The sequence below is a fragment of the Prionailurus bengalensis genome, chromosome A1, assembly GCF_016509475.1.
Source record: "Prionailurus bengalensis isolate Pbe53 chromosome A1, Fcat_Pben_1.1_paternal_pri, whole genome shotgun sequence".
NCBI classification, from domain to species: Eukaryota; Metazoa; Chordata; class Mammalia; order Carnivora; family Felidae; genus Prionailurus; species Prionailurus bengalensis.
In genome coordinates this window covers 166801162-166873250 of record NC_057343.1, presented here as the reverse complement: position 1 = coordinate 166873250, position 72089 = coordinate 166801162, and positions in this window count along the sequence as shown.

Here is a 72089-nt window from a genome sequence, read left to right as displayed (position 1 = left end):
GTAGTAATCTCTCCCCTTTTATTCGTGATTTTATTTATTTGGGTCTTTTCCTTGTTCTTTTTGATCAATCTGGCTAGGGGCTTATCAATTTTCTTAATTCTTTCAAAGAATCAGCTCCTGGTTTCATTGATCTGTTCTACTGTTTTTATTTCGATACCATTGATTTCTGCTCTAATCTTTATTATTTCCCTTATTCTGCTGGTTTGGGGCTTTATTTGCTGTTCTTTTTCCAGCTCTTTTAGGTATTAGGTTAGGTTGCATATTTGAGAACTTCCTTCCCTTTTTAGGAATGCCTAGATTGCTATATACTTTCCTTTTATAACCGCCTTTGCTGCATCCCAGAGGTTTGGGTCTGTTGTGTTTTCATTTTAATTGGCTCCCATGTGTTTTTTAATTTCCTCTTTAATTTCTTGGTTAACCCATTCTCTAGTAGGATGTTCTTAAATCTCAAAGTATTCATGGTTTTTCCAAATGGCTACTTCAGCTTTCTTTTGCCAACCATTAGCATGGTAGATGGTCCTCCACCCCCTTACTTTCAGTGTGCAGATGTCTTTAAGTCTAAAATGGGTCTCTTGTAAGCAGCATATAGATGGCTCTTGTTATGCATTCTGATACCCTATGTCTTTTGACTGGAGCATTCAGTTCATTGACCTTTAGAGTGAGTACTGAAAGTTATGAATTTGGTGCCATTGTGTTGCCTGTAGAGTGGTGTTTCTGGTTATATTCTCTGGTCATTTCTAGTCTGTTGCTTTTGGTCTTTTTTGTTTTGTTTCATCTTTTCTCCACTCAGAGGGTTCCCCCTTAAAATTTCTTGCAGCAGTGGTTTAGTGGTCATGAACATCTTTAGTTTTTATTTGTATGGGAAACTATCTCTACTTATATTTTGAATGACAGCCTTACTGGATAAAGAATTCTTGTCTGCATATTTTTCCAATTCAGCACATTGAATATATCCTGCCTCTCCTTTCTTGCCTGCCAACTTTCTATAAATAAGACTGCTGTGAACCTGATCTGTCTTCCCTTATAGGTTAAGGACATCCCCCGCCCCTTGCTAATTTCATAATTCTTTCCTTCTGTGTATATTTTGTGAATTTGATTATGATATGCCTTGTTGATGGTTGGTTTTTGTTGAAACTAATGGGAGTTCTCTGTGCTTCTTGGATTTTGATGTCTGTATCCTTTCCCAGACTAGGAACGTTTTCCAGTATAATTTGCATATAGAAAACTTCTGCCCCTTTTTCTCTCTCTTCATCTTCTGTGACTCCTGTGATTCAGATATTCCTTTTTAATAGGTGACTGAGTTCTCTAAGTCTTATATCATGCACTTTTGCTTTTATTTGCCTCTTTTTATTTCCTGCTGATTATTCTGCATAATTTTGTCTTCTATATCACTGATTTGCTGCTCTGCTTGGCCATCCTTGCCATCGTGGCATCCATTTGAGATTGCATCTCCATATAGCATTTTATATTTTGTCCTGACTATATTTTATTTCTTTTATCTCTGCTGAAAGGACTTCTATGCTTTTTTCAACCCCAACTAATATTTTTATTATCGTGGTTCTAAATTCTAGTTCAAACATCTTGCTTATATCTCACTGATTATTGATTAATTCCCTGGCTGCCATTTCTTCCTGTTACTTCTTTTGGGGTGAATTCTTTCATTTTGTCATTTTGGAGAAAGAAAAAAATTAATAAAATTAAAAATTAAAATTAAATAATTAAAAACAAAACAAAAAATGTGTGTTTTGTCTGCTTCTTGAAAGAAGCTTGATAGAACAGAGAAAAAAGGGAAAGAAAAGAAAGACAAGGAAAAAAGGTAAGAAAAAAATTAAAAATTAAAAAATCTATTGAATAAAATAAAATAAAGAAAATGAAATGGAATAAATGATTTTGAAAATAAAAAATAAAGTAAAAAATAATTTAAAAATTTTAAAAATTAAAAAAATAAGTGAAAATGTATTTTTCTCTTTCTGTATTCTTTAAAAAGAATCAAAAGGAAATAAAAAGCAACAAAAACAATTGAAAAAAAAAACAGAAGCACAACAACAGCAACAACAACAACAACAAACTAATAAATGCACCAGCATACAGAATGAAACCCAAATGAAGTTACATCCAGTTTCCCCTAGAACTCAAACTATGAATTCCTCTATAATCCATACACTAAGCAGGTGGAGTGACTTGTGTTGGTCTTCTAGGGGATGTGTTTGGAGGGTGCAATTGGGCATGGCTTGGTGTACTGGCTCCATTTTCCATTGGGTGGAGGTGATTAACTCACTGGGTGGATCAGTGTGTGCATATGCTTGTGCAAGAGAGGTGGAAATGGCTTTCACCCACCTCCCTAGTCCCTGGCATAGGAAATTTGTATTCTCACTGACCTGCGATCAAGCACCTCTCCTTTATCTCAGGCTTCCATCCATTCCCCACCTCCATCCTGTCCATGTCTAAGTTGTTCACCTGCCAGTTGGCACCTCCCTTCAGGGTTTTATCTTAGATGGGGTTATGTTTCAAAACTCCACACTTTAGAGACCACTGTGGTTTAGACCCGCACCAACTCTCTGGGGGAGGGTCTGGTTGAGAAATGGCTGGTGCCAGCTTGCCCCAGAAAATGTTCACATGATTGTGCAGTGGCAGAGGTTCAGATTATGCAAAACCATAACACACATCCAGCACCAGGTTTCCCTGCACTCTTGTGTCTTTGTCCCAATACCAGCAAATGTGGCTGCTCTTTAGAGTTTGCTGGGACCCTTGCCTGTTGGGAGGTCATATGGCTTCTACCAAATGCTCTCCAAGCAGGGGAACTGCTGGAAGAGAGAGAATGTAAAACAGCCTCCACGCCCTGTGTGGAGCCAATGCACGGCTCATCTCATGACTGTGAGGTCATGACCTGAGCTGATATCAAGAGTCCTCTGCTTAACCCCTTAACTAATTGGGTCACCCAGGCACCCTAAAAGTGAGTATTTTTAGAGTATAAACAAATGAATAGAGAAACTTAGTCTGGAATAGTGGAGCTTAATAGAACTAATTTAACTGCCTCAGAGTCTAACCATTTGCTCTGGCATTATTAGCTCAAGGCTCCGAATATACTAATCCATATAACTAATAATTCTGTGAAAAGTTTATTTTGAATTTTGGCACACAATGAGAGTACAAACATGTCCTTGCTGAATCCAGCCAAACTGATAATCTGCTGGTACACACAAGTAGTCATTCTGGTGGTTGAGTTGTTTATAGTTAGCATCATTTCAGATTGGTGGGTTCCTATGCCATAGTGATTGTAGATCCACTATTCACGCAGTCTAGCATTCTGATTAAAAAGTTTTTCCCTGGGTGCCTTGGTGACTCAGTCAGTTAAGCAGATGACTCGATTTCAGCTTAGGTCTGGATCTCAGGGTCATGAGTTCAAGCTCTGCATTGGGCTCCACACTGAGTGTGAAGCCTACTTGAAAAAAGGACAGAGAGAAAGAGAGAGAGAGAAAGAAAAAAGTTTCTTCCAAAATAGTATTTCAATTGACATGTTTTTCAAGGTTGTTACTCCTGGGTTTTGTGCTATCTTGAAGAATATGGTGCATACTATACAATGTTTGAGTGTTTGATTCATTTTTGTATTCGTTGATTTACCACACTTTTAGTGAGAAGCTATTACACTGGACACTAGACACTTAAAGACTAGTGGAAGAGCGAGGCATGAGTGAATTTGTTAAATGCAAATATATGTGATAATAAGATATACACAGTGTTCTTTTAGCATATTATGGGGTTGTGGGGTTTTTTTGTACTAATGTAACTACAAACTTTGAGTGAACTATTGCATCTTCAAGGTTACATAATTCCTTTGCAGTTAAAGATTTCCATAAGTTTGCTGCCTATTTCGTGTAGTATCTCTTCCTTTTATTTGTATTATATTTATTATTCATTTTTTTAAATTTTTTTAATGTTTATTTCTGAGACAGAGAAGGACAGAGCATGAGTGGGGGAGGGGCAGAGAGAGAGGGGGACAAAGATTCCGAAGCAGGCCGCAGGCTCCGAGCCGTCAGCACAGAGCCCGACGCGGGGCTCGAACTCACAGACTGTGAGATCATGACCTTAGCCGAAGCCGGATGCTCAACCGACTGAGCCACCCAGGCGCCCCTATGATTCATTATTTTAAACAGGTTCACACACAGTTCAACATTTAAATAAATTATTTATCTATTCAATAATTCTTTTCTAGGTATAATGACAATAACAGTCTAGTTTATATCAATGCATTATTGTTAACTGCTAGTTTTGAAGTTGATTTGCTTCATTCCCTTATATTTATGGATTATCTCAAGATCTTTTTATAGTTTATTATTATTCATCTGGTAGTTCACTGACCCCAAAACCTGAGGATCATCAGCAACTTAAAAATATCATCTCTGCAGTTCTTTTTCAGTGTCATGAGTATAGAGTTTTGTGTGTGAATGTGCATGTTTGTATTCAATTGTATAATCTTCCCTGGAGGGGTGGGAAACATCAATTTATGTTGAGGTAGTTTCTTTTGTTTCTTAAGTAAAAGAAGATCCTTTGCTTTATGATTATTATTATTATTACTATTATTATTATTCTCTAGCCTGTCTTCTGTTAATAATAATCCCCTCTCCATTCCCTACTTCACCCACCTCAACCTGGTGATTTGTTACTAAACTAGTTAACCTTGCTGTAGAAGACTTTTCCATTTATCTAGCCCTCTTGAGTCTAGTAGATTAGTTATTCAGTCCTATTTCCCTTTCCAGAAGCTAAGTTTCCTTTCACAGATGTGCAGATCAGTACAGTACTGCAACATATAGGTGGCTTGTATAAAACAATCTCTTTACATCATTTAATATACACAAATTCAGTGGACAGCTAACACACAAAGGGCTAATATGTATAAGAAGTTATGGAGACTGCTGCTGAATCACAAAAAGGGGCACCAACAAATTGTTAGTGCATTTTGGAAGATTAAAAAGTCATAATTTATCCTACTGGGAACATATTAAAAAAATTAAACTAGAAAGCACTATTAATGATGGATTTTGAAGGTTGACTATTTGGATGCAGAGTGCCTCAAATACCAGATAAAAGAGAATACCACAAACAAAGACTGAAGCAGACATGCAGAGTAGGGCTCTCAGGTATGAGGAAAGTTTGTTTTGGTTGTAATGTAGAGTAGAACTGAATTTTCCATTGAAAACCAGCTAGAAGGTTAGTTTGGGGCATATTGTAGAAAACCTTTTATGCAAGGCTGGCAATATTTTAATTTTTATCTGGTCAATTGGAAGCCAATTCAAATTTTGAATCACATTAATAAAACATTGTACAATGATATGTATTTTTGTAAGTTTATATTAAAACATGATTTCATGAAATTAGATAAAATATCAAGTATTTAATACATAATTACATGTATGAAGTCAAATCTAAATAAACATGAAGCAGTATTCTAAGAGAAAACAAATATCAGAGACAATGGGTATGTATGTGCATGGCCAGGAATTAATAGTAAAAGAAAAAAAATGTATTGTCATAAAATATTATTAAAAAAACAGGAAACCAGCAACTGTTTGACCATTTTAAACATTGTGGTGAGGAACCACAGAGCACAGGGGAGAAATAGACAATTCTAAATATGTAAGAGATAAAAAGATAGAAAGATAGATGTCGGAGATTTCATGAAATGGATTTTGAAGTGTTAAACAATAGTGACTGTAGTTAGGTTTTTGAAGGTATAACAGGAGACTGAATTTCATTTCTTATTTTGACTTGCTCATTGGGTGAATTCAACTAGTTCTGACTTAGAATGAAGACTGCAAGTTGAAAAAGCTTCCAAGCTGTGTGTGGCTTCCTGGCTCTGGATTCACTTGGAAATAATGTGTACTATTTCATTGTGAGAGAAAATGAAAGGAGATAGAAAGATGGTACCAAGATAATAAGAGCTTCTTCATTATTCACTGAAGTTTGTAGTAATTATGCTTGAAGAGAGTTGCTTTTATACTACGAACTCACCTTTCTTGGCAAAGCCTTGTTCTTTTCTTGTATCTAAGGCACTTGAGGCTAACAGAGATGAATGTGTTCCCATTTTGAAACTTCACTGATGTGCATTCTGCTTAGAAATTTTATAGTCTGACAAATCTCACTTCTTACAATCTGATTTACTTTACCATATATCATTTTATTTTATCTCCATTCGACAGAAATTTTTTTTTACGTATTCATTCTTTAATTGGCATATGGCCCAAATAAGTTTTATGAAAAAATAATAGACAGGATCTTCAGAGTTTTTAATTAGGTCAAGTCAATTTTCTCTTCTTCTTAAGCCAAGGGCGTCATTATTAGAAAGTGCCTAATGTGATACAGGATTTCAAAAGCAGCACAATCGATGGCTTTTCCATTGTCAGGGAATAATAGGGCTGAAGCTTAATTACATTTCAAAAATGAACAGCAAAAAAAAGTCTCAAGGTACAGTAGCCTTTTATCTCAGGTTTTCTGAGGTCAAAATTTATAAAAGTAGAGATAAAAATCAGTTGATTTTCTCTGAATGTTTAGTGCATACTGTAGACTCATCAGTCCTTTGCAGTGAAGGGCTATCATGTTGTGATAGCTCAATGCTGGGAAGTCATTATGACTTCAAATAGGTAGATGTTATTTGATTTTAAATAACATTTTTTGTCCCTTTATACTCGTAGAAAGCTTAATTCACCTAAAATGCTTTTGCCATAGTCATTTCAGCATTGCACTTTGTTACATTTCTTTTACTGAAGAAAATTTGAAACAATGTACTATAAAATCTCCTATGTACACTAAACTGGATTCAACCACCATTTAAAAAAAAAGTTACACTTGGCCAAAATTCAGTCCATTTAAGATAGTTTCCTAAATTAATGTAATTGAAAGCTATAGTGATAAGCTGCTATCTTTTAATATTTGTAGTATTCTATTAGTAAAATCCTATATAGAAGTCCTCTAATTACTTAAATGTACTTTCACCAAAATACCTCATGTGCTGTATTAGAGATTTTAAAGGCAATGTAGTTACTCCTACTATATAGATAAGGAAATTGAGGCTAACAATGTTAAATTCCTTGCCCAAGTTAATACAACAGGATTAGTAAACCTGTACCTGTGTGTGTGTGTGTGTGTGTGTGTGTGTAATAGACATGAGAGAAAGTCTGCCTTAAGACTTGGACTCCGTCCTGTGATATTTGCCTGTGAACATTGTAATCCAAATAGAAATCAATAGCACTTTGGGGGAAATGAGAAAACAAATCGAGAATCTGTCTCTGATATGAAGGGAGAGTCCTGGTTAGAATTTTCCATGAAGAACAAAGACAAGCCTATCTCCTAAGTAGCACTGGAGCTGGAGCTGATTCTTCCAAACAATGGTAGCGTTTTTCAAAGGATACAGATAAACCAGAGGTTTTAATTTCTGCTTTATTGCAAAGATTTAATTTTAACTCCTTTATAAAAACAAAACAAAACAAAACGGCACTTGAATAAGCATCAAACTTGCCTCACTTTGCCACCCCAACCTACTTCTTCTCCCATTGCTTCCTTCTGACCCTTGTCAATTTCTCTAGCTTCTCTAGATACGCGGGGAGCAGGCAGCCTCCTCATTGCTAGAATCAACAGTACCATCTCAAAGGTGGATTATACTTTGCCAAAGGAAAGCTGTTACAATTAAAATAGTTTTCCTGCGGCACTTGGGTGGCTAGGTGATTAAGCCTCAGAGTCTTGATTTTGGCTCAAGTGATAATCTCAGGATTCATGAGATCAAGCCCCCTGTTGATATCTGTACTGGTGGTTCAGAGCCTACTTGGAATTCTGTCTCTCCCTCACTCCTCTCTCTCTGCACCTCCCCCCATTCACGTGCACTCTCCCTATCAAAAAAATTTAAAAGGTTTTTTTCTAAAGATTTAGATAAAATACATGAAATAAAACATAAATGTTCATAATATTGGTAAATGTTAATGATTCAAGTTCAGAAAAATAGGTATATATACACATTAGGCATACATATACAAGAATCCAAAATAAAATTAAATATTTAAAATTGATTATTTATTTTTTTATTTTTAAATTTTTTTTAAGTTTATTTATTTATTTTGAGAAAGAGAGAGAGAGAGAGAGCACAAGCAGGGGAGGGGCTGAGGCAGGGAAAGAGAGAATCCAAAGCAGGCTCTGCACTGTCAACACAGAGCCCAATGTGGGGCTTGAACTCATGGACCATGAGATCATGACCTGAGCTGAAACCAAGGGTTGGATGCTTAACTGACTAAGCCACCTGGGTGCCCCTATTTTTTTAAACATGTCTTTAAAAAATTGTCCTACATGTATAATTATTTGAAAATCGGGTACAAAAAATTCAGAGAAATAAACAAAAATATCTCCATAAAAATTGTCATCCTTATCATATGTTTATGAAAAAGACTTGTTGAATGAACCAAGAATCGTAAGATGCAACAGTTGAAAATTGGAGTCTCATGTGACCCTTTAAAATGTTAAATTCTCAGGGTTTCCTTCATCTTAAATGATAACATGCGTGAGCCTCTTGATTGTTTTGCTCACTCTATCTAAGATAACATAAATTTCTAAGGTCACTTTAAGAGGTAAAATTGTCCCAATTCAAGAAAAATGCCTGGCATCATGTAATAATCAAAATTTGAAACTAATTCCATGTTAAATTATCTTGTTTTTCCCTGATGAGGCTAAATATTTGCTAAAATCTCGCTGGCAGAATCTTCTTGATCAGAATCACTTTGCTTTTAAATCACTTTGCAGGCCAAAAGTCCTTCTATGATTTCAATGTCTTGTCCCACAAGTCATACAGTCTTGTCACATTAGCATTGAGGTATGCAGCCATCTTCTAAATGAACCTCTCTTTTTATGCTGCCCTGATGTTTTTAGCCAGTGTATTCTGTCTTAGTTTCCTTAAATGTGTTCACACGTCAGAATACTGTGTCCACTAACTGCAGCAGACATATAGAAGTTTCCATAAAACCCCAGTAAGATAACTTCCTTCTACCCTCCAGAAAAATTCACAAGACTTTCCAAGCAATTTTTCCTCAAAACCCAAAAGCTTTCCAGTCTCTCAAAAATCCTATCCTTATATTCTCTCCCTGTTAATGAGTTCTTCAGTAGGCTTATGACCACTTTGCATGACGTCTGTCATTGTGGACTATGTTGCTACCCACTTTGTAATGTAGTAGCATGTATTGTCCCCATGACTCAACTGAAATTGGGGTGGAAGAATTCCAAGTTCAGTTGTTGTGTTTATGTATACAGCTAGAATTATAGGAAAACTTTATTTTAAATAGAGTGCAGCATCTATTGACATTTAAATAAAACATATTAAAGTGCCTCATTTAAATGTTGAAAAGGAAAGGAAATCTTATAGATTGACTTTGTATATTTCCTTTATTTTCAAGAAATGCTTTATTTTAATTCTTATTTTTGTGGAATTTCTTCAAATTTCACTTTTTTTTACCTTATGAAAGCATGCTTTATTGTTTTTTCAACTTTGTTTTTTTAACTTTTAAATTTTCCAAACATAGAAAATCTAACTGTATGCCTTTGCATGCATGTGTGCATCCTCTAGAGTCAGTTATTAGTATTGTTTTGTTTTATCTGTAATTGTTTATTCTCTTTATCTGTCTTTTTTTTCTGAACCATTTAAAAGTATGTTGCAGGTCTGTACCAGACCCAGGTTTTGGAACATTCCAGAACTTCTTATCCCATCTTCTTAGGCGATGGCTCTTGCTATGTTTCCTGAACAAAACAACCTTGGCAAAGGCTCATGCCATTCCCACAGTTGTAAAGTTGTGGACACTGATTCTACCATAGACCTAAGAGCCCCATGCCTCAGTGCCTGAGATCACAGCCTGTTCCCTGGCTAGACTGGCCACAAAGATTCTGGCCTAACCATATCCTGCCTGGTAGTCAGGTGGTACAACCTGAAAATGATTCAGAGTTAAGATTCATGTAATTTATTTTGATAATGAGACACAGGAACAAGGAGGAAGAAGCAACCAATAAATGTATTTTCTTTTCCCTCTTCTCCACTCACAGATTACTTCAAGATGCAGGAGATTTGTACAGTCTCTCCAGAGGTGGCCTATAGAGCCAAACAACCAAGTTGTGAAACTGGCCAGTTCAAGTATACAGCCCCTTGTCATCGCTGTCCCTCTTTCCTTGCCTCACTTCCCCATTGTTCTCATGCTTGTTTCTCTGAAATCACACCTCCCCATTGATTGTTAGCACACACACATTTTTTTCAGGCTCTGTTTTCTAGGGAGTTGGTATAATTGGTGACAGGAATGGCACTAGTAACTGGAACTTTGGGGCTAGGTTTTGGTGTTGGGTTGTTTGCCATTCTGAAAGTAATAGAAACCATATTGCTGTCGGTAAAGGGATGATAACAATCCCTGATATTCGGTGACATCATGATGGCATAGGTGTCAAAAACACGTAATGGGAGGTCAGTGGCTGCTACGAGTGACTGACCAGTTTGATGCAATATTAGTGGAATTTGTGTCTGATAGCAGTGAAAGTCTGGAAAAGACTGACAGGTGAATGACAACAGATTGTCAACTTAAAGGCAGATAGTGAAAGCCAGAGGGCTTTTATGACAGCATTAAAGGAGACTCTCATCTTCCTGTAGTCTTAGACTATACACTTGGTGCACTGCTAGACCCTAACAGAGACTAAGCAACTGAACGTGAGGCACCAAGTGGCTTTGGGCAAGAGAACCCACAGATGATCTGATTGATATCAAATCAAGTGAGTCACATGTTTTGCAGTAGTAGAAGAAGAAAACTCTGTTGAAAAATAAAAATGGTAAATGAGGAGTCAGGTTCAAGTCTTTCTAGATGGCATAAAAAAATGAGATGTGTCAGTGTTATGGATTCCCCTGTCCCCTACCTCTCTTGCTCCCTGAACACACAATGACCCCTAGGACATTCTTAATGCTCAGCCTCAGGGGAGGAAAGGGATTAGGGCTGGTTTACAAATGAATAGAAGTGATAATATCAGTATTAGTCAGAGAGACTGTGGCTACATCACAGCTCCACTCATGGATTGCTGTGAAGGGCAACATTGAGAGAAAATTGTTCAGGGTGCAGAGCTGTGAGTGGTACACTTGATTGGCCATTTATGAAAGAAAGATAGGTGGTCCAAGGTAGAAATAAGGACTGACTCCTCAGCTGTGATAAATGATTGGGAAACTGGTGAAGAGACTGGGAAAACAACCCCATAAAGTCAGAAAATGCCCTCTGGTATATATATGTATTTGGACAGACTTGTAATAGGAAATACGTATATAGATATTTTTGTCTAACTTCAATGACCACCAGAGAACATTTACTTGAGGAGGACTTTACAACTAGATGGACAGGATGGCCTGTCCTATGGATGTTAAGCATCCTTCCCCACTCAAAGAAAAGAGCATGCACTGACACCAATATAGGCCTCTCTTACCAAGCTGGAGATATTGCTTCCACTGCTAAATATCTAAATTTCTAGCATCAGGAGCTGATTTTATGTACTTGATGTTTTCTCAACAAAGCCAGCTAATCCTCTTGGGGCAGGACAGTTACTTTGGACCCCTTCCACTCTCAAGGGAGCAGCAATGCATCCTTATTGAAGTCAGTATTATACTCCAAATTTGGCCTTTCCTTCTCTGACTTTGAAACCTTGAGCATAACCACTGTTCAAGGACTTATGGAATGACAGACATATCCATGTTTTATCGCTTCAGATCAAAGGACTTGTTCATGGCAAAAGAGAGATAACAATTGACTTATGATGTTGGAATTTGTTGATTTTACCATATTATTCCCAAACCCATAAACTGCTTGTCTGAAAAAGTGGTGAAAAGCCTGTTGGTGGTAAAGCTAAGGTATCAATCTCTGGCAATACCTTTTGCATTTGGGGGTATAGTCTTACAAGCTATGATATATGATCTTGATCAATAAAAATGCAAAATGATGGATCCTTAAGAGCAAGAGTACACTAGTTTAAGAATCAAGAAGTAAAAGTAGGAATGTTCCTTTTTTTTAATCACTCCCTTCATTTGATGCTTCTGCTCCTTGAAAAGTAGGCTCTGCTGGGTTAGAAGATGTGGTTCACAGGTGAGGAAGTGTGCTTCTTCCAAGAGACACAGTAAGAATTGCACTATTTGGAAACTTTCACCACTAACTAACCACTTATGAATTTTTCATCCTATTGAATTATCACACAATGACAAGAGTACAAATACTGCCTAGGAAAATCAACCTTGAGGGATTTCTGGGTGGCTTCAGTGGGTTAAGCATCCAACTCTTTATCTTGGCTCAGGTGATGGTCTCATGGTTTGTGAGTTCGAGCCCCTCCTTAGGCTCTGCACTGGCAGTACAGAGCCTGCTTGGGGTTCTCTCTCTCCCTCTGTCTGCCCTTCCCCCCCTTCTCTTTCTCTCTCCCTGTCCTTCTCTCTCTCACAATAAATAAATACATTTAAAAGAAAAGGACAATCAAACTTGATTAGCTTAAAAACCTGGTTGTCACTGAAAAAGCCATCAGTAAGGAGCAAAGACCCAATGGATTCACTTGGAAATATGGTCAATGATAGATGTAAATGGGGTATCACAAAATCTGAGGATGAACCAAGATGAAGAAATTAAAGGTTTAGAATATTTGAGGGAGAAATTCTGGAACATTTTACAGGTAAACAATCCAGAATATCTAAATTTCTGATCAAGTATGATGAAAACCTAGAATGGGAGATGGAGATGGAAAATAAAAAAACAACAATTTCCCGAACCATCTGAAACATTAGAACAATAACTTGGTTTGCTAACATTCCTATCCAATCTAATTTTCAGAGATTGCAACAATTCCTCACTTTGAAAGTATGGGGATGTGTCTCGATTCTCAGAAGTGAGAAGGTTTTGATCTCATATGAGATATGGATGTGGTAAAATGATGTAAGAGGCCAGTGAACCATACAATGCCCAAATTTTGTAGCATTCCCGATCTCCCTGGGTTCTCCCACTACCCCCACCTCCAACCTGACTGCCTGCCTTGCTTCCTGGCCAGAGTAGAGCTTACACGTTTCAGAACTAGTTAAATGTTATTAAAGTACTGGTCTATATTGCTGACATTACTTCTATCACAGACTAAAAAATCACATGTCTGTAACCTACTGACTGGAGAAACCCATGACCAGGCCCTGGTTGGACTGTACCTACAGAGAATGTTGCTTTATCAGAGGCTCTCTGGTGGAGCCAAGAGACATGACCTGAAAGATCAAGACAGTCAACTTTCCATTGGGTGGATGTTGACCACTAAACCATAAGAGATGGGAAGAACTAATGGATTAGTAGCTTGCCATCTCAGGCCTACAGGTAGTGTAGCTTCATACAGTCTTTCTAAGAGATGCCCTATAAGACAAATCAACCAGCTTTAGTTTTCTGCAAAGCTATGTCTCAAATATTTAATACATTCCCTTGAATTTGATTGTCCTCCTGAGTCACTCATTTCCTCTCATGCTTCCTATCCTGCCCTCAATAAAACGTTACCCCATCTACCTTTGTCTCAGCCCCTAAGGAGCTGTTTCCTAGGGAACATGAGCTAAAATAAGACATCATGATTCCTTAGCAGGCACCTCTAAGAAATAAAGATATTCTGTATACCCACAATACCATTATCACAGCAAAGGAAATTAATACGTCTTTAAGTGCATATCTCCTAGAATATCTTTCCTAGCTATGCATTTTTAATATCTGTGTACAACTAATATTCACACACTAAATTTATTTATTATGCCTATTTTAGTTCCTCTTAATCTAAAATGCCCCTTCCCTTTTTATGGCATTTATTTTTGAAGTATTCCAGCTAGTATTTTTGAATGCTTCTTCATGGTGACATTTCTTTTGTGCCTCTCTTCTTGTGAATAAGGCAAGCTGAGTATACAATGGGCTTCAAAAATACCAAAATATGCAGGCCTTCATTCTGCAATAACACCACCCACACTATCTTAGGTCATTTTCCACAAACCATTCAGTAAATTTGTTTAGAGAGGAACTCTTTCATTTTTGCTTCTTGTTATTAGGGTCACTTTTAGATATTTGACAGTTCTTTATCAGGTCATTATTTCTCCGATATCCTGTCACATTTGTCACTCCTGCCTTGTTTAAAGATCTTCAAATTTGGAGAATTTCCTAGCCTTTGGGAAAAATTTACTGTCTTTTTCACAGTACTAAATACAGGCTATGTTCTAGAGAGTAGCTTTTTAAATTGTGCTCTATTTATTGGTTAACATACTTTTTTCCTGTTTTTCATATTGCAAAATTTAACTGAAAACTTTTTTGTGTTGATGGAGAAATTTCTATTTTTTCTATTGTTGTGGGTTAATACTTTAGTTGTAATTAATTTACCGCCGTCTAATGAGCTTTCAAAAAGGAAAGGTTAAAAATATCATTTATAAAAATGTGACCTGAATGTTGTACTTATCACATCTGCTTGCATCATTCGGCACAAACTTAATCAATGGCCTTACATAGCTACAATGGAGCCTGAGAAGGGCATTCTCCAGCTGGATAACACTGTGCAAGAAAAGCCAGATTGTTCTATTGTAAGAAGGAAAAATGAATCATGGAATGATTAGCACTTTTAGTAACACAGTTTCTCCTACATTTCTGGAACTTTAGAGCATGTTTAAGGATCTGAAAGGGGGTTACATTTGTTTACCATCTTGGTTTGTGCATTCCAATTTGCCCTCTTTATTATATTCTTTCTAATTATCTAAATCATGCCATCTTTTGTTCCTGACTTCACATTGAATATTTTGAAGTTTTCTTTAATGTCAGTGCTATAAACAGAATGTGTGTGTTCCTCAAAAATTCATACACTAAATCCTAATGTCCAGTGTGATAATATTAGGATGCGGGGCCTTTGCGATGTGATTAGATCATGAAGGTGCAACCCTCATGAATGGAATTAGTGGTCTTATAAAACAGACTCCAGTGAGCTCTCTTGTCCCTTCCACCATGTAAGGACATGGTGGGAAGATGTTTGTCTATGAACCAGATACTCTTATCAGACACCATTTGGCTGCCATGTTGATATTAGGCTTCCAGCTTCCAGAGCTGTGACAAATAAGTTTCTGTTGTATACAAGACACCCAGTAGTTGTTATTCTGTTATAGAAGCCCTACTGGACTAAGACTGTCAGTAACTAGATTTTCAGAAATAGAAACTCTGTAATTTGGTTTAATATATTTCTTAATCCTCTAATTTGTTCCTCTGGGATTTTATTATTTTTTTCTTAATCCAACCTCATCCTTTTATCTCATTTTTTTAAAATTTTATCATCTTACTTTGACTTTTGGCTTTAGTGAACTTATTTCTTATTGTTTCTCTTCAGTGTTTCATCTGTGGAAATTTACTTTTTTCTTTTTTTTTCCTCCATCATTGCATACAGTAAAACCTTGGTTTGAGAGCATAATTCATTCGGGAAACATGATTGTAATCCAAAGCACTTGCATATCAAAGCGAATTTCCCCATAAGTAATAATGGAAACTCAGATTCACAGCCTAAATATTTCCACAACCTGAAAATTCCACAACCTAAAAATATTCATATAAAAAAGTTATAATACTATAACACAAAATAATAAAGAAAATACAAAATATAAAGAAAAGTAAACAAATTAACCTGCACTTACCTTTGAAATCCTTCGTGGCTAGTATGAGGGAGACAAGAGAGAGGAAGGTTATTGTGTAGGATTACTTTCACTATCACTAACAGAATCACTGCTATCTATTTGCTCAATGGAATCTTCTGCCTTGGGGGCCATTGTATATGTTTGCATGGATGTTGACTACAGTACAGTATTAATAAACTCTTGTCATATACTGTATTTAATATACTGGCGATAAAGTAGTAGAGGGAAGGATCTCTACCTGCAGGCAGCCTGACCTAGAATGAAGCAAAGCATTCCTAAGCTTACTTTTATATGGAAAAGCAAAGGACTGTCTGTAGGTGCTTTGAAGTATACTAGTGCCAGTGGTGGACACCTTCCAGCATTCTTAAAAATCACTGATTTCTGCCAAACACCACGGCCTGATACCAAGCATCTGAGAATGGGAGATAATCACACACAAGCCCACAGTGAGAGAGAGGGAGAGAGAGAGAGAACCCTTGGCTCAGTTGTGATCATATGATGTTTGGCATCACATACTACCTGTATTGCAAGATATTGCTCATTTATCAAGTTAAAATTTATTAGAAATGTTTGCTTGTCTTGCAGAACACTTGCAGGACAAGTTACTCCCAATCCAAGGCTTTACCGTATTTTCTTTTGCACTTGGTCTGTCTTCTAATTTTTAAAACAGAAATTACTTAATTTTAAAATTTTATTTTCCCTTTAAAAATATTAACTCTCATATTTCCATTATGCTACATATTTTCTTTTTAATATTTTCAAAATTAATATGGTAAGCTTTGTTCAGATATTCAAATTAGTCTGATGTAATATGTATAAATCCCATGTGATACACTTCCCAGTATAATTGACAACTCCTTACTCTCTGAATAACAGTTTAGGTACTGGGTGCTGTGTTATGTATATTCTTCCACTGTGAAGAAGCAAGACTAAAAAGAGGGAAAAAGATTGGCAGGTGTTGTGTGCAGCTCTTTCTTGCAGAACTGAATAATGCTGTAGTGGGCTGAATTATTCCCTTTCAAAACGTTCGTGTTGAAGTCTGAACCCCGTTGCTCAGAATGAGCAAGATGTGGAGGTAGGGTCTTTAAAGAGGGAATTAGGTAAAAATGAAGTCACGGGGGTGTGTGCCTTAACCCAAAATGACTGTTGTCCTTATAAGAAGAGAAGATTATGACACAGGCACGCAGAGAGGAAAGACTATGTGAAGACAGGAAAGAAGGCCATCTACAAGCCAAGGAGTGAGGTCTTGGAAGAAACCAACCCTGAGACACCTGGATTTCAGACTTCTAGCCTACAGAACCGTAAGGAAATTTTCCATTGTTGAAGCCACCAGTCTGCGGCACTTTGTTTTGCCAGCCTCAGCAAACAAATACAAATGGTTTCTGCATTCTCCTCTGAGGTTGTATATGTGAAATATCCTGTGCATTGTTCAGTCAGCCACACTGGGTATATTATCTTCCTGTAAATGTGTATATTCTTGTGCTTTAGAAATCGATTCGATTCACTATGGACAAATTAAAAAGTGATTTTTTTCTTGCCTCTGATAAAAGGCTCATATCTTGTCATAGGAACATCTGATACAAACAATTTTTTGAATCTTTCTTGGCCTGCCAACTCTTCCATTCTGCATGCTTATCATTAAATTCCACAGTATGTGTTTTAATTTTCAGAATTTTGTGAATTACATTCTGTCTGATGTAGCTCTTTCCAGAATTAAATGTATAGCCAAGCTGGAATTCTCTATTCTCTCTCACATACATATTCTCTCTCTCTTTTCCTTCTTAAATTTCAAATTTAAACCACATTTCATTATTCATTGATTTCTGCCTTTAAATCTCTCTTCAAGTTGCTATAACAAAATACTATACACTAGATAGCTCATAAACAACAAAAGTTTATTTCTCACAGCCTGGAGGCTGGGAAGTCTAAAATTGAGGAGCCAACGCGGTCATGTTTTAGTGAGCATTCTCTTCCTTGTTCATAGCTGGCACCTTCTTGCTTTTGTACTCACATGGAGGAAGGGTCTAAGAAGCTCTGTGGAACTTCATTTTTTTTTTTAATTTCTATTTTTTAGAGAGAGAGAGAGGGAGCAAGCACATGAATGGGGCAGGGGTGGAAGGAGAGGGAGAGGGAGGGAGCAAGAGAGAAAATATCTCTTTTGTTAATTTCATATTTTATGTTTTTAAATTTACATCCAAATTAGCATATAGAGAAACAATGATTTCAGGAGTAGATTCCTTAATCCCCCTTACCCATTTAGCCCATCCCCTTTCCCACCCCTCCAGCAACCCTGTTTGTTCTCCATATTTATGAGTCTCTTCTGTTTTGTCCCCCTCCCTGTTTTTATATTATTTTTGTTTCCCTTCCCTTATGTTCATCTGTTTTGTCTCTTAAAGTCCTCATATGAGTGAATTCATATGATTTTTGTCTTTCTCTGACTGAATAATTTCACTTAGTGTAATACCCTCCAGTTCCACTCATGTAGTTGCAAATGGCAAGATTTAATTCTTTTTGATTGCTGAGTAATACTCCATTGTATATATACACCACTTCTTCTTTATCGATTCATCCATCGATGGACATTTGGGCTTTTTCCATACTTTGGCTATTGTTGATAGTACTGCTATAAACATGAGGATTCATGTGTCCCTTCGAAACAGCACACCTGTATCACATGGATAAATGCCTAGTAGTGCAATTGCTGGGTCATAGGGTAGTTCTATTTTTAGTTTTTTTGAGGAACCTCCATACTGTTTTCCAGGGTGGCTGCACCAGCTTGCATTCCCACCAACAATGCAAAAGAGATCCTCTTTCTCCACATCCTCGCCAACATCTGTTGTTGCCTACATTGTTAATGTTAGCCATTCTGACAGGTGTAAGGTGGTATGTCATTGTGGTTTTGATTTGTATTCCCTGACGATGAGTGATATTGAGCATTTTTTCATGTATCGATTGGCCATCTGGATGTCTTCCTTGGAGAAGTGTCTATTCATGTGTTTTTCCATTTCTTCACTGGATTATTTGTTTTTTGGGTATTGAGTTTGATAAGTTCTTTATAGATTTTGGATACTAACCCTTTATCTGATATGTCATTTGCAAATATCTTCTCCCATTCTGTCAGTTGCGTTTTAGTTTTGCTGATTGATTCCTTCGCTGTGCAGAAGCTTTTTATTTTGATGAGGTCCCAGTAGTTCATTTTTGCTTTTGTTTCCCTTGCTTCTGGAGATGTGTTGAGTAAGAAGTTGCTGCAGGCAAGATCAAAGAGGTTTTTGCCTGCTTTCTCCTTGAGGATTTTGATAGCTTTCTGTCTTACATTGTGGTTGTTCATCCATTTTGAGTTTATTTCTGTGTATGGTGTAAGAAAGTGGTCCAGGTTCATTCTTCTGCATGTCGCTGTCCACTTTTCCCAGCACCACTTGCTGAAGAGACTTCTTTATTCTATTGGATATTCTTTCCTGCTTTGTCAAAGATTAGTTGGCCATACATTTGTGGGTCAATTTCTGGGTTCTCTATTCTGTTCCACTGATCTGAGTGTCTGTTCTTGTGCCAGACCCATACTGTCTTGATGATTATAGCTTTGTAGTATAGCTTGAAGTCTGGGATTGTGATGCCTCCTGCTTTGGTTTTCTTTTTCAAGATTGCTTTTTCTATTCAGGATATTATCTGTTTCCATACAAATTTTAGGATTGTTTGTTCTAGCTCTGTGAAGAATTCTGATGTTGTTTTGATAGGTATTGAATTGAATATGTAGATTACTTTGGGTAGTATTGATATTTTAACATTATTTGTTCTTTCTATCCAGGAGCATGGAATCTTTTTCCTTTTTTTGTGTCTTCTTCAATTTCTTTCACAAGCTTTCTATAGTTTTCAGTGTATAGATTTTTCAACTCTTTGGTTATGTTTATTCCTAGGTATTTTATAGTTTTGGTGCAATTGGAAATGGGATCGATTCCTTGATTTCTTTTTCTGCTGCTTCATTCTTGGTGTATAGAAATGCATCCAATTTCTGTGCATTGATTTTATATTCTGCAATTTGCTGAATTCATGGATCAGTTCTTGTAGTTTTTTGGTGGAATCTTTTGGGTTTTCCTTATAGAGTATCATGTCATCAGCAAACAGTAAAATTTGACCTCCTCCTGGCCAAAACGGATGCCTTTTATTTCTTTGTGTTGTCTGATATTGGAGGCTAAGATTTCCATTACTATGTTGAATAACATTGGCAGTGTGGACCTGCCTGTCTTGTTCCTGACCTTAGGGAGAAATTTCTCAGTCTTTCCCCATTGACAAGGATATTAGCAGTGTATCTTTCATATATGGCTTTTATGATCTCAAGGTATGATCCTTCTATCCCTACTTTTTTGAGGGTTCTTATCAAGAAAGGATGCTGTATTTTGTCAAATGCTTTCTCTGCATCTGTTGTGAGGATCATGTGGTTCTTGTCCTTTCTTTTATTGATGTGATGAAACACATTGATTATTTTGCAGTTATTGAACCGACCCTTAAGCCCAGTATAAATCCCACTTGGTCGTGGTGAATAATGTTTTTAATGTATTGTTGGAGCCAGTTGGCTAATACCTTGCTGAGGATTTTTGCATTCATGTTCATCAGGGTAATTGGTCTATAGTTCTCCTTTTTAGTGGGGTATAACTGAGCTGCAATCATGGATGGATGCAGTGGCGGCAAGGATGGATGAAGCAGAACAGACAATCAGGGATATAGAAGACAAATTAATAGAGAATAATGAAGCAGAAAAAAAAGAGGGAGATTAAGGTAAAAGAGCATGATGTAAGAATTAGAGAAATCAATAACTCATTAAAAAGGAAGAACATCAGAATCCAAGGGGTCCCAGAAGAGGAAAAGAGTGAAATAGGGGTAGAAAGGTTATGTGAGTAAATCATAGCAGGAAACTTTCCTAACCCGGGGACAGACATAGACATCAAATCCAGGAAGCACAGAGACCTCCCATTAGATTCAACAAAAACTGACCAACAAGGCATATCCTAGTCAAATTCACAAAATACTCAGGCAAGGAGAGAATCATGAAAGCAGCAATGAAAAAAAAGTCTCTAATCTACCAGGGAAGACAGATCAGGTTTGCAGCAGACCTATCCACAGAAACTTGGCAGGCCAGAAAGGAGTGGCCGGATATATTATATGTGCTGAATCAGAAAAATATGCAGCCAAGAATTCTTTATCCAGCAAGGCTGTCATTCAAAATAGAAGGAGAGATAAAAAGTTTTCCAGACAAACAAAACATAAAGGAGTTTCTGACCACTAAACCATCCCTGCAAGAAATTTTAAGGGGGACTCTCTGAGGAGAGAAAAGATGCAAATATACATACATACATACATACATACATACCAGAAACAAAAAAGACCAGAAAGGACCAGAGGACACCACCAGAAATTCCAACTCTACAAGCATCATAATGGCAATGAATTCATATCTTTTAGTACTCAATATAAACGTCAATGGACTCAATGCTCCAATCAAAAGACATAGAGTAACAGAATGGATAAGAAAACAAGATCCATCTATATGCTGTTTACAAGAGACCCACTTTAGACCTAAAAACACCTTCAGAATGAAAATAAATGGATGGGGAACCATCTATCATGCTAATGGTCAACAAAAGAAAGCCATAGTAGCCATACTTATGTCAGACAATCTAGAATTTAAAATAAAGACTGTATCAAGAGATGCAGAGGGGCATTATATCATAATCAAGGGGTCTGTCCACCAAGAAGGCCTAACAATTGTAAACATTTATGTGCCAAATGTGGGAAAACCCAAATATATAAATCAATTAATCACAAAGAAACTTATCGATAGTAATACCACAATAGTAGGAGACTTCAACACCCTACTCAGAGCAATGGACAATCATCTAATCAAAAACTCAACAAGGAAGCAATGACTTTGAATGACACACTGGACCAGATGGACTTAACAGATACATTCAGAACATTTCATCCTAAAGCAGCAGAATATACATTCTTCTCCAGTGCACATGGAACATTCTCCAGAATAGACCATATACTGGGACACGAATCAGCTCTAGGTACAAAAAGATCGAGATGACACCATGCATATTTTCAGACCACAACTCTATGAAACTTAAAATCAACCACAAGGAAAAATTTGGAAGTAACAAATATTTGGAGACTGAAGAACATCCTACTAAAGAATGAATGGGCTGACCAAGCAGTTAAAGAGGAAATTAAAAAGTATATGGAAATCAATGAAAATGATAACACCACAACCCAAAACCTCTGGGATGCAGCAAAGGTGGTCCTAAGAGGAAACTATATAGCAATCCAGGCCTTTCTAAAGAGGGAAGAAAGACCTCAGATACACAACCCAACCTTACGCCTTAAGGAGCTGGAAAAAGAACAGCAAATAAAACCCCAAACCAGCAGAAGACAGGAAATAGTAAAGATTAGAAAAGAAATTAATGCTATCAAAACCAAAAAAAAAAAAAAAAAACCAGTAGAATAGATCAATGAAACCAGAAGCTGGTTCTTTGAAAGAATTAACAAAATTGATAAACCACTAGCCAGTTTGATCAAGAAGAAAAAGGAAAGGACCTAAAAAGAGAGAGAATATCTTAAGCAGGCTGCATGCTCAATGTGGAGTTGGATGTGGGGCTCAATCCCATGACCCTGGGATCATGACCTGAGCCAAAATCAAGAGTCAAGCACTCAACCTACTGAGTTACCCACATGCCCCTGGAACTTCTTTTATGGGGACTAAAACCAACCCATGAGGTCTCCACCCTAATGGCCTAAGGTTTACCAAAAGCTCCACCTCCTGATATCATCATTAGGGATTATTAGGATTTCAACACATGAATTTGGAGTGGGGGGGGGGACACAGACATTCAGACCACAGTAGTTATTATGCTTGTATTTCAGATGGTAGAAGCAAGGATCATATTGTGGAATTCAACCAGAAATAAGTTATACATCACATTTAAAATATAACTTTATTGCATCAAAATATTTACATAAAATTATTAGTTACATTTGTTGCAGTTAATATGAAGTATTAGTTGACTTTAATCTTGCCCTCCCAGAAATTTGATATGAATGGGATATGATGGAGTAGCTACTGTCTCTTGAGTGAACTGATACTTCTTTTTTTCTTTCTTTCCAGAAAATAGACTGGTTCAAATTCATTTAGTAACTTTAGAATTACAATTAAACTAGTGGATTTAATAAATATTTTTCTATTGTCACTACTGATGGCAGTGTTTCTCCCTGGTGGAAGTCATTTTTTACAGTAAGGGCTGACCCAGTATCCTTTTTTCTTTATCACTTTCCACCTCCATAGCTTATTCAAAGTTACAGGCACTACTTCTTAGTTTCAGGCCAAAGCAGCTCCATCAAAATAGAGTATAGCCTGTTAAATTACTCTTTCTCAGTCATTGCTTCTGCAGGCTTCCTGCTCTCCAAGTGTTTGCAATTTCACTGAAATGACTAGAAAACCCAGCCATGTGATCAGCATGGAATCTTTATAAAAGGAGCTTCAAACACCTCTCACATGGTCATCTTAACCATTAACAGGCAATATCCTCACTACATATCTTGCCACAGGTGGTACTCAGAAGTTGATAAAACATCATCTGAAAGAGAGTTCTGGAGTTGTGATGAAAGCAGGAAGTTTTGACCCTGTTTGTGTGACCAGGTAATTTTCTTTTTATTATTACTTAGAGGTAGAGTATTTGGAAGTATTTCAGTCAATAGAGCAAGTCTAGAATACTTGGGAGAAATTGTTCACACTTTTCCACAGATTATGTGGGAAATAAATGCATGCACTCATACTTTACTCAGTTCACATGATTTTATACTGGTACTCAAAGTGTAGAAACAGCTGTCATCAAAATTAATGACTACATTTTGTTGGTAACTTTGAACGTTGCAAAATTTGAAATGGGAATATTGGTAGAAACAATGATCATGATTCTTGGCAGTAATTCTAATTGCTGAAATTTAAAATGGACAAGTATCTGAACAGTGAGAGATCTTCATTGTAAAATTTATAATAAAATTTTTCCTTCTTCATTGTAAAATTTGTGATAAAAATTTTCCTTATTAATACAGTAATAGTAATATGAAAAGAAAAATGGAAAAAGGGAAATGTTTTTACTATGTTGTTTACTATAGACACTATGTTTATAAGTGTCTATAAATTAAAAAAATAACTGAATTGACAAAATGGTTTGTAAATAAACTAGAAATTCTGGTTAAAATACTTTTACCATTAATGGGAAGCAAAATGGCCATAAAGTCAAACTGGAAAGATCAAAATATCCACTGCATTGAAGTAAAATATAAAAGTATCTTCTATCTTCAGCTTTGTATGTGTAAGTACAATTAGAAGCTAGAGAATAATTATCTGAATGAGGGTCCATGTGAATTGGCTTTTTTTTGGTCAAAGAGAAACTGAAACTCCTGGTTCTTCTACCTGATTTGCTTTTAATTAATTAGTTGTGTAGTTTGTGGCAAATCGCATTACTATCTTGGTCACAGGTTACTAATCTTTAAAATGAAATTTTTTACCGTCTTTCAGTAAGCTTTATTTCAATTCTGTCATGAATTTCATTTACTGTTCTCTTTGGTTTACTTGTCCCCTGTCTTTAGCTGCATCATTCATGTATTCTGTACAATTAAATGAACTTAGATAATACCTTTCCATGAGGAAGGATACTGCCTCGGGTAATGTAAAGAACCGGAGGATTTAAATCTCAGAGATGGACGGGGGGAAGAAAGTAGAAATAAATGAGCTTTAGGGATGCTGTTAGGACGTAAGTGCCTTTTAGTAGGGGCCATCCTAGGTAAAATTTTTATTCTATTGTAAAATAAAAAGCCTTTAAATTTTAGTTCCTTTTATTTATTTATTTTTGAGAGAGGGAGAGAGAGACAGAGTGTTAGTGGGGGAGGAGCAGAGAGGGGGAGACACAGAATCTGAGGCAAGCTCCAGGCTCTGAGCTGACTCAAACCCATGAACTGCGAGATCATGACCTGAGTGGAAGTTGGATGCTTAACTAACTGAGCTACACAGGCACCCCAATAAAAAGCCTTTTAAAATACCATCTTTGTGTTCCTGGTGAAAAACTAATACCTATTCATTATAAGTCATTAAGTGAGGAAAAACTGAATACATATACTTTTATGTCTACTGAAAAAATAAGGCAGTTACCATTTTTAGTCCTTTCTATGTGCCAAGAAATATATTGAATGTTTTCATATAAATAATAAAATTAAGGAAAGAACATTTTCCTTCTTTTGGCCATTTTTTTTTCAAATTGATGACTTAGAAAATATTCAAAGAAAATTTTAAAATTGTAATTGTTGTAAAATACACCATAACATAAAATTTACCATCTTAATTATGTTAAGTCTACAGTTCAGCAGTGCAAAGTATATTCACATTGTTGTGCAACCAATCTCCAGAACTCTTTTCATCTTGTAAAATTAAAGCTTTATACCCATTAAACAACACTCTTCCCATTTCCCCCTAGCTACTGGAAATCAAAATTCATCTTTCTGTGTCTATACATTTGACTGCTCTAGGTAGCTACATCTAGGTATCAAGGATATCTAGACTGAGATATCAAGGGGAATCATACAGTATTTTTTTGTGGGGCAATGGACTTATTTTCATTTAGCATAATGTCTTCAGGGTTCATCCCTGTTGTAACATGTGTCAGAAAACCTATGGAAAATTTGTTTTCTTTTCGAATCTGATTAACATTCAATTGTATGTATTTACCACATTTTGTTTATCCGTTAATTCATAAATGGATACTTCAGTAGCTTCCACATTTTGGTGATTGTAAATAATACTGCTATGAGTATGGGTGCACAAATACCTCTTCAAGACCTGCTTTCAATTCTTGTGGGTGTCTGTCCAGAAATGGAATTCCGGGACCATATGGTAATTCTCTTTTAAGTTTTGGAGGGAAGCACCATACTGTTTTCCATAATAGCTGCACCATTTTTACATTCCCACCAACAGTGCATGGAGTTCTAATTTTCCCACATCCTTATCAACCCTTGTGATTTTCTGGGTTTTGTTGTTTGTTTCTGATGTTTAGCATAGTAACTATCTTAATGGGATAAGGTAGCATCTCATTGTGGTTTTGATTTGCATTTTCCTAACGATTTCAGCATTTCCTAATGATGCTGAACAGCTTTTTGTGTGCTTGTTAGCCATTTTTATCTTCTTTGCAGAAAGGTCTATTCAGGTCTTTTACCCATGTTCAGTCAGGTTTTTTTGCTTTGTTCTTGAATTGTAGGGGTTCTTTATATATTCTTTATAGTAACCTTATCTGATTTTTGATTTGCAAATATTTTCTCCCATTCCATAGATAGCTTTTTCACTCTGTTGACTGTGTCCTTTGATGGAGAGAAATTTTCAGTTTTAATATAGCTTAATTTTATCTATTTTTACTAAGCTAAGTCACTTAGTTTGTTACTTATTTGAGTTGTGCTAGGAGCACTAGACTTAGTGTGTAGGATGCTTGGTAGCACTTTAAGAGCAAAGACTGATTCCATGAGAGGTTTTGTGTTATAAATATAACAGCTAATTTAAACAAGATATATCTAACACAGAAGCTCAAAGAAAGCTGGGGCCATTCTTAGATACAAATCATGAGTTTGCTGAATAAATTATTGAATAGCAGAAGGGTAAGACTATAAATAGGCAAAGATTACTTTGCCTATTTATCTGGTTCACTCCTATGATATTTACTTGTCACTTAATAGCTTGTAAGCTGGATTTGATTTTCCCAGCTGTGCACCAGGGCAGCAGGAAATCAGATCATTCAAATTTTCTTTTTTAGAGTAAATCTAAGTTTACACATTTACTCATTGAATCATTTGACTATTAAGAAATTTTGCTAACTTTGATTAATAAAAATTTAGTTGCTAAAAAATGATTCACTAAATGCTAAATGATATAGTATCTTTTAAAATATCTTATTCACTACATATTTAAATAAATTATAATTGCTTAAAGAACACCGATACCTTGTCTTTGTCAGAGTGGCTAGTCAACAGAGAGATCCTTGGGTTAAATGAAGACTAATATTCACATAAATGGAGTATAATTGGCAACAATTTTTCATCCTGCTAATTCCTTCCATAGCTATTTCAGATACTGAAATGTGACAATTTGGCTTTACAATGTTCAAGTTTTCTTTTAATATCTGTGACAATCACTAGTCTGACTTGTAATGACATCCTACAGACCTTTTAGTATGAGCTGTAAATCATTTTGTGAAGCTCATTTACTCAAATGACCTCCTTTATATAAGATTTGATTTTGTTCTCTTCTAACTATAATAAAATGAAATTTTATACTAAATAATATTTTAATAGTCCAACAGCATTTTAATTCTTTTATAAATCCACCTAGGGGAAATGTGACAATGTTGGAGATTCAAAGCAAAATATCAACAAACTATTGTGATTTGCAGTTGAGGAGGGAGAAAATGATTGAAATGACAAGAGAACCATTAGTTAGATCTAGTGTTTTTTTTCCCATTAGGCTAGTACTAACACTAAGTAAACTGCTGATGAAGTGTTATTGTTTAGAATATAATTAATAAAGAATAGTCCTGTTCTCTATATCAATAAATCATGTTAACTGGCATAGCTTTGGGAGATGGAAAACAAACAACTCTTAAAAACAAACATAGTTTTAATGAGCTGTGTTGAATAAGGGCAATCAAATTTTCTGTCACATCTAATCCAACTCTACCTGTGTGTAAGGGATCTGAGCATAATTGATGAAAACTTGTAGTAAATCTTAAGACACAATTTCTTACAAATATGGAGATTTTTTTCACTTACATATGCTTTATGTATATTACCAAATAGCTGAAAAATATTAAATGTGTTGGTCTGGGCCCTCTGAGGCCCTAAGATGAGAATTAATGTTCAAGAAATTAATTAGGAAAAATTCTTCTGAGAGAAAATAGAAGAAGCCAGCTGAGGCTGAGAGAGTTGTCAGATGCCAAGTATGACCTAAGGTGGAAGGAAGAGAAGGATAGGAAGATTATGTGGAACCATTGGAGACCCTAGTGCAAAGCTGAGAAATACTCAGCAAGACTGTCAAAGAGAACTCAAGCCAAAACTGCACATCAGAGGATTCCTATGTCCTTCAGAAATGGTCCTGAATTAGTATTCTTGCCACCCTCAGTCACTGTTTTGGAGCAGTCCACAGGAAGCATAATCTTGATAGAAATAAAGCAATGGATTTCTGAGTGCAGCAGCTGAGTCCTTGAGTTAATTATGTTTCCTGCAGCAGGAGATCTGAGAGACATCTTCATAGTAAACATTTAAAAATGGGGTATTGAGGGCCTCCTGTGGGTGGCTCAGTTGGTTAAGCATCCTGATTTTGTCTCAGGTCATGACCCTAGGGTCATGGGATTGAGCCCCTCATTGAGCTTCACATTGAGCATGGAGCCTGCTTAGGATTTTGTCTCTCTCTCCCTCTGCGCCTCTCCACCACTTGCATATACTCCCTCTCTTTCTAAAATAAAATTAAATTAAAAAATTTTTTAAATTTAAAAATAGGGTATTGATTATATATGATCAATATCCATATGATAGACTAATTAGTAATATAAAAACTGGGTGAGTCGACATGTATTATGGATAAAAAAACAAACAATGTTTTTATTGGTGAGAGGAACAGATTTGAGAACAAGTGTGGAATGTTACTTCCTTTGAATAAAAGGAACACTCCCTCAAAAACATCTGTGCTTACACTTGTATATACATGAATGGTATCTGCAGGAACAAATATAAAGTCAAGTACATTAGTATCTCTAGGAGAATGGGGGTGAGAATTGGGACATTTACATACTTGTGAGAATGCATGTTTTTAGTCTAATCTGGCTTCTTGCTGTCTTTAAAGAAGGCATACTGCTCTTAGGATTTACAACAACTAAATATAATTGACTTTAATCTTGTGATGTTTCTTAGATTTATTACTTACATAATGCTATATCATCATTTCTTGTTGCTTTCTTTTGTTAGTGTGAACAAATGTAATTTTAGGACCTTAATCCTAAACTTTCCTAGGGTCACTTATCTTATTTATGCATTTAGTTAATGATTTGTCTTCCTTTCTTCAGGACTCATGAGAAAAAAAATGTATAAAAATGAGAAATATTTTATCTCAACTAAGTTGCTCTGGTCTACCTCTGTCTTTTATGTCTCTTAAATATGAGACATTTGGGTACTTAAAATCCTGGACAATTTTCTCTTCCACTATTAGCAAATGAAGCGTTTGGAACTCTTTTCTTTTGCTTTTCCTTCATATATACATTTTCTTATGTTTTCTAATATAAATAAGTACTTTGCTTCCAACACATTGTTAGAATTTTCCTTACATTATTACTTTCCTCTTTCAAAAATCTTCATGAACTACTTAATATTATACATCCCCATACTATCTCATTATTTAACAGTATATAACATTTTATTGTATTATCAATTGTAAGACCCACCATTACTTTAAGTACTCATCATAAAATTACAACAAAATACTCCCATTCACTAGGTTTGTTTTAATTTTGTAAACATTGATAAAACATTTTATAACTATTTATATAAAGATATTTATCATCTATCACATATATATATATATATGTCAGTTTTTGTAAATGTAGTTTTAGGTATAACTATAAATTCTTCATTTTCTAAGTCAATTGCTGTGAATACTTTTTTAAATGTGTATTTATTTGTTTTTGAGAGAGAAGGAGAGCAAGTGAGTGGGGAGGGGCAGCAGAGAGAGACGGGGACAAAGGATCTGAAGTAGTCTCTGGGTTGACAGCAACAAATCCAAGGTGAGGTGGGGCTCAAACTCACAAACCGTGACATCATGACCTGAGCTGGAGTCGAATACTCAACTGACTGAGCCACCTAGCCACCCCTGCTGTGAATACTTTTACCACAGAGTCATGTACTGTTTAAGTTTTCCACACACTGTCGTCATCCCATGTGGAACTAAGAGTTCTATTGATGCAGATATCTCAGAGAGGGGCCCATTGTACTTTGTTTAATGGCACTTGACTGTCAGAGCAAAAGTCTGTTTCGCTTCAGCCCCTTCATATTTTTCTAGTTGGAAATTTGGAAAGGATTCAGTCAATCTCTCTGATTGTACTTCAGCTGAGGGTGTTCAGGAGCCTTCATGCGTTGTTATTGCACCCTTTTCCCAGAGAGTCCATGAATCTCTTTGGGCCAGATATGACCCAGGGTCCACCTTGTTCTGATTCTAAACACAGAATTGCCAGACGTGGGATCACAGACTCTCATGTAATGGAAGAAAAGAATACTGCATCAGCTTTCTTCTTCAGGTTTCCAGTAGAGTCTGAGTTTTCACTTATGTGTTAGACCCAGAAGCTGATTGGCTCTGAAAAGGTAACTCAGACTTTGGAAGTGAAAATGAACCAAATGTAATAAAGTTGTCATCCTCCTGGAATCCTTTTTTTTTTGGTATATTTACATGTTTATATTTTATATTTTATTCAGTTTATACATTTTTAGTTTACTTATATACCTTCTTTTTGTTGGTTTTAATTCATTATTTCCTTCTCTAGCTTTTATTCTTCTCATAAGCAAGATTATTTTCATATTTTTATGAAACATAATAGATCATAATAAAATCCTTTTCATTTATTCAACTTCAGTATGCCTTATAAATACTATAGAGATTCCACTGACATTTACTGTCATCAGTGAGCTACTTTGTATCCTGATTTTGATGAACCCATCATTTTACTGAAGAGAGTGAGCAGAACTCTGAATGGAACTCACCCAAACTCCACCACTTTGATTGGTGTCTATGCTCTTGACAACACAAATTTAAAAATCCTTTAGAATAAATCTTTTAAAATGATACTTCACACTTCTATGTGTCTTTACCACCTGCAAATCACAATAACGAAACACATGCTACTTTCCATCTCTTCTTTCATTCCTTCCCCAATCAAAAAACTTCAAACATTCATCCATGCTTGTCTAGCACACAATGGATATCCTGTTTAGAAAAACACTTTTATTTTTGCAAGTAATAGAAGTTCTCTCGGCCTATTTGGCAAGGTAACAATTGAGTCTGTTTTCTAAACTATACCTGCACATGACTAACTTCTTTGAAATAAACCTCTTAGTTTCAACTCACTGATATTTTCCTTGCAGTGTATACATTTCTATGTAATTTGCTTTTCTCATTTCCAACTGTGCTATTGTGCTCCTAGTTACCAATGTCAAAGTAACGTGAAAGACCGATTGGTTGATTGATTGATTTATAAATTCCTGACATTGGGTGTCAGGACATTTTTTCCTTTTGATTTTCTGTTTTCTTTATTTATCAAGAAGATATTTTTTAATCATTTCATACAGAGATTTTCATACTTTCTCCTTTATTACTTTGGAACTTTAAACTATAAACACATTGTTATTTCAAACTTATTAACTCTAAATTTCTATGAAGAAAATCCCCTCTGCTTTTCTTTTTACCATGTGCTTTATAATCTCCTCATTTCTGTCTGTTTCATTATAATTTAAGTAAATTCAACCTCTGCCAAGTAAGAATATCTATTATATCCCCATCATAAAGTAAGATCTTGGAATGAGAAGTTCAATAAGGTATTTTTTATGCCCCTGGAGTAATCCCATCTATTAAAAGAGGAGATACATAAAACATTATAAAACTATATGATGTTCTTTAACTGGTACACTTACCAAATTTAGGGAGAACACCAAAGAAGATACAATAAATCTTTCAGGAGTGGATGGGGGAAACATAGGGAAGGAATTAAGAATACTGCAAACTTTGATATAGGCTAACAAAACAAAACAAAGGAACTATCTTCAAGTGTACAGCTGTTTTAGAGGCCTAATGACCCTTAAAGCCTTTAACTAAAAGGGAAGAGAAGGGAAAATGATAATAATAAAAAAGTCCAGAATGCCCATTCATGGGGTACTTGCATTTCCTAGTCTCAGAGGAAACATTAGAGTGATAAAAATATAATAAACATACTAAGTGTTTTCCTTTGAAGAAGTAGGACACTATTTGCCCATTTATGTTATCATTTTTCAAAATGTTTTCTAAAAATTTTTGCAAAATTGTTATCAGAACTAATTTATGGACTCAAGGAGGAAACTGTTATCAATACTTGGTCTTATCTTTACCTCAATAGGTATTGTTTAAGTTGATATATTTATTTACTAAATACTGTTCCAAATAAAATATAGATGTTTAAATAATTCATATCTAGAACAAAAAGATTTCTCTACTTAAAATAAGCCAAAATATTTTGAAATTTCTGAAGAAATTTTCTGAAGTGCAGTTTTAAAAAATGGGTAGACAAAGATTATCTGGTTTAAAATCATGTCAGACTGGCAGGATCTTGCACACATTTTGAAAGATTTTCTGTTTCTGGGGAGCCTGGGTGGTTCAGTCAGCTGAGCGTCCGACTTCGGCTCAGGTCATGATCTTGTAGTTGACGAGTTCAAGCCCCGCGTTGGGCTCTGTGCTGACAGCTCAGAGCCTGGAGCCTGCTTCTGATTCTGTGTCTCCCTCTCTCTCTGCCTCTCCCCAGCTCATGCTCTGTCTCACTCTGTCTCAAAAATAAAGATAAACATTTAAAAATAAATACAATAAAATAAAAAGATTTGCTGTTTCCTAATATTATATACCCCATAATCTAGCATCTCTTTTTATTATTTTACAGCTCCTTTGCCATCACAATAGAAATAGAATTTGATTAAAGAACTATTGATTGGGGTGCCTGGATGGCTCTAACTCAGGTAAGCATCTGACTCGTGAATTCGGCTTAGAGTATGACTCCAGGGTCATGGGATCAAGCCCCTCATTTATTCTCTCTCCCTCTCTTTCTCTCTCTCTCTCTTTCTGTCTCCCCCTCTGCTCCTCTTCTCCACTCATGTTCTCTCTCTCTCTCTAAAATAAAAAAATAAATATAAAAAAAGAATTATTGATACATGTGGAATCTTCCCAAAATCTATGGTACTTAAATTCTAGTAGATAGAAGAATCAGTAGGAGAGATTTTATGTTAATTTCTTAAATTTATCTCTGTGTACTCTTTGACCTGTAGCCATTTGAATATCCTTCTAATGTTATCCTAGAAATATGTTTTTATTTATAATAATAAATAACAATTTTGAGTGCTTTAAATTATAGAAACACACTAGAGGCGAGTCTTTGCATTTCATTGACATTGATTGCCCTATACAGGTAAAACATCAGTCTGTTAGTAGCTTACTACCTTAAGTTGTTTGGTTGAGGTAACAGCATATTCTAAATTACACTCTTTCCAAAAACATGCATTTTACTGATGATTCAGATTACTTAAAACCACACAAATTTAATTTTCTTTTATAATCCTAAGAAAATCAATATATTTACTGAAGATAAAGTATCCTGTACATATATACCGTTTCTTGAGTAGCTAGCAAAGATAGTGCTATTGTGTCTGTAATTTGAACAATTTGGCTCCTATATCTGCTGTAACTCTCTTCTAGGTATATGGTGATGTCAGGGTGTAAAAAAGTGAGTGCATCTCTTCATTTCTATATCCTCAACAAGCTACCTGCCACCCACACTCATGTCTGCCTTTGATCAGAAGAGGCTTTACCTTTCCCTCTTCTGGTTCCTGCCTTGACTATCGTTTCCTACACATGAAGCATGCATGAAAACCTAAAAAAGCAGCTCTTTATATAAAGTGTTTGATAATTTTATCTACACCATATGGGAGAAGAAAAGTTGAAAGAAAGACACACTGACCTATTTATATACAGACTCACACAAAACCGCACACTCACACATCCAACAGACTTTATTTTTCCCAATTTAGCTAATTTAGTTCTTCAGTGTCTTGTGAAAGTTTGAGACCTTTCTGGCCAAATTACCAAGGATTCCCATATGTTCTGTATATAAGATTGGTTCACACCAAGACCACTCCATCTGGCCCTGAATTACATGTCTTTATACTCTAAAGGGGAATCTAAATTTTTCCCTATTTTGGATTATATCCTTATCTTCTTCAATTAATTTGATATCCGATAATATTAGTGCTAATCACTCCTTTCCCTTTCCTAACCACATACTCCCTAGGGTGAATGGGCAGAGGGTAGAGATGAGTAATGTCAGGGGTTAGTCCTTCCCCAAGAGATTTAGGCATCTGTTTCTTCTTAAAATACCAGTATGCTCTTTACTCTTTAGTAATGTAATGTAACAATAATGAATTAAATAATTTTGCAACATATTGTGGTTTTATTTTTTAATTCTACTCTTTCCCATATGGAAAAATGAAAATTATAAGGAAATGACCAGGTTTCTGTTTTGTGTTGATTATTGTTTTTGCTTTCTGCTTCAACAGTAACCTCAATAACTACACTTAAATATGTTGCCTGATATTACAGTTTAGTTTTTCTTCTTGTCTGCACTTGATGTTTGCAAGCTCTGAGAACTGCTTTTATTAGTGTCTTACACTCTTTCTTTTTGGGCCTCATTATAAACTGGAATGTGACTGTTCACATTAAGGACCTTTGCTTAATTCTACCACAGCAGTGTTTTTGTTTGTTTTTAAGCTGTATCTCAACTTATTAATACATACTTTGATTAAGTAAAATTAACAGCATGATCAGTTGGTTTGCAATTCTCATACTGTCTTTATTCAATTTATTAAAACTAATACAAAAGAAAGCAAAACGAAAACATTCCACCAATTTGCCTAACCCCTACTGCCAGCCTCTGGTAACCACTGGTCCACCAGTCTGTTCTCTATGTTTATGAGCCTGGGATTTTTTTGCTTTTATTTTTGTTTTAGATTCCACATTTAAGACAGATCATATCTGTCTTTCTGTGACTTATATCTCTTAGCATAATTCACTCAGGGTCCCCCCAAATTGTCACAAATTACAAGTTTTCGGCTTTATTATGACCAAATAATATTCCAGCATATGTGTGTGTGTGTGTGTGTGTGTGTGTGTGTGTGTGTGTGTATCTCCCGTTTCCTTTATTCATTTACCAATCAGCAGACACTTATGTGGTTTCCATATCTTGGCTATTATAAATAATACTGAAATTAACATGGGGTGCACATATTAATTACTTTTCAAATTAGTGTTTTTGTTTGCATCTGATAAATACTCAGTAGTGGAATTGCTGTATTGTATGGTAGTTCCATTTTTAAAGTTTTAAGAATATTCCACTGTTTTCCATAGTGGCTGCACTAATTTACACTCCCACTAAAATGTAAAAGGATTATCTTTTCTCCACATCCTTGTTAGCATGTCTTTGTCTTTTTGATAATAGTTATTCCAATAGGTGTGAGGTGATACTTCAATCTGGTTTTGATTCTAATAGGTGTGAGGTGATACCTCACTGTGGTTTTGATTTGTATTTCCCAGACACACAATTATTTTTGAGAGAGACGGAGAGAGACAGAGCATGAGCAGGAGAGGGGCAGAGAGAGAGGGAGACACAGAATTCAAAGCAGGCCCCAGGCTCTGAGCTGTCAGCACAGAGCCCATCATGGGGCTCAAACCCATGAGCTGTGAGATCATGACCTGAACTGAAGTTGGACACTTAACCAACTGAGCCACTCAGGTGCCCCTCATCTGCCCATTTTTAAAATCATATTGTTTGTTTTGTTTACCATTGAGTTGTATGAGTTCTTTGTATATATTTGATATATATTAGCCCCCAAGATAAATGATTTGAAATTATTTTCTCCCATTCAGTAAGCTGCCTTTTCATTTTGTTGATGGTTTCCTTTGCTGTACAGAAGCTTTTTATTTTTATTTATTTTAATTTTTTAAGTATGTTTATTTATTTTGAGATAAAGCACACAAGTGAGGGGAAGGGCATAGAGAAGGAGAGACAATCCCAAGCAGGCTCCATGCCATCACCATCAGCATAGAGCCTGACGTGAGGCTTGACCCCATGAACTGTGAGATCATGACCTGAGCTAAGACCAAAAGTCATTTGCTAAACCAATTAAACCACCCAAATGCCCCCAGAAGCTTTTTAGATTGATGTAGTACCATGTGGTTATTTTTGCTTTTGTTTCTTTTGCTTCTGGTGTCAGATTAAAAAAATCATTACCAAGACCAACATCAAGGAGATTACCACCTGTGTTTTCTTCTGGATGTTTTATGGCTAAGGTCTTAGGTTCAAATATTTAATACTTTGAGTTAATTTTTACTTGTGATGTAAGATAGTGGACCAGTGTTTGTTTGTTTTTTTTGTTTATTGCATGTGGCACTCCAGTTTTCCCAATGCTATTTATTTAAAACACTGTCTTTTCCCCCATTGTATATTTTTCATGCCTTTGTCATAAATTAATTCATCATATATGTGTGGATTTACTGCTGGACTGTCTATTCTGTTCCTTTGATCTATGTGTCTGTTTTTATGCCAATACCATACTGTTTTCACTACTACAGTTTTAGAATATAGTTTGAAATTAGGGATTTTGATGCCTCCAGTTTTGCTCTTTCTCAAGATTGCTTTGACCATTGTGAGTCTTTGTATTTTGTGGATTCATACAAATTTTAAAATTGTTTGTTCTATTTCTGTGAAAAATATCATTGAAATTTTGATAGGAATTGCATTGAATCTTTATATTGGTTTGGATAGTATGGACATTTTCACCATACTAATTTTTCCAGTCCATGAGCATGGAGTATATTTTTATTTATTTATGTCTTCAATGTCTCTTACTAATTTTTTTCTTTAGTTTTCAATATACAGATCTTTCATCTCCTTGGTTAAATTTATTGTTAGGTATTTTATTTTCATAGATGCAATTATAAATGGGGTTGTTTCCTTAATTTATTTTTCTGATATTTTGTTATTACTGTAAAAATGCAACAGATTTTTATGTACTGATTTTGTGTCTTTCAACTTTACTGAAATTGTTTGTTGGTGCTAGAGGTGTTTTTTGATGGAATCTTTACAGGTTTCTGTATAATGTTATATTATCTGAAAATAAGGAAAGTTTTAGTTCTTCCCATTTGGACAACTTGTAATTCATTTTCTTGCTAGTTTCTCTGGCTAGACTTCCAGTACCATGTTGAATAAAAGTGGTAAGAATGGATATTATTATCCTGTTCCTGATCTTAGAGGAAAAGCTTTACACTTTTCACCATTGAGTGTGATAATAGCTGTAGGCTTGTCATATATGGCCATTATTATGTTAAGTTTCCACTACACCTTCTTTGTTGAGAGTTTTGATAATAAATGGATGTTGAATTTTTCTCAAATTCTTTTTCTGCATCTGTTCAAATGACCATATGATCTTTCCCCTTCATTTTGTTAATGTGGTGTGTCACATTAATTTGCAGCTGCTGCATCCCTGGAATAAATACACTTGATCATGGTGTATGATCTTTGTAAAGTATTGTTGAATTTGGTTTGCTAATGCAGGACTTGTAAAATGTGCTTGAAAGAGTTTCTCTGTATTCTTTTTTTTGGAATGATTGATATTAATTCTTGGAATGTTTGGTAGAATTCACCAGGGAAGCCATCAGATCCTGGACTTTTATTTGGATGGAAAAAAATCTTTTTTAATCTTTATTTATTTTTGAGAGAGAGAGAGAGAGAGAGAGAGAAAAAGACAGAGAGAGAATGTGAGTGGGTTAGGGGCAGAGAGAGAGGGAGGCACAGAATCTGAAACAGGCTCCAAGCTCCACGCTGTCAGCACAGAGCCCAACACGGGGCTCTAACTCATGAGCTGTGACATCATGACCCGAGCCTAAGTCAGTCACTCAATAGAATGAGCCACCTAGGTGCCCCTGAATGGAAAATTTTTGATTACTGATTTAATCTTCTTGATAGTAATCAATCTATTCAGATTTCATCATGATTTAGTCTTGATAGATTGTATATTTCTAGGAAGTTATCCATTTCTTCCAGTTGTCTAATTTATTGGCATATAATTGTTCATAGTAATATCTTACAATCCTTTTTATTTCTGTGGTATCATTTGTAACATTTCCTTTTCCATTTTTTTGTTTATTTATTTTTGAGAGAGAGAGTCAGAGTGTGAGGGGAGGGGCAGAGAGAGTGGGAAGCAGAATTCGAAGCAGGCTTCAGGCTCTGAGCTGTCAGCACAGAGCTCAACATGGGTCTCGAGCTCACAAACTGTGAGATCATAACCTGAGCTGAAGTCAGAGGCTTAACCAACTAAGTTAAGTGCCCCACTTAAGTGCCCCTGGTGCCCCACTCCTCTTCCATTTGTGATTCCATTTAGTTTTTTGTCCACAGTCTTTATTTTGGTGAAACTAGGTAAAGATTTGTCCATTTTGTTTGTCTTTTCAAAGAACCAGCTATTAGTTTATTGGTCTTTTCTCTCGTCTTTATAATTTCTACTTCATTTATTTCTGCTTTAATATTTACTTATTTATTTATTTATTTACTTACTTATTTATTTATTTTTAATTTTTACTAACTTGGGGCTTTGTTTGCTCTTCTTTTTCTAGTTCCTTGAGGTATAAAGTTAGGTTGTTTGCTTGAGATTTCTCTTCTTTTGATATAGGCATTTATCATGATAAACTTTTCTCTTAGAACTGCTTTTGCTGTATCCCATAAATTTTGGTATGTTACATTTCTGTTTTGCTTGTCTCAAGGTATTTTTTTATTTCTCTTTTGATTTCTATTTTGACCCATTGGTTATTCAGTATCATGTTATTTAATCTCCACATATTTTTTAATTATCCAGTTTTCTTTTTACAATTAATTTCTAGTTTCATTGTGCTTATAAAATATGCTTGATATAATTTCAGTCCTCTTAAATTTATAGAACTTGCTTTCTGGCCTGATATATGTTGGAAATGTTTCATATTTCATGTAGCCTTGAGAAGAATGTGTATTATGTGCTTTTGGAATAATATTCTATATATATTTGTTAAGCCCATATGTTGTAACATGTAATTTAAGGCTGATGTTTTCTTATTGAATTTCTGTCTGGATGATCTTATCCATTGATATGATTAGGTATTATAATCCCCTACTATTGTATTGCCGTCCCTTTCTTTAATAGGTCTGTTAATATTTGTTTTATTTATTTAGGTGCTTATACATTTGGTAAATAAATGTATATAAATGTTATGTCCTCTTGTTGGATTGACCTTTTATTACTATATAATGCCCTTGTTAGTCTCTTATTGCAGTTTTCTTTTAAAGCTTGTTTTGTCTGCTATAGGTATAAGCTACTCCAGTTTTCATTTGGTTTCTGTTTGTATGAAACATTTTTTTCTATCCCTTCACTTTTAGCCTGTGTATATTCTTGCATCTAAAGAGTGTGTTTTAAAGGCAGCATATAGAAGATGGCGGCTTAGGAGGACGCTGGGCTCACCGCACGTCCTGCTGATCACTTAGATTCCATCTACACCTGCCTAAATAACCCAGAAAACCGCCAGAGGATTAGCAGAACAGAGTCGCCGGAGCCAAACGCAGACAAGAGGCCCACGGAAGAGGGTAGGAAGGGCGGCGAGGCGGTGCGCGCTCCACGGACTGGCGGGAGGGAGCCGGGGCGGAGGGGCGGCTCGCCGGCCAAGCAGAGCCCCCGAGTCGGGCTTGCAAAAGCGGAGGGGCCGGGCGGACTGTGTTCCGACAGCAAGCGCGACTTAGCGTCTGGGAGGTCAGAAATTAGCAGCTCTGCTCGGAAAGCGGGAAGGCTGGAGGACAAAGGGAGGGAGAGCTGCTGAGCCCCCTGACAACAGAGCTCAGTTTGGTGGGGAACAAAGGCGCTCGCCAGCGCCATTTCCCCCGCCCATCCCCCAGCCAAAATCCCAAAGGGAACCGGTTCCTGCCAGGGAACTTGCTCGCTCCGCGCAAACACCCAACTCTGCGCTTAGGCGGAGCCAAACCTCCGGCAGCGGATCTGACTCCCTCCCGCTGCCACAGGGCCCCTCCTGAAGTGGATCACCTAAGGAGAAGCGATCTAAGCCTGCCCCTCCTGCCCCCGAGCACCTTGCCTACCCACCCCAGCTAATACGCCAGATCCCCAGCATCACAAGCCTGGCAGGGTGCAAGTAGCCCAGAGGAGCCACACCACTCCACAGTGAATCCCGCCCCTAGGAGAGGGGAAGAGAAGGCACACACCAGTCTGACTGTGGCCCCAGCGGTGGGCTGGGGGCAGACATCAGGTCTGACTGCGGCCCCGCCCACCAACTCCAGGTATACACCACAGCACAGGGGAAGTGCCCTGCAGGTCCTCACCACGCCAGGGACTATCCAAAATGACCAAGCGGAAGAACTCCCCTCAGAAGAATCTCCAGGAAATAACAACAGCTAATGAGCTGATCAAAAAGGATTTAAATAATATAACAGAAAGTGAATTTAGAATAATAGTCATAAAATTAATCGCTGGGCTTGAAAACAGTATACAGGACAGCAGAGAATCTCTTGCTACAGAGATCAAGGGACTAAGGAACAGTCACGAGGAGCTGAAAAACGCTTTAAACGAAATGCATAACAAAATGGAAACCACCACAGCTCGGCTTGAAGAGGCAGAGGAGAGAATAGGTGAACTAGAAGATAAAGTTATGGAAAAAGAGGAAGCTGAGAAAAAGAGAGATTAAAAAATCCAGGAGTATGAGGGGAAAATTAGAGAATTAAGTGATACACTAAAAAGAAATAATATACGCATAATTGGTATCCCAGAGGAGGAAGAGAGAGGGAAAGGTGCTGAAGGGGTACTTGAAGAAATCATAGCTGAGAACTTCCCTGAACTGGGGAAGGAAAAAGGCATTGAAATCCAAGAGGCACAGAGAACTCCCTTCAGACGTAACTTGAATCGATCTTCTGCACGACATATCATAGTGAAACTGGCAAAATACAAGGATAAAGAGAAAATTCTGAAAGCAGCAAGGGGTAAACGTGCCCTCACATATAAAGGGAGACCTATAAGACTCGTGACTGATCTCTCTTTTGAAACTTGGCAGGCCAGAAAGAATTGGCACGAGATTTTCAGAGTGCTAGACAGAAAAAATATGCAGCCAAGAATCCTTTATCCAGCAAGTCTGTCATTTAGAATAGAAGGAGAGATAAAGGTCTTCCCAAACAAACAAAAACTGAAGGAATTTGTCACCACTAAACCAGCCCTACAAGAGATCCTAAGGGGGACCCTGTGAGACAAAGTCCCAGAGACATCACTATAAGCATAAAACATACAGACATCACAATGACTCTAAACCCGTATCTTTCTATAATAACACTGAATGTAAATGGATTAAATGCGCCAACCAAAAGACATAGGGTATCAGAATGGATAAACAAACAAGACCCATCTATTTGCTGTCTACAAGAGACTCATTTTAGACCTGAGGACACCTTTAGATTGAGAGTGAGGGGATGGAGAACTATTTATCATGCGACTGGAAGCCAAAAGAAAGCTGGAGTAGCCATACTTATATCAGACAAACTAGACTTTAAATTAAAGGCTGTAACAAGAGATGAAGAAGGACATTATATAATAGTTACAGGGTCTATCCATCAGGAAGAGCTAACAATTATAAATGTCTATGCACCGAATACCGGAGCCCCCAAATATATAAAACAATTACTCATAAACATAAGCAACCTTATTGATAAGAATGTGGTAATTGCAGGGGACTTTAATACACCACTTACAGAAATGGATAGATCATCTAGACACACGGTCAATAAAGAAACAAGGGCCCTGAATGAGACATTGGATGAGATGGACTTGACAGATATATTTAGAACTCTGCATCCCAAAGCAACAGAATATACTTTCTTCTCGAGTGCACATGGAACATTCTCCAAGATAGATCATATACTGGGTCACAAAACAGCCCTTCATAAGTTTACAAGAATTGAAATTATACCATGCTTACTTTCAGACCACAATGCCATGAAGCTTGAAATCAACCACAGGAAAAAGTCTGGAAAACCTCCAAAAGCATGGAGGTTAAAGAACACCCTACTAACGAATGAGTGGGTCAACCAGGCAATTAGAGAAGAAATTAAAAAATATATGGAAACAAACGAAAATGAAAATACAACAATCCAAACGCTTTGGGACGCAGCAAAGGCAGTCCTGAGAGGAAAATACATTGCAATCCAGGCCTATCTCAAGAAACAAGAAAAATCCCAAATACAAAATCTAACAGCACACCTAAAGGAACTAGAAGCAGAACAGCAAAGGCAGCCTAAGCCCAGCAGAAGAAGAGAAATAATAAAGATCAGAGCAGAAATAAACAATATAGAAACTAAAAAAACTGTAGAGCAGATCAACGAAACCAAGAGTTGGTTTTTTGAAAAAATAAACAAAATTGACAAACCTCTAGCCAGGCTTCTCAAAAAGAAAAGGGAGATGACCCAAATAGATAAAATCATGAATGAAAATGGAATTATTACAACCAATCCCTCAGAGATACAAACAATTATCAGGGAATACTATGAAAACTTATATGCCAACAAATTGGACAACCTGGAAGAAATGGACGAATTCCTGAACACCCACACGCTTCCAAAACTCAATCAGGAGGAAATAGAAAGCTTGAACAGACCCATAACCAGCGAAGAAATTGAATCGGTTATCAAAAATCTCCCAACAAATAAGAGTCCAGGACCAGATGGCTTCCCAGGGGAGTTCTACCAGACGTTTAAAGCAGAGATAATACCTATCCTTCTCAAGCTATTCCAAGAAATAGAAAGGGAAGGAAAACTTCCAGACTCATTCTATGAAGCCAGTATTACTTTGATTCCTAAACCAGACAGAGACCCAGTAAAAAAAGAGAACTACAGGCCAATATCCCTGATGAATATGGATGCAAAAATTCTCAATAAGATACTAGCAAATCGAATTCAACGGCATATAAAAAGAATTATTCACCATGATCAAGTGGGATTCATTCCTGGGATGCAGGGCTGGTTCAACATTCGCAAATCAATCAACGTGATACATCACATTAACAAAAAAAGAGAGAAGAACCATATGATCCTGTCAATCGATGCAGAAAAGGCCTTCGACAAAATCCAGCACCCTTTCTTAATAAAAACCCTTGAGAAAGTCGGGATAGAAGGAACATACTTAAAGATCATAAAAGCCATTTATGAAAAGCCCACAGCTAACATCATCCTCAACGGGGAAAAACTGAAAGCTTTTTCCCTGAGATCAGGAACACGACAAGGATGCCCACTCTCACCGCTGCTGTTTAACATAGTGCTGGAAGTTCTAGCATCAGCAATCAGACAACAAAAGGAAATCAAAGGCATCAAAATTGGCAAAGATGAAGTCAAGCTTTCGCTTTTTGCAGATGACATGATATTATACATGGAAAATCCGATAGACTCCACCAAAAGTCTGCTAGAACTGATACAGGAATTCAGCAAAGTTGCAGGATACAAAATCAATGTACAGAAATCAGTTGCATTCTTATACACTAACAATGAAGCAACAGAAAGACAAATAAAGAAACTGATCCCATTCACAATTGCACCAAGAAGCATAAAATACCTAGGAATAAATCTAACCAAAGATGTAAAGGATCTGTATGCTGAAAACTATAGAAAGCTTCTGAAGGAAATTGAAGAAGATTTAAAGAAATGGAAAGACATTCCCTGCTCATGGATTGGAAAAATAAATATTGTCAAAATGTCAATACTACCCAAAGCTATCTACACATTCAATGCAATCCCAATCAAAATTGCACCAGCATTCTTCTCGAAACTAGAACAAGCAATCCTAAAATTCATATGGAACCACAAAAGGCCCCGAATAGCCAAAGGAATTTTGAAGAAGAAGACCAAAGCAGGAGGCATCACAATCCCAGACTTTAGCCTCTACTACAAAGCTGTCATCATCAAGACAGCATGGTATTGGCACCAAAACAGACACATAGACCAATGGAATAGAATAGAAACCCCAGAACTAGACCCACAAACGTATGGCCAACTCATCTTTGACAAAGCAGGAAAGAACATCCAATGGAAAAAAGACAGCCTCTTTAACAAATGGTGCTGGGAGAACTGGACAGCAACATGCAGAAGGTTGAAACTAGACCACTTTCTCACACCATTCACAAAAATAAACTCAAAATGGATAAAGGACCTAAATGTGAGACAGGAAACCATCAAAACCTTAGAGGAGAAAGCAGGAAAAGACCTCTCTGACCTCAGCCGTAGCAATCTCTTACTCGACACATCCCCAAAGGCAAGGGAATTAAAAGCAAAAGTGAATTACTGGGACCTTATGAAGATAAAAAGCTTCTGCACAGCAAAGGAAACAACCAACAAAACTAAAAGGCAACCAACGGAATGGGAAAAGATATTCGCAAATGACATATCGGACAAAGGGCTAGTATCCAAAATCTATAAAGAGCTCACCAAACTCCACACCCGAAAAACAAATAACCCAGTGAAGAAATGGGCAGAAAACATGAATAGACACTTCTCTAAAGAAGACATCCGGATGGCCAACAGGCACATGAAAAGATGTTCAGCGTCGCTCCTTATCAGGGAAATACAAATCAAAACCACACTCAGGTATCACCTCACGCCAGTCAGAGTGGCCAAAATGAACAAATCAGGAGACTATAGATGCTGGAGAGGATGTGGAGAAACGGGAACCCTCTTGCACTGTTGGTGGGAATGCAAATTGGTGCAGCCGCTCTGGAAAGCAGTGTGGAGGTTCCTCAGAAAATTAAAAATAGACCTACCCTATGACCCAGCAATAGCACTGCTAGGAATTTATCCAAGGGATACAGGAGCACTGATGCATAGGGCCACTTGTACCCCAATGTTCATAGCAGCACTCTCAACAATAGCCAAATTATGGAAAGAGCCTAAATGTCCATCAACTGATGAATGGATAAAGAAATTGTGGTTTATATACACAATGGAATATTACATGGCAATGAGAAAAAATGAAATATGGCCTTTTGTAGCAACGTGGATGGAACTGGAGAGTGTGATGCTAAGTGAAATAAGCCATACAGAGAAAGACAGATACCATATGGTCTCACTCTTATGTGGATCCTGAGAAACTTGGCAGGAACCCATGGGGGAGGGGAAGGAAAAAAAAAAAAAGAGGTTAGAATGGGAGAGAGCCAAAGCATAAGAGACTGTTAAAAACTGAGAACAAACTGAGGGTTGATGGGGGGTGGGAGGGAGGAGAGGGTGGGTGATGGGTATTGAGGAGGGCACCTTTTGGGATGAGCACTGGGTGTTGTGTGGAAACCAATTTGTCAATAAATTTCAAAAAAAAAAATAAAGGCAGCATATAAATAAGTCTCATTTTTTTATCCATTCAACCATTCTATGTCTTTTCATCAGAGAACTTAGCCCATATACGTTTAAAGTGATTATTGATAGGTATGTGCTTATTGCCTTTTTGCTAAATGTTTGCTAGCCGTTTTTGTAATTCATCTATGTTCCTTTCTTCTTCTCTTATTCTTGTCCTTGGTGGTTTGATAACTCCCTTTAGTGTTAAGTTTATATTCCTTTCTTTTTATCTTTTGTATATTTACTATAGGTTTTGGTTTGTGGTTACCATGAGGCTCACATATAACAACTTACAACAGTCAATTTTAAGTTGATACCAGCTGCATAAGTAATAAATGCGCTACCTTTACTATATATTTGCTTTTCTCGTGAGATTTATGCTTTTATACATGTTCTTGTTACTAATTAGCACCCTTTCATTCCAGCTTAAAGAAGTCCCTTTAATAATTTCTTCTAAGGGCAGTTTCTTTAGCAGTGATGAACTCCTTTAGAATTTGTTTATCTAGAGAATTCTCTACATCTCCTTCTATCCTGAATGCTAAGAGTGCCAGGTAAGAGAATGCTAAGAGATTCATGGTTGGAAATTTTTTTCTTTCAGCCCTGCCTATACTGTGCCACTCCCTCTAGGCTACAAAATTTGTGCTGACAAACTTTACATAACAAGTTGGTTTTTATCTTGCTGCTTTTAATTTTTTCTCCTTGTCTTTAACTATTAACATTTTAATAATAATGTGTCTTGATGATGTCCGTCCCTTTGGACTCCTCTTCCTTTGAACTTTCTTTAACTTATGGATCTAGATATCTGTTTCCTTCCTCAAGTTATGGAAGTCTTCAGCCATTATTTCTTCAAATACGATTTATGTCCCTTTCTCTCTGTCTTCTTCTGGGAGTCCTATAATGTGAATGTTAGTCTGTTTGATGTCCTAAAAGCCCCTTAAGCTATCTTTATTATTTTTTTCTTTTTTACTGTCCTGATTGGATGAATTCTATTGTCTTGTCTTTCAGCTGACTGATCCTTTTTTCTACTTTATTGAATCTGCTTTTGAACCCTTCTAGTGTTTTTTTTTCCAGTTCAGTTATTGCATTCTATTCAGTACATTCTTATATTTTACATCTTATTGAAGTCCTCACTGTGCACATCCATTCTTCTCCCTTCTTTTAAAAATTTTTATCGTTTATTTATTTTTTGAGAGACAGAGACAGAGTGTGAGTGGGGGGGGGAGGGGCAGAGAGAGGAAGGAGACACAGAATCAGAAGCAGGCTCCAGGCTCTGAGCTGTCAGCACAGAGCGGGACGTGGGGCTCGAACCCACAAGCTGTGAGATCATAATCTGAGCCGAAGCCAGACACTTAACTGACTGAGCCACCCAGGCGCCCCTCTTCTCCCTACTTTAGTGAGAGTCTCTATAACAATTACTTAGAACTCTTTATCAGGTAAGTTACTTATCTCTGTTTCATTAAGGGTCTTTTCTTGAGGTTTTATCTTATTCTTTCATTTTGAACATATTCCTCTGGTTTTACATTTTGCTTTACTCTCTGTGCTTGGTTTCTATTCTGAAGATAAATCAGCCACCACTCCCAGTCTCGAAGGAGATGAACCTTTTCATTCAGCCCTGCCCCAGCTCTTGGTTGTCTCTCAAACCTCTGTGCTTGTTCAGCAGCCTATTATATTTTCAGTGGCTTCCAGTATTTGAGAATGTGCCAAGATTTGTCAGTGTTCCAGAGGAAAGGATCTCAGCATCTCAATTCAGGCTGACTAGAAGCCAGATATTCAGGCAACAATTTTTAAAAGTATGCTAATATATACAGTCCTGTCTGACCACCTACATAAACCCTATTGGCCACCAGAACCAGGTGATCTAGAGATGTTCCCTGGTTGGTAATTACAAAATCATGGCTCCAGACAAGTGTATAAGGTCCCTTCTCAGAGATAATGGCAAACTGGAACAAGGCAGAGCAAATGAGCCAAGATGGTGTCCATTGCCTATGTTTTTTGAGAGCAGTTCCATTCGACTAAATATGTGCCAAACCTGAAACCTCCCCATCAGCTCAATCTCTAGGACAATAAAGTGACCTTCTTCACAGAAAGACTAAGGGGGTGTGCCTCAGTCTGCTGTCTGTGCAGCACCCAGGAGGTAATATCCTACCAAGAACTGTCCCTCCTTTTCCTCTAGTCCTGTAGGACCCAGAAACACAAGCCCCTCTGACAACCAGAGACAAGAAATCAAGGGGCACCCTCTGGGTATCAGCTGCAAAAACCGGGTACCAGACACATGTAGTGCTTCCCTCAAGGAGCATGACAGAGGATAAGCACAAAGCTAGCACTCACTCTCTGAGGTCTCTAGAAACGATTGCAGTCATTCCCTAGATGTGTGTTTAATGAGAAGTCTGTTCCTCAGGCCATAGCTATGGTGGCCTAGCTAATAGGCTTCCTTCACAGAGAAACTGAGTTCCTGGAACTATTGTCCCTCAGAGCACCTTGAGGATGCTAGCTCTGTAACTTTCTTTTTGCATTTGCCAGTTATTCTTCATGTTTTAGAAAGGCTGCTATAAAATAGTCTTTATAAATACAATTAATGTCTTTTGTATAACTCAATCCATTTTGCATATGAAATTGTTCCCATGATCTGAGAGTAGTTTTATCCTTTCTATGGTCAGTTTTGAAAGCTTTAAAATCCCTTTTGTCAGATTTCTTAAAGATTGTCCTTTGTTGTATGTTTGTTTGTTTGTTTTTTTAGTTAGCAAAATTGACCTATGCTTTCTTTTTCTGTAAATATATTAAGTTCTCGAGATGACTTCACTTTTATCCTATTGATAACTGTTAGCAAATCTGTATTTTAGAGAAACTTTATATATTTCTCTGCTTCTCTTTATTTCATGGAGAGAAAAAGTCCCAAATAATAAAAATATTTGATTTTATCAACTGTTAGTTTTCATCAATATTTTTCTTAGTAATATCTTTCAACACGATTAGTATAATATATACATATTTTTTAAATCCCATATTAACTTAAAAAAAGGATAAATCCTATACATTTTTCTTATAAATGTGTATATTAATTTGTAACATAAAAGTAGGACATTCCTGAGTAGTCTTCTTAAGATAATTAACACCACTGCTTCTATTTAATACAAGAAAATGATACACATAACAGGTTAGATTTTGTAACCTACAAAGAAGTAAAACAATCTTTCTCTTTTCTTTTTTTAAAATCATTTTATTTTTATTCATTTTTATTCATTTTATTTGAGAGAGAGAGAATGAGCAGGGGAAGGAGGCAGAAGTGGGGAGAGAGAGAGAATCTTAAGCAGGCTGTACTCTCTCAGCATACAGCTGGATGTGGGGCTTGAGCCCAAGACCCTGGGATCATGACCTGAGTGGAAATCAAGAGTTGGATGCTCAACCAACTGTGTCACCCAGGCGACCCTAAAATCATCTTAAGGGTAGAAAACCATCAAACATTGCAATAATAATTTGGGGTAAATCAGATACATTTACATTATTATGTAGAATCACGGGGGATGTGATATGGTTTTGAGTAAAATGTTATAGGATTCTTTTTTCTGCATGATGCCAATTAAAGGCATTTGAAAATCATCAAAAAAAAGGCTTTGTAAAACAGATTTGTACAAAAGAATGAAATACACTGAAAATATATACACCAGAAAATTATTTTATTTCTAAAGAATGAGATAGGACGATTACAGGACACATCAATTTTATTTATAAAGTTATAGTTAATGGATAATCAGTTATTAATTGTATAGTTTTTTGAAATTATATACTTGTTAAAAACTGAAATACACTAAGAAATTTCTAGCATTTGATATTCTGTTATTATATTCTTTTCTTTGCATTTTTTAAATATCAAAAATAAATAAAAATAGCATAAATATAATATTTAAAAATGCATAATCCTTTTTGATGTACATAATCAATTCAAGTATTAATCTATGTGTAAACAAAAACAAAATTAAAGCTTATATTCATTTTAAATTAAAATTTGAAGATCCATTGAAATGAACTTTAAAAGAAAATATGTAGGTGTATAAAGTTTAAATTTGAAAGCATAAATATATAAATTGACATGAATTATCTTCTACATTGAATAACATAAGGCTATGCTGCATGTAAGAGAACAGTTGATAGGAAAGTATGAGATGAGGTTTTCTTTTTTTTTAAGGAAGCCATATCCTTAAAATACATTTTTAGAAACAAATGAACTCAAAACAAATAAAAATAATCAAACAAAAAGGCGAATTATTGCAAATGAAACATCTTAGTGTATTCCTATGCAGTGTATGGGAGGAATGTTTATGCATATGTGTGTTTTATAATTGTGAAATTTAATCCTACTTTTTTTTTTAAATATGAAATTTATTGTCAAATTGGTTTCCATACAACACCCAGTGCTCATCTCAACAGGTGCCCTCCTCAAGGCCCACTTTCCCCTTCCTCCTACCCCCCCATCAACCTTCAGTTTATTCTCAGTCTTTAAGAGTCTCTTATGGTTTGGCTCCCTCCCTCTCTAACTTTTTTTTTCCTTCTCCTCCCCCATGGTCTTCTGTTAAGTTTCTCAGGATCCACATAAGAGTGAAAACATATGGTATCTGTCTTTCTCTGTATGACTTATTTCACTTAGCATAACACTCTCCACTTCCATCCACATTGCTACAAAAGGCCATATTTCATCCTTTCTCAATGCCAAATTGTATTCCATTGCATATATAAACCACAACTTCTTTATCCATTCATCAGTTGATGGATATTTAGGCTCTTTCCATAATTTGGCTATTGTTGAAGGTGCTGCTATAAACATTGGGATACAAGTGCCTCTATGCATCAGCTCTCCTGTATCCCTTGGGTAAATTCCTAACAGTGCTATTGCTGGGTCATAGGGTAGATCTATTTTTAATTTTTTGAGGAACCTCCACACTGTTTTCCAGAGCAGCTACACCAGTTTGCATTCCCACCAACAGTGCAAGAGGGTTCCCGTTTCTCCACATCCTCGCCAGCATCTATAGTCTCCTGATTTGTTCCTTTTAGTCACTCTGACTGGCGTGAGGTGGTATCTCGGTGTGGTTTTGATTTATATTTCCTTGATGAGGAATGACGTTGAGCATCTTTTCATGTGCCTGTTGGCCATCCGGATGTCTTCTTTAGAGAAGTGTCTATTCATGTTTTCTGCCTATTTCTTCACTGGGTTATTTGTTTTTCGGGTGTGGAGTTTGGTGAGCTCTTTATAGATTTTGGATACTAGCCCTTTGTCCAATATGTCATTTGCAAATATCTTTTCCCATTCCGTTGGTTGCCTGTTAGTTTTCTTGATTGTTCCCTTTGCAGTGCAGAAGTTTTTTATCTTCATGAGGTCCCAATAGTTCATTTTTGCTTTTAACTCCCTTGCCGTTGGGGATGTGTCAACTATGAAATTGCTGCGGCTGAGGTCAGAGAGGTTTTTCCCTGCTTTCTCCTCTAGGGTTTTGATGGTTTCCTGTCTCATATTCAGGTCCTTTATCCATTTTGAGTTTATTTTTGTGAATGGTGTGAGAAAGTGGTCTAGTTTCAATCTTCTGCATGTTGCTGTCTAGTTCTCCCAGCACCATTTGTTAAAGAGACTGTCTTTTTTCCATTGGATATTCCTTTCTGCTTTGTCAAAGATTTGTTAGCCATACTTTTGTGGGTCCAATTCTGGAGTCTTTATTCTATTCCAGTGGTCTATGTGTCTGTTTTTGTGCCAATACAAAGATAAGAACCATATGATCCTGTCAATCCTACTCTTACAAATTATCAATTTCCTTTTTTCATGTTGCTGCAAAATATTACTTAACTTTTATTAAAATACATGAAATTGTGAATAGCTATTTGGAAACTTATATTTGTAGACAATTCTCCCTTTATATTTACTGGTATAATTGGGTTCTGGTTCCAGCATTGCATTTGTATACGGAAAATGCTGAATTACTGCTGCCATGTTATATTGAAGTCCACAAATATATATCTTCCTTTTGTAGAACCAGACAATAACAATGTTAGAGAAAAAAATCAGTGAAATTATCAACTTCCTTTATAGGTAGAAGACCATTAGTGGCTTTCAGCAGATGGTATTTCAACTTCATATTTTTACCATGCCTGTGTCAAAAGGCTTTTAAGGAAGGTCTCACAATGAATAGTAAAAAGCCAAACAAACAGTCCCAAGAGAAAAAGTGCTCATGCATTATATGTTTCTAATTCATCAGTGAAACTAAATCTGAAAATTTGATTTATTTTTTCAAATTTCTTAGAAAACTGAATAAAGGAAATAAATAATGCAGCATCTAGAATGTTTCATAATTGTAAATATCATGACACAGGGACAAACCTGAAGACCACTGAAATAAAATTATCAAAATGTACACAAAAAAACTTTTCTTAAAGAATTAAATGGATATTCCATATCTTTGCCATTTTTTATGATGAGGCTAATGGCAGAGTATTCTAAGTGATATAATTCGCTTTAATTTTATATAAATCTTTATAAAATTGGAAATAAATGAAATCTTTTATTTTGACAATAAAATACTTTTCTGCTAATTAAAGAAGCTAATGATTCAGCTTTGCAAATGCCTAACTTGTCAAAATGAGGAATGATTTGTTTTCAGAGTCATAAGCAATGCTAACGTTACCTTAGTGCATCTATAAGGTAAATAAATATACACTAAAAACATTCAAGAAACATTTAAAGGACCCTACAGATATTAAAGCTATAAAGAAAATATAATATGTAAAGTACATAAATGTTTTTACCTTGATTTTCTTTCTAAACTCAATCTTAGCTTCTGCACCAAAAATTCTCCTCTTTAATATAACCTCAAGTAGGATTTAAGTTCTGTTCTTATGTCCTACCTGAGGAAGGATGCCACTCTAGGGAGTTCACAAGACTGGTTAGCATTTACCATACGTCCTGTTACTTTGAAGTATTTTTTTTTTGTCTGGTTTCAGTTTAAAGAAAGAATTGGGATAAACTATATAATTATGGTTTATTACCATTTACTTCTATAATCGAAAAATATGCATATCATGAGCAGAGTGTTTTAAACATATGTTTTATTATATTCAAATATAATCTCCAAGCTTCCCCCTTTTACACATGGGAAAACAGAAACAGATTTCAGTGATTGGTCTAAGGTTGTGCAATAAATTGACAACGGTGTGCAAGTGAAAAATTATCCTTATGGATGTGTAAAATGAGATACATTAGTAATGGAAGCAAAGGACACAGAAACAACTAAACTAGTATTTAACGGTGATAGTTGGGAGCTTGGAGGTTCTTATAAAGAAGAGGAATATGAAACTTGTTTTAAATGCATTTAATGTGTAGTGTGAATGGCATCCCAGTAATAGAAACATTCCAGGAACTAATTAAAAAATAAGCATAGAGTTTTAGACCCTGACTAGAGAAAAATTGTGATTGGCATGGACTTTCCTGTCAAAAAGGAGGTATAGAGAAAACACTCTGAAGGATTAAAATGAACACAAGATTGCAAAAATGTCTCAGAAAACATAGTCTAAAAGTCTCTTTGGAACTTAATTTATCCTATTTGAAGATTTTTTTCTCAATATATGAAGTTTATTTTCAAATTGGTTTCCATACAACACCCAGTGCTCATCACAAAAGGTGCCCTCATCAATACCCATCACCCACCTTCCTCTCCCTACCACCCCCCTCAACCCTCAGTTTGTTCTCAGTTTTTAAGAGTCTCTTATGCTTTGGCTGTCTTTCACTCTAACCTCTTTTTTTTCCTTCCCCTCCCCCATGGGTTTCTGTTAAGTTTCTCAGGATCCACATAGGAGTGAAACCATATGTTATCTGTCTTTCTCTGTATGGCTTACTTCACTTAGCATCACACTCTCCAGTTACATCCATGTTGCTACAAAGGACCATATTTCATTCTTTCTCATTGCCACGTAGTACTCCATTGTGTATATAAACCACATTTTTTTTATCCATTCATCAGTTGATGGACATTTAGACTCTTTCCATAATTTGGCTATTGTTGAGAGTGTTGCTATAAACATTGGGGTACAAGTGCCCCTATGCATCAGTACTCCTGTATCCCTTGGGTAAATTCCTAGCAGTGCTACTGCTGGGTCATAGGGTAGGTCTATTTTTAATTTTTTGAGGAACCTCCACACTTTTCCAGAGCAGCTGAACCAATTTGCATTCCCACCAACAGTGCAAGAGGGTTCCCGTTTCTCCACATCCTTGCCAGCATCTATAGTCTCCTGATTTGTTCATTTTAGCCAGTCTGACTGGTGTGAGGTGGTATCTGAGTGTGGTTTTGATTTGTATTTCCTTGATGAGGAGCGACGTTGAGCATCTTTTCATGTGCCTGTTGGCCATCTTGATGTCTTCTTTAGAGAAGTGTCTATTCATGTTTTCTGCCCATTTCTTCACTGGGTTATTTGTTTTTCGGGTGTGGAGTTTGGTGAGCTCTTTATAGATTTTGGATATTAGCCCTTTGTCCAATATGTCATTTGCGAATATCTTTTCACATTCCGTTGGTTGCCTTTTAGTTTTGTTGGTTGTTTCCTTTGCTGTGCAGAAGCTTTTTATCTTCATGAGGTCCCAGTAGTTCATTTTTGCTCTTAATTCCCATGCCTTTGGGGATGTGGCAAGTAAGAAATTGCTGCGGCTGAGGTCGGAGAGGTCTTTTCCTGCTTTCTCCTCTAGGGTTTTGATGGTTTCCTGTCTCACATTCAGGTCCTTTATCCATTTTGAGTTTGTTTTTGTGAATGGTGTGAGAACGTGGTCTAGTTTCAATCTCTGCATGTTGCTGTCTAGTTCTCCCAGCACCATTTGTTAAAGAGACTGTCTTTTTTCCATTGGATGTTCTTTCCTGCTTTGTCAAAGATGAGTTGGCCATACGTTTGTGGGTCTAGTTCTGGGGTTTCTATTCTATTCCATTGGTCTATGTGTCTGTTTTGGTGCCAATACCATGCTGTCTTGATGATGACAGCTTTGTAGTAGAGGCTAAAGTCTGGGATTGTGATGCCTCCTGCTTTGGTCTTCTTCAAAATTCCTTTGGCTATTCGGGGCCTTTTATGGTTGCATATGAATTTTAGGATTGCTTGTTCTAGTTTCGAGAAGAATGCTCGTGCAATTTTGATTGGGATTGCATTGAATGTGTAGATAGCTTTGGGTAGTATTGACATTTTGGCAATATTTATTCTTCCAATCCATGAGCATGGAATGTTTTTACATTCCTTTATATTTTCTTCAATTTCCTTCCTAAGTTTTCTAAAGTTTTCAGCATACAGATATTTTACATCTTTGGTTAGATTTATTCCCAGGTATTTTATGCTTCTTGGTGCAATTGTGAATGGGATCAGTTTATTTGTCTTTCTGTTGCTTCATTATTAGTGTATGAGAATGCAACTGATTTCTGTACATTGATTTTGTATCCTGCAACTTTGCTCAATTCATATATCAATTCTAGCAGACTTCTGGTGGAGTCTATTGGATTTTCCATGTATAATATCATGTCATCTGCAAAAAGTGAAAGCTTACATTCATCTTTGCCAATTTTGATGCCTTTGATTTCCTTTTGTTGTCTGATTGCTGATGCTAGCACTTCCAACACTATGTTAAACAACAGCGGTGAGAGTGGGCATCCCTGTCGTGTTCCTGATCTCAGGGAAAGAGCTCTCATTTTATCCCCATTGTGGATGATGTTAGCTGTGGGCTTTTCATAAATGGCTTTTATGATGTTTAAGTATGTTCATTCTATCCTGACTTTCTCGAAGGCTTTTATTAAGAAAGTTGCTGAATTTTGTCAAAGGCCTCTTCTGCATCGATTGACAGGATCATATGGTTCTTATATTTTCTTTTATTAATGTGATGTATCACATTGATTGATTTGTGAATGTTGAACCAGGGCTGCATCCCAGGAATGAATCCCACTTGATCATGGTGAATAATTCTTTTTATATGCTGTTGAATTCGATTTGCTAGTATCTTATTGAGAATTTTTGCATCCATATTCATCAGGGATATTGGCCTGTCGTTCTCTTTTTTGACTGGGTCTCTGTCCGGTTTAGGAGTCCAAGTAATACTGGCTTCATGGACTGAGTCTGGAAGTTTTCCTTCCCTTTCTATTTTTTGGAATAGCTTGAGAACGATAGGTATTATCTCTGCTTTAAATGTCTGGTAGAACTCCCCAGGGAAGCCATCTGGTGGTGGACTCATTTGTTGGGGGATTTTTGATAACTGATTCAATTTCTTCGCTGGTTATGGGTCTGTTCAAGCTTTCTATTTCCTCCTGATTGAGTTTTGGAAGCGTGTGGGTGTTTAGGAATTTGTCCATTTCTTCCAGGTTGTCCAGTTTGTTGGCATATAATTTTTCATAGTATTCCCTGATAATTGCTTGTATCTCTGAGGGATTGGTTGTAATCATTCCATTTTCATTCATGATTTTATCTATTTGGGTCATCTCCCTTTTCTTTTTGAGAAGCCTGGGTAGAGGTTTATCAATTTTGTTTATTTTTTTTCAAAAAACCAACTCTTGGTTTCATTGATCTGCTCTACAGTTTTTTTTAGATTCTATATTGTTTATTCCTGGTCTGATCTTTATTATTTCTCTTCTTCTTTTGGGCTTAGGGTGTCTTTGCTGCTCTGCTTCTATTTCCTTTAGGTGTGCTGTTAGATTTTGTATTTGGGATTTTTCTTGTTTCTTGAGATAGGCCTGGATTGCAATGTATTTTCCTCTCAGGACTGCCTTCGCTGCATCCCAAAGCATTTGGATTGTTGTATTTTCATTTTCGTTTGTTTCCATATATTTTTTAATTTCTTCTCGAATTGCCTGGTTGACCCATTCATTCTTTAGTAGGTTGTTCTTTAACGTCCATGCTTTTGGAGGTTTTCTAGACTTTTTCCTGTGGTTGATTTCAAGCTTCATAGCATTGTGGTCTGAAAGTATGCACGGTATGATTTCAATTCTTGTATACTTATGAAGGGCTGTTTTGTGACCCAGTATGTGATCTTTCTTGGAGAATGTTCCATGTGCACTCGAGAAGAAAGTATATTCTGTTGCTTTGGGATGCAGAGTTCTAAATATATCTGTCAAGTCCATCTGATCCCATGTATCATTCAGGGCCCTTGTTTCTTTATTGACCGTGTTTCTAGATGATCTATCCATTTCTGTAAGTGGAGTGTCAAAGTCCCCTGCAATTACCACATTCTTATCAATAAGGTTGCTTATGTTTGTGAGTAATTGTTTTTTTTTATATTTGGGGACTCCTGTATTCTGCGCATAGACATTTATAATTGTTAGCTCTTCCTGATGGACGGACCCCTTGATTATTATATAATGCCCTTCTTCATCCTTGTTACAGCCTTTAATGTAAAGTCTAGTTTGTCAGATTTAAGTATGGCTACCCCAGGTTTTTTCTGGCTTCCAGTGGCATGATAAATAGTTCTCCATCCCCTCACTCTCAATCTGAAGGTGTCCTCTCGTCTAAAATGAGTCTCTTGTAGACAGCAAATAGATGGGTCTTGTTTGTTTATCCATTGTGATACCCTATGTCTTTTGGTTGGTGCATTTAGTCCATTTACATTCAGTGTTATTATAGAAAGATATGGGTTTAGAGTCATTGTGATGTCTGTAGATTTCATGCTTGTAGCGATGTCTCTAGTAGTTTGTCTCACAGGATCCCCCTTAGGATCTCTTGTAGGGCTGGTTTAGTGGTGACCGAATTCTTTCAGTTTTTGTTTGTTTGGGAAGACCTTTACCTCTCCTTCTATTCTAAATGACAGACTTGCTGGATAAAGGATTCTGCCTGCATATTTTTTTCTGTTCATCACATTGAAGATCTCCTGCCATTCCTTTCTGGCCTACCAAGTTTCAGTAGAGAGATCAGTCATGAGTCTTATAGTTCTCCCTTTGTATGTTAGAGCACATTTATCCCTAGCTGCTTTCACAATTTTCTCTTTATCCTTGTATTTTGCCAGTTTCACTATGAGATGTCGTGCTGATCGATTCAAGTTACATCTGAAGGGAGTTCTCTGTGCCTCTTGGATTTCAGTGCCTTTTTCCTTCCCCAGATCTGGGAAGTTCTCAGCTATGATTTCTTCAAGTACCCCTTCAGCACCTTTCCCTCTCTCTTCCTCCTCTGGAATACCAATTATGCGTAGATTATTTCTCTAGTGCATCACTTAGTTCTCTAATTTTCCCCTCATACTCCTGGATTTTTTTTTTAATTTTTTTTTCAACATTTATTTTTATTTTTGGGACAGAGAGAGACAGAGCATGAACGGGGGAGGGGCAGAGAGAGAGGGAGACACAGAATCAGAAACAGGCTCCAGGCTCTGAGCCATCAGCCCAGAGCCTGACGCGGGGCTCGAACTCACGGACCGCGAGATCGTGACCTGGCTGAAGTCGGACGCTTAACCGACTGCGCCACCCAGGCGCCCCACTCCTAGATTTTTTTATCTCACTTTTTCTCAGCTTCTTTTTTTTCCATAATTTTATCTTCTAATTCACATTTTCTCTCCTCTGCCTCTTCAATCCGAGCCGTAGTTGTCTCCATTTTATTTTGCACCTCGTTGATAACAATTTTTTAGCTCCTCCTGGCTGTTCCTTAGTCCCTTGATCTCTGTAGCAAGAGATTCTCTGCTGTCCTTTATACTGTTTTCAAGCCCAGTGATTAATTTTATGACTATTATTCTAAATTCCCTTTCTGTTATATTTTTAAATCGTTTTTGATCAGTTCGTTAGCTGTTGTTATTTCCTGGACGTTTTTCTGAAGGGAATTCTTCAGTTTCTTCATTTTGGATAGTCCCTGGAGTGGTGTGGGACTGCGGGGCACTTTACCTGTGCTGTCTTGAATAACTTGTGTTGGAGGGCAGAGCCGCAGTGAGACCTGATGTCTGCCCCCAGCCCACCACTGGGGCCACAGTCAGACTGGTGTGTGCCTTCTCTTCCCCTCTCCTAGCGGTGGGATTCACTGTGGGGTGATGTGGCCCGTCTGGGCTACTTCCACACTGCCAGGCTTGTGGTGCTGGGATCTGGTGTATTACCTGGTGTGGATCAGCAACGTGCACAGCGGCAGGAGGGGCAGGCTCAGCTTGCTTTTCCTTTGGAGATCTGCTTCGGGAGGGTCCCTGCGGCACCAGGAGGGAGTCAGACCCGCTGGAGGGATGGATCTGCAGAAGCACAGCTTTGGGTGTTTGCATGGTGCAAGCAAGTTCCCTGGCAGGAACAGGTTCCTTTTGGGATTTTGGCTGGGGGATGGGCGAGGGATATGGTGCTGGCGAACGTCTTTGTTCCCCGCCAAGCTGAGCTCTGTCGTCCAGGGCTCAACAACTCTCCGTCCCGTTGTCCTCAAGCCCTCTCGTTCTCCGAGCAGAGCTGTTAGCTTATAACCTTCCAGATGTCAAGTCCCGCTTGCTGTCAGAACACACTCCGTCAGGCCCCTCCACTTTTGCAAGGCAGACTTGGGGGCTCTGCTTGGCCAGCAGGCTGCCCCTCCACCCACCTCCCTCCCGCGAGTCCGTGGAGTGCGCACCGCCTCTCTGCCCTTCCTACCCTCTTCCGTGGGTCTCTCGTCTGTGCTTGGCTCCGGAGACTACGTTCTGCTAGGTTTCTAGCTGTTCTCTCGGTTATTTAGGCAGGTGTAGGTGGAATCTAAGTGATCAGCAGGATGCGCAGTGAGCCCAGTGTCCTCCCAACGCCACCATCTTCCCGAAGATTATTTTTTAGAGCATTAGTTCATGAATAAGATTTTTGTGTCTAACCCAATAGTCAATTCTGAAACTGGAAACTTCTCAGAATACTTAATAATATATATTTTTTCTATAATGTATTTTATTTCATAGTAAAATGTTTATGTGAAATAATACAGAGCTCTTATATTAGTAATTATCAGGAGGTAAATAAAAATTGACAGAAAAGTGATTCATAGTTTGGAACACACATTTTTGTCCAAAGAAAACCAAAAGTTTATTTGTGAATCTTTAATATTTAAATATATGGCTGCTATGCCATTGAAAAAAATGCAAACACTTTGCTTAATGAGTCAACCATTCAGCTTTCCCAATTACCATTAGAAGGAGAAAAATATATCCTGACATACCAAATCTTAAGTCCTTAAATATCTTTCTATACTTTCTTAAGAAGTTTTCAGCAATAACTGTTTTTCCATAGAATGGCCATACTTCATTTGCAAGAATGAAAGACTAAAAGGGAATTTTATTCCAAGGTAGGTAAATGAATATGTGACACATTCGAAGTACATGCATTAGCATGTGGGCTTTATTAATTCCTAAGACAATTTGTTCCTTCTTAAATTATACATTTTTAGGAAATTATCAATTTTGTCATGCTGAAATACTGTTTCCTAAGACTAATACATATTACATTCTAGGTGGATTATGTGCATATTTTGAAAATATTATTTCCAAAATTAACTTTTGTGGACTAATATTTTACCCCAAAATGCACGCTCTGTTTTTGCTCATAATGTGGCAAAATTCTAATTGCCAAAACCAATGGTTAGTCTGGTAAAAGCACAAACTTTTTAGAGATTAAGTCTTTTTAATATTGTATTAGCAATGAAAAATAACATGGAAAACAAAAATGAATGAAAAAATAAGTAAATTGCTCTAATGATGCAAATAACTTCTCAGGGGAACTTATTTTTAGTGTTTTATTGTTTGTTTTTCTGTTGTTTAATTCTAAGGATACCTATTGGTAAATGCTTAAGTCTTCCATAGTACCTTTTTACTACTTTGACCCATTCATTATATTTTTTTCAGAAAATTTCCTTTTGCTATTATATTTAAGCTCTCTGTATAGTTTCATATTGGAATGCAGAACACATGCCGTTAGTAGTTTGTGTAAGAGTTTTATGATTGGGTAATGGATATGCTGACAATAAATATATATGATCATAGAAAGTCTTACAGTGCTGAACCTTCAAATATGGGATATTTTGTCCCTAGAATGGGACAACTCTTTTGTGGCTTGACTCCTTCTTGGATTCCCTGAGGTCTAAGTTTAAATACTGTCTTCTTATTTAAGGACTTTCTCAACTCTTGAGAATAAATCCAGTTCACCTTTTCTGTTACTATTTTACTCTGCTGTTATTTTCCTTCTTAGAACTTACAACATATATACTCACTGCATGCTGAATAGCTCCTTTAGTACCATTCACAAGATTGTTTTATCATTGGACACCCAATGCCTACTACAATTCTCAATATATATTTTAATGAAAAAAATTGATACATGAGCTTAAATTCTTCCTGACATTTATAGAAATATAATACTGTGTTTGAAAGGGATTTGTGCCAAAATCTATCTAACCACCTATGTGATAGTTGACTCTGCTCTAATACATCTCTAACAAGTACGCAGTCATCTAATCTCTGTTTGAACATTGCCTGTGATTGGACATGTATTGACCCTGGCTGCAGCCCAGTCCGTTATTACACAGATTTCATAGTGCAGTCTTCCCTATTTCAAGCTTAATCTGTCTCCATTTAATGTCCACACATTTGCCTCAACTTTGTGGTTTTAGCTATAAAGGAAAAAGCATTCTGTGTTCCACATGAAAACTTTCAAATATTTGAAGACTTCTATCATATTTTCCCTGAGTATTATCATATCTAGGCATAAAATTTGCACTTCCTTCAACCATTTCTTTTCAGAATTTGGTCCATGATCTTCCATATCCAGAACACTTTTTAAAAATGAGTTCTACTTTGACTGAATTCCTATTTATGCTGTGGCCTCTTAAGATGACAATCACGTGTTGACTTAATAGTTGTAGAATGTAGTGAGAAAAAAAGTGTTGTAGACACTAGTGATGTGCCAGACATATCCCATCAGCCCACTTAATTTAGTGGACTGTGGTTGAAATTTAATTTAGAGCTCTGGTTGAAAATCTCTGGCATCCTTTTCAATATCCCATACTAAATTAATGTAGCAAAGTCTCTCTGCTCTGCTTTCTCAAAGGCTCAAGGCCACCGACCTGCATGCTAGTGCAACCCAGAAGTTCAGAGGAGACAACCAACGGGGAGTGTGAGTTGATGGATAAATGCCCCATTCTCCTCTTTCTCTGGTGGAAGAATTATAAAGGTCCTCTAGTTCTCCATTATTATAACAAGTTCATTTTCAGAATTTGGTTGGTGGGTTTCCTATATCTTGTTCTCAATTTCCCTATTTTCTTACACCTGGCTTCTTGGATGACCTGACAAATAAACAAGGGTGTTCAAATCTTCAATTCATTGTCTGCTTTCAAAAGCATCTGTACTAAGAGCTATGAAATTCTGAATAATTATACTTGTGCCATTACAGCTTGATATATTCTGAATTTTTTTTTTAATTTTTTTTTCAACGTTTATTTATTTTTTGGACAGAGAGAGACAGAGCATGAACAGGGGAGGGGCAGAGAGAGAGGGAGACACAGAATTGGAAACAGGCTCCAGGCTCTGAGCCATCAGCCCAGAGCCTGACGCGGGGCTCGAACTCACAGACCGCAAGATCGTGACCTGGCTGAAGTTGGACGTTTAACCGACTGCGCCACCCAGGCGCCCCTATTCTGAAATTTTTTATGAAAGTAGAAAAATATTGAAATACCATTGACTTACTCTATCTAAAAATATTTATTTTACATGTGCTCTATTAAGTTCTCATCCACTAAGCTTTTTCTCTAAATTTACTTATTTTTTTGCTTCCAAGAACTGAATTTTTACATTTATCTATTTCAAATATATTTTTGTTGGTTGAAGCCAATGCCAATAACATGTCAAGATGTTTTAAGGCATCCTTCTGCTGGCAAATATATGATATATTGTTCTGCACTTGTGTGCACCTCAAGTGCTCTAAGCATTGCGACTGTGGATTTTACCAAGTGATTAAAGAAGACATTAAGTAAATAATGAAGAGCAGAAAATTGTTTTCATCCCTCAGTTATGAAGTTCTAAATTTAATCCACTCACCATGCTTCCAATGTCTTTCTGGAATAATTTTTGACATCTGTTTATTTTCTTTCTGTCAAAAGTCAAATAAAAAGTAGGGTGCCTGGGTGGCTCAGTCGGATTAAGCTTTGGATTCTTATTTTCAGCTCAGATAACAATCTTACAGTTTGTGAGATCAAGCCCCACATCTCTGTCTGACAGGGTGGAGCCTGCTTGGGATTCTCTCTCTCTCTCTCTCTCTCTCTCTCTCTTTCCCTCTCTCTCTCTTTCCCTCTCTCCCTCTCTCTCTGTCCCCACGCCCCCTCATATGCATGCTGTCACTCAAAATAAACATTAAAAAAATAAAAAGTATTAACATTATTACTTGATCTTTTATTTAAAATCAATATCATGATATAAAATTGGAAATTTTGTTACAGATCTTCGTTATATTTAAACTTACTTAAATTTTGCTGTAATTATTTCATTTATTCCTTATCAAACCATATGATACTTCATATTAGAGAGGATTTAAATGATTCTTTGATGGTCTAACCTAGTTAAGTATATATCCAAACCTATATACTAATCTACAGTAGAATGAAAATTGTTTCAAATCTTTCACACCCCAAAACAATACTTTTATAATGTACTTTTATCAGCATTATAATTATGCTCAGAATGATATTTTTATATTCAATGAATTTATTTTTTAGCATTCTATATTTGATTTTTCACTCTGATGATTTAGGGAAACTATGGATTACCTATTAAAACATACAGTTTAAAGGGGAAGGTATCACCAGGTAATAGCTTCCAACTTGGGGATTGTATAATCAAGATCCTCTCTGTAAAAAAATATATATATTATTTTTCAGCCACGTACACAGAAAAAAATGACTTTGGGAAACAAATTTTAAAAGGAACTATTGTTTAAAAATACAATCCTTCCACTATTTGCTTAGGTCTAATTAAAAGGTCATTTATTCTATTCCATATTGTACCGATCTAACAAGGGAAAAGAATGAATATATCTGCTAACCTCTTTTCTCAAATTATTCCTATCGCTGAGAGTTACACTAGGGACCCTTTAGTCCTCCAGCCTAATAGCATTATTTTAATGATATGTTATACATATAGTACAATTTTACCTTGAAATGTTTTAGAATTCTTAGGTAGCCCCTGGGATTTATTTAAAAATAGATTATCAGGGTTAGCATTTTAAAAATATTACAGTGTATGTACGTAAGTGTGTGTGTGTGTGTGTTTGGCTTTTGGTTTACAGTTTATTATTGTTGCTGTTGTTGCTGTTACTTGTTGGACTTCTGCTTCAAAACAGTTTGAAAAGAAAAAGTAGCTTTCCTCAGTTCTTTATTACTATGTAATGATATATATAAACCATTGTGTGAGCTCAGTTTTTACCTTCTCCTTTATATATTCTATCCTAGAGATACTTGATATATTATCTAATAGGTAATAGGTCAATTACCTAATATATTATCTAATAGGTAATTATCTAGTAGGTCAAATCAACATCTCTCTCCAATTATAGAAAGAGACTGCTTTCTTAAAATCCTAAACTGTGGGATTTCTCCTCAACTACAGACTTTTCTGTTGATTTCCAACTCAAGCCCAGAGAAGCTCCTACTGCCATTTGGTGCATCCCATTACCACTCTTATAAACAAACTATTTAGGTTTTGCTTCCTAATTTTTTTTTTTAGAAAGAAACAGAGAGTGTGAGTGGGGGAGGGGTAGAAGAAGAGGAGGAGAGAGAGAACCCCAAGCAGGCCCAGCACTTTCAGCACAGAGCCCCATGCAGGGCATGATCCCATGAAGCATGAAATCATGACCTGAGCGGAAATCAAGAGTGGGATGCTTAACCCACTGAACCACCCAGGTGCCCCTCCATTCCCATACTTTTGAAAGCCTCTCTTCATACCTTAAGTTTTGTGTTTCCACTTCTTTTTAAGAGTTTTGTGGAAGACAGGGTTTGTATGTTTCTCATTCCCCTTGTTGTTTTCTATTGATTTCTGCAAGGGAATTATGTTCTGCTGCTGCTATGTTCAAACTGGCAGGCATGCTCTAGTGACTTATGCATGTAGTAGATAATCTTACATTTAATTTTAGTGGTGTTTGAAAATAAATAATGGAATCTGCATTATCCTAATGATGTAAATCTATGTAAGAAACTTCAAGTGAAACGTATCATATCAATCTTCTAATTTCAGTCTCCATATTTTCTAAAATTCTTTGATTTTTAAATCTAGTTTATTATTTTTCTATTTAAAAAAAATTTAATGTTTATTTGTTTTTGAGAGACAGAGAGAGAGTGTGAGCCGGGGAAGGGCAGAGAGAGAGGGAGACACAAAATCTGAAGCAAGCTGCAAGCTCCACCCTGTCAGCACAGAGCTCGATGTGGGGCTCAGACTCATCAACTGTGAGATCATGACCTGAGCAGAAGTCAGACTCTCAACCAACTGAGCCACCCAGGCGCCGCTAGTTTACTATTTTTTTTAACGATTTATCTACTATCGTAAAAGTTTATGTTGACATTTCCCTTATGTTCTGCAGCCATACTGACAATAGCATCAGTTAGGTTCTATAGGATCTTTTGTTCCATATCACTGAAGTTAAAAACCACTGCATAGTAAAGCCAACATTGATATTTCTTTTTTCATAATATGTGAAAAGCCCTTTTTTGAATATTGAAGATTTTGTTTATTTTGGGGGAGTTTTCACTATTATTTAATCAGTGAATGTCACTGATAATCAGAAAAAAAGGAGAAACCTAATAGCAGTAATAAAAACAACTAATCAATATTAAAATCCATAATCTGACAGCTCACAAACAAAAATCTTTAAAGTTAAAATTTTGTAAAGTGAAAAAAGGGTTTTAAGATAATCAAAGGGATAAATTACCCATTAATTTCCAACAGAAACTGAAGTTTCTCATATCCGAATTACCATTTTGACAAAATCGCCTCTGCCTCCTCTCACGTTCAGCATTGCCTTACTTCCGCCTAACATGGTTTTTGCTAACAAAATTAGCATTGTGAACTTTCCCAGAGTCCTCTACCTATAAATGTGCTGTTCTTATTCTAATTTTGTTGTTGTTGTTGTTGTTGTTGTTGTTGCACTCTGTGTCAAATAATAAGATGTTGTTCTTTTCTACTCTTGGTTTTTGTTTGTTTTTAAGTGCTGTTGCATTATTCTTTAAAACCTAGCTTATACATCTCTTCTTAAGACTTCACTGATACCTGCCTTTATGCTATGCTTTTGTTATTTTCTTCCTCTCTTTGTGAAATCATCATACTGCAATATGATTTATTTTACTTGTGTATGATCTTTTTTTTTTTAATTTTTTTTTCAACATTTTTTATTTATTTTTGGGACAGAGAGAGACAGAGCATGAACGGGGGAGGGGCAGAGAGAGAGGGAGACACAGAATCGGAAACAGGCTCCAGGCTCTGAGCCATCAGCCCAGAGCCTGACGCGGGGCTCGAACTCACGGACCGCGAGATCGTGACCTGGCTGAAGTCGGACGCTTAACCGACTGCGCCACCCAGGCGCCCCATACTTGTGTATGATCTTAAAATGATGGCATGTTACATTTTTGCATTCACAGATCTGAGAACAGTTTAGAATATAGAAGTCAATCAGTTAACATTTGGAAAATTGATCATGGGATGAAAATTCCACTAACTGCTTACTAGTATGCTGTCTAAAACTGGCTTATCATCTATGATAAGCTATCTGTTGAGTATTCTTTAAGATGTTTCTAAAATAATTAATGTGCATCTTCTTCTGATTTTTGGGACACACAACCATATAAATCAAACATTTATAGTTTATTTTGATCTCATCAGTATTTCTCAATAACTGGAAATTTGAATATGATATATATTCTCCCCTCCCCAAATTTTGGCTGAAATAATGAAAACAGAATCTCCTTATGGTACTTTATACATAATATCATATTATACAAATATATTAAAAGTAAATTATAAGTCAAAGGGAATTAGTTGAGTACTTGAAGCACTACCATACATGTATTTTATTTCACTTAATTCTGTCTTATCCTCATTTAATTTCTGTTATATTAAAATATTTAATCATAAAACCAACACATGATAATTCTAAAAGTATGAGACAGCTATGAAGTAGAAATGGAAAGTAAATACCACAATAAATAACACTGTCCATGAGCAGTTACTCTTTGTGATTAGTGGACTTTCTACCAACTTTTTTCCTTGTTATATAAAAAACAATTTAATATTTATAAAAGTAGGATCATATGATACTTAAAATGTTATAATGATTTTCCCTGTAATGTTACATAGGATGTATTTTTCATGCATTATGGACTGAATGTTTAGGTACCCCCCCCAAAAAATTCATCTACTGAAGCTATAACCCCCAGTGTGGCTCTACTTAGAGAAGAAATCTCTAAGTAATTTTGGTTAAATGAGATCATAAGGATGGGACTCTGATCCCATAGGAATAGTATCCTTAACAGAAGACATACCAGAGAGCTTTCTCTCTCTCTCTCTCTTTCTCTCTCTCTCCCTCTCTCTGTATGTATACATATATATAGAGAGATATCTATCTATCTATCTATCTATCTATCTATCTATCTATATTTGTATCTATATACAAATGAACAAAGAAGAGGTCATGTGAGCACAAAACAGGATTGTGAGTACCTCTACAATCCAAGAGAGGAGGCCTCAGCCAACCTGTCTTTCTAGCACCAGGATTTTGTATTTCTCAGACTTCAGAACTGTGAGAAATAAATTTCTGTTGTGGAAGCCACCCAGCCTCTCGTATTTTGTTATGGCAGCCTGAAATAGACTAAGAATCAGTTTATATAATATACTGTTAAACATAAGTTAGTTTTATGCTATTTCATTTCATAGTGTATTATATTTTAAATTATTATTACCTAGTACTAGATTTGTAGAATATTTTTGAATTTTCAGCATTTGAAAATTTTTACAGTTATGCCCTATATATAGCTGTTTCACCTCATCTTAAGATAGATTCCTAGAGAGGTAAATACTTGGTCAAAAAATATAAACATCTTAAAGAATTTGATACATACTGTGTTGGATGAAGATTCAAATCAAATATGGTTTCAAATATGACTTAATAGTTTACTAGTTTAATACTCTGAGAAAACCACTGGCTGCTGTTGTAAACACTGTACAAAACAGTCTTCTCCAAAACAGTTTTACATTTTGAGTTGGCCCAGGCATGCATACAGCCATACTGTGGTTTGGGGTTGTGGTTTTTCGCATTTAAACAGTGGTTGAGAATTTCTTCACTGTTCACTTTGGCTTTTAGCAATTTGCCAATTATTGTTTTCATCAAATACTTTCAGTGTAAAGATATCAAAAAAGAACCAAGAAAATGGTCAAGGAAATAATGCCCATGATTTTATCCAACTCTGTTAAATAATTATCTGTGCCTCAGTCTTTCTCTTGGTTTTCTCAATATCCTTCGAACACATTAAAATTGTTTAGATGTCTGAAAGAGGCATTTTTAGGTCAGATCATTTGCTTCTCTTGGAACCAAAATGTATTTGAATTAAATAACTTTATATGTGGTTATAGTTATGTGTAAATTATATATGTAATATATATATTCGTATATATGTTTATATGTAACATATATGTGACACATAAATGTAATGTATATATAAATTGTTACAGCTAACTATAATTATATATTTAGTTTCTAATTATATTTTTATGATATTGTGCTCAGCCCAGACTTGTTGTATTAAGACACATAAAATATAAAATTTTGGTTAGTGACGTGTAGAGGGATATTTATTACTCAAGTTATTCTAAAAACTAACTTGTTTAGGCTTAGTTACATATCTAAAACCCTAAAATTCATATTTAAAATACATATAAGTATGCTTTACAAGTTTTAGATTAATTGCTATTGTGTACTAGTCATTTTCTAGATCTAACTGGTGCTAAAAAAAGGTATGCATGTCAGTGATATTAGAATAATTAACTTTCTCCACAGCAGGTAGTCCCTTCTGTATGATGAGAATGTCACGCTATTATCGGTTTTCCTGCTTACACAGAGGAAGAAGCTTTTTAAATAATATATATCACAGAAAAAAATTCTCATGTTTGATAGTCTGGCATGAAAAATAATCAAGGTTTAAGATATTTTCTTAAATCTTTAAGTAAAATTGAGACCTAGGAAAAGCACTATATTTTCCCTATGCCTTCATTGTGCCTAAAATCTTAATGGTTCTTATCAGGGCAATGGGGATGGGGTGTGTGGTTATGTATCTGAGTTGGAGAAGCAGAGCTGGATATAACACTGTCTCCTAGTTCACGCTTGATTGAATTTTTCCATTGTTATAATTTCTCACTAAATTGCAGTAACCATTGACATCGTTAGCTGGGCACTCTGCAATGTTTATAAATTACCACATTATTATGAATTAATTTTTTGTGGAAGTTTAATTTTATGTCACAAAAAATTTGGTTTAAATGAGACTTTTAACATGAAGTTATTTAAGTTTTATTTTATATTTTGTTTAAAGAAAGAGTAAAGTACTTTAAAAATTATGTGGTTTTGAATTTATATTTAGAGTTTGGGGAGCTTACACACCCTGAAGCTAGGAAGGTTGGTACTACAGACCCAGAACATTTTCCCAGCACATATACATTGAAGGATGAGGGCATGTGTGGGATACGTTTCATTCATTACCTCAGATCACACCTCTTGCTTGCTTTCTGAGACTGCCATCACAACAACTTACATATGTTTCCATTGCGGTCATGAAGCCAGGTTACTATTGCTGGCTCTGCTACTGACACAGAGGTTACCTATGATGACAGTTCCTAGCCATTACCTCACTTGTAAGCTTATATTGATAGTGCGTTGTTTCAGTTCTGTGTTCAGGGCACTCTTCTTCTAATCTAAGGCTTCCTGTTTGCCATTATTTTCCTAAAACATATGAGATCTGCTCAGACCCCAAGTATGTACCACCAGGAAAGTGGAAGGATTTGAAGCTCTTGAGGCAAACTATGGCCAATGGAAAAGAAATTCTATCAATAAATAATTTTCCCTCTTGTCACTTCTCTATGATTTTAGTATATTCCATAATAACTTCATAAACTCTCCATAAAAGTTTCCACTGACACCTTAAGAGTCAGCCTGCCATGATGCTCTAGCCAGCTTGATAAAATATACTTCCTTATACTTGTTCTCCCTCCCTCCCCACTCACTTTTCTTTTCCTATACTCTGCTTCCCTGGAAACTTACTTCCTAATAAACTGTTATGACATAAGCATTTCCTCAGGCACTGCTTTTTACTTTCTAAGAAACTTAAGCTAAGATAGGGAGATGAGAGGCAGAATGAAAAAAAAATGTAGGTACGATTTCTGATCAAACATATTAAAGTCAAGTTGTAGACCCTAGAAGCTTTTATGTATAGAAAATATATGAGATATTGGTGAGATTTATACAGATAAAATAATTCTGCCAATTTTAAGAATGTGTTTCTTATTTGTAGGTGTTGAGGGAAGGGAGAGTAAGTAATAGACTTTGCTACCAAAGCTACCAGATGTACCCTTTCCTATGAAATGTTACATGGATAGGTATTGAAAATTTACGTTAATAGGTTTATAAAATTTTCCAGTCATTCACCTCCAATTATGAATTAATTCATTCACTTAAATATTTAATGAGTACCTGAGGTGGGCCTCATATGTACTGTATGTGTTCTAGCATGTATTCTAACTGTAACAAGAGAAGTAACTCTGTTTTCATTCAGTAAGTATCATAACAAAAGAATAAAACAAAATACGGAATCTGTAGATGGTGATAACTGACAAGAATAAAAATAAAGCAGGATAAGGGTGTTGAGAAGAAAAGAGAAAAGGTAGGCAGGGCCTTTGTAGTGAGATAATATTTGATCAGAGAGACCTCAGGATGTCTCTCAGAGAATCTGACTGTTGGTAGCCAATAGGTCTGTCATTAGTGAAGACAATGATACAGGTGGGTAAAGAAGTTATATAATTATAATAAGTTATAATAAAAAGGAGAGGAAACTAGATAGAGGAGAGACTCTTCTCTACCTCTGACTATAATACTAATGTAGTTGTTTGTAGTTAATATTATTCTTGATAACCTTGAATAAAGACAGAAAATGAAAATTTATTGAGTGCTTATAAAACATGCCAGGCCCTCTTCTAAGCATTTGACATGTTTGGTCATTTAATCTGCACTGGAGCACTGTGTGTGGTAGGTGCTATTTTATCACCATTGTGCAAGTGAGAAAAATGAGGTTTTGAAACCTTAAGAAACTATTCTAAAACCATAGAGATAGCTGTTACAAAACAGAGCCAGAATTCCTGTTATGAAATAATTATGTCACAGGGGCAAAAAATACAGCATAGTGACTAGAGTCAATGCTATTGTAATAATGTATGGTGACAGATGGTAACGACACTTATCCTGGTAAGCCTTGCATAATATATAGAATTGTCAATTCACTATGTTGTACATCTGAAACTAATATAACACTGTATAACAGCTATCCTTCAAAAGAAAAAATTCTAAGCAGACAATCCCTGGGCACAGAGCCCAAAACGTAACCACTGTCTTATGTTGTGTGTGTGTGTGTGTGTGTGTGTACACATATATATATATACACATACACGTACATGTACATGTACATACATATATATGTATATATATATACACACACAACATATATATGTATGTATACATATATATGTGTATATATGTGTATGTGTATGTATATATGTGTATATATATACACATATATATATGTATTTGGGAAACCTCTGGTTGAAGTCCTGTTGTGATTTCAAAGCCGAAGAAAATAAGTAGTGAGAAAATTGTCTCAATTCTCTTCTCGGGCTTTTTCTCAAGAAAACAAAATACATTCATATGTTATAGATTCAATAATACCAACGTTGACTGATCACCTGAATCAAAACCAGTGAGTTTTAAAAGTGTTGTGTTGGCTGCTTCAGATTACTATGTCTCCCTCTCTCTTTGATCCTCCCTCTCTCTCAAAAATATGAATAAACATTAATTTTTTTTTAAAAAAAAAAGGGGGACACCTGGGTGGCTCAGTTGGTTAAGCATTCAACTTCAGCTAAAGTCGTGATCTTGCAGTTTATGAATTCCAGCCCCTTGTTGGGCTCTGTGCTGACAGCTCAGAGCCTGGAGCTTGCTTCAGATTCTGGGTCTCCTCTCTCTGCCCCTCCCCGACTCAAGGTCTGTCTTTCTGTGTCTCTCTCCCTCTCAAATAATGGGTAAACATTAAAAAAATGTTAAATGTTGTGTTGGTTATTTAAATTTTAATTAGTGTATATAGTCCCTTTGCATTTCTGTTTTTGCATTAGCAGTCATCTTAAGGTGAGAGATATCTGGAAATGTTTTTCAGCAATCATTAAATAAAGCAAAATTTCATGAAGCAAACATTATCCAAGAAGTTTGATTAATATTCATGTTTATTTTGTTTAATTACAGAATACAAATTTCACAGTTTAGAATAATAATAGTTTGACAGCTAATTGTTCTAAATAAAAAAATTACATGGTTTTTAAAACCTTAATTCTCAAAAACAAAAATTTTTATATTTCAAAACCTGCCAGAATTATATCTTGGTGAATGTTAAGGACAACCTGTTTTTAGGTTTACATGAAATTTTGTGAAGTGAGCACATTCTTAAATTTTCCGAAAACATAATTGATTTGAATACTTAAAAGAGAATACTTATTTTTGCCCATTGTTAAACTGAATTGAGGCAGATATGCCTTGATTAACCTTCATGTGGCAGTTTCTTTTAATTAGCAGGTCAACTACTTTTCTCATTAATGACATTTTAATTTAAATGAAATTTGAATTGAAAGCACTATTGAACATATATTTTGCATTAGGGAGAGAAAAAAGAGTCTCTCTCTGATATTCTCTTAATATTATTTTCTCTAGGCAAAGGGAGAATTTTTTTAGTTACTATTCTCTCTCTCACTCTCTTCCTCCCTCACCTCCCACAATCATGCTTCCCAGAGTTGCCTGAGATTTCTTTAAATGAAATTGCAAAAATTGTATCTTATGATTAGGTAAGACAATGCTGATTTTTTTTAAATT